General features: G+C 45.6%; 2 protein-coding genes and 1 long non-coding RNA gene across 9 annotated transcripts in view; 2 read left to right on the plus strand and 1 right to left on the minus strand.

The window, feature by feature from the left end:
* The window catches only part of Has1 (hyaluronan synthase 1), a 14,513-nt gene extending 65 nt beyond the window's left edge, over positions 1-14,448 (plus strand). Inside the window, exons 2-5 of the mRNA XM_059255093.1 lie at positions 6,453-7,160; positions 8,998-9,223; positions 9,729-9,861; positions 13,773-14,448. Of these exons, the coding sequence (XP_059111076.1) occupies positions 6,453-7,160; positions 8,998-9,223; positions 9,729-9,861; positions 13,773-14,448 (1,743 nt within the window). The remainder of the gene's footprint in view (positions 1-6,452; positions 7,161-8,997; positions 9,224-9,728; positions 9,862-13,772) is intronic.
* A 4,917-nt stretch (positions 14,449-19,365) lies between these two features.
* On the minus strand, positions 19,366-39,180 carry Spaca6 (sperm acrosome associated 6). 7 transcript variants are annotated; one of them, XR_009374985.1, is made up of 9 exons: positions 35,128-35,521; positions 34,317-34,394; positions 26,191-26,259; positions 25,613-25,636; positions 24,540-24,805; positions 24,070-24,226; positions 23,787-23,997; positions 20,007-20,103; positions 19,366-19,599 (listed from the first exon to the last, which is right to left on the minus strand). XR_009374985.1 is itself a non-coding variant. In XM_059245013.1 (9 exons), exons 1-9 carry the CDS (start codon positions 35,330-35,332, stop codon positions 23,349-23,351), a joined length of 966 nt encoding a protein of 321 aa, XP_059100996.1. In that variant the 5' UTR covers positions 35,333-35,518; the 3' UTR covers positions 23,289-23,348. The 7 variants fall into 7 exon arrangements, 6 of the variants coding, with proteins under 6 accessions (XP_059100996.1, XP_059101000.1, XP_059101012.1 ...); XM_059245013.1 differs by lacking the exons at positions 19,366-19,599; positions 20,007-20,103 and adding an exon at positions 23,289-23,382 and having other exon boundaries at positions 24,540-24,649; positions 24,728-24,805; positions 35,128-35,518; XM_059245017.1 differs by lacking the exons at positions 19,366-19,599; positions 20,007-20,103; positions 35,128-35,521 and adding exons at positions 23,289-23,382; positions 38,974-39,180.
* Positions 35,413-46,150, plus strand: LOC131894730 (uncharacterized). The gene is made up of 2 exons (XR_009374990.1): positions 35,413-35,807; positions 42,103-46,150. It is a non-coding gene; the product is annotated as an uncharacterized LOC131894730 (long non-coding RNA).
* Positions 46,151-71,636: the final 25,486 nt, after the last annotated feature.

Here is a 71,636-nt window from a genome sequence, read left to right on the forward strand (position 1 = left end):
GAGAGAGTCTCACAAAGAGACAGGCAGGTAGGCAGATGTTAGTTAAAGACATAGAGGGACAGAGGAATAGATAGATGATAGATACAGAGATGGCAGGTCAGCAGAAGATGATAGATGACAGACAGGTGAGAGATGGTAATTAGAAATAGACATGAGAGAGGGAGACGAGGAGGAGGATTGGAAGAAATGGGAATACAGATGGGTAGACAAACAGAGTCAGGGGGTCAAGCATAATGAGAGAGCATTATGGGAGACAGACAGAAAGAAAGAATATAATTGTCAGCATCTACCACACAGAAGGATGTAGGAACAGTTACTGGACACTACCCACTATCAGTTCACAGTGACAGGAACTTTGAGAAAGATAGTCTTAGAGCTAACAACAACAAAAACCCTTATAAAAAGAATATAAAATAGTGGCAGGGATCACTGGCCTTCTGGCCCCAAGGAGCTGGGGTACACACACCCTGGGACCCCATCTCTTCCCAGCTATGTTCTGACCCAGTCTCAGGGATGTATATCAGAACACTGAGCCAAGGTCATTCCCTGAAGTCACTGAAATCCTTCAGAAGACAGATCCCAGTATTCCAGTCCTTAGCCCCAGCCAGATCTTGACATGGACACATGTATGTACACAAACACACCCCACAGACACACAATAGACAGACACCAGCCCAGTAAAAAGCAGGCAATTCTGGCTGTAGCTCCAAGCTGCTGTGAAAACACATGCCAGCAACACAGGCACACCCACTGACATGCTCGTGTGTGCACTTTATCTATCTGCCAGTTGCTGATGTATGTTCCTGCAGAACCCATTGTAGAGAGTCTGGGGAGATGATGAGTAAGTGAGGAAGAAGTAAGAAGGGGGGGACAGTGAGTCAGAGTGGGTGATAGAAAGCAATAAGACAAATGGGGCGAGATGGAGACAGAAATACAGACAAAACACAAGAGAAGCAGCTGAGGGAGATGCGAAAGAAATGGGGGAAAGGTGGAAAGGAATATACAGACGGAACAAATGAAAGGTAAAGTGAACTTAACGCAAGAGAAAAGGGGAGAAAGAGAAAAGAGAGAGGAAGGGCTGGAAGAAAAGGGGGAGTGAAGGACCAGCTTGAGGGGCTGTGAAGGGAGGTCCTATCTGGCGAGGGGGATGGGGGCAATGTCGGGAATCAAAGAGGGTGGAGTCATGGGACTGCGTGACCTCAGAGCCCCTGGATGGGCTAGTTCTCTGACGTCAGCTCTCCTCCACCCCCGCATTTGCTGGTCTTCAAATGGCCCCCCTCCAGCTAGCTCCAGGCACACACGGATTGCAGAGCAAGCCGGAGAGGAGAGAATCCAGCAGGACCCACAGCCATGAGACATGTATGTACATGTGTGCGTGTGTGTGTGTGTGTGTGTGTGTGTGTGTGTGTGTGTGTGTGTGTATTTTCTGCTGCCATAAAGGGTAATTACTACCATATGTGAGACCATGTGTATTGGAGACTATTGAGAAGGAGTTCGTGTACGTGTGTATCTACTTGTGACAGCAACTGTATGTGTTCAGTGAGCTTGTGAGGTGGAGTGAGTTTCTTTCTCTATGTTCATTGCTATATGGTTTGTCATCCATACAGGTCTATGATTCTGTAAATGTATGTTGGTATTCCCAAAGAAGACTTCGCATGTAAATGATGTATGCATTTCGGTTTCAATTTTATGGGTTCAGAATCTATTTAGCTGAACTACATGCATTCACCAATATTCAACCTCTCTTGACCTGTAAAAAGAGCAATTTCATATGGCTGGGGTTTATTTGAACCAGCGGTTCTCAACTTGTGGGTCATGACCACTTTTGTCAATTTGTAACAATGAAGATACATCCTGCATATCAGATATTTACATTACTATTCATAACAGTAGCAAACTAAGTTATAAAGTAGCAACTAAAATAATTTTATGTTTGGGAATCACCACAACATGAGGAACTGAATTAAAGGGTGGCAGCATTAGGAAGGGTGAGAACCACTGATTTTAACTGTTCACTATTTCTTCTGAAACCTTCTACTTCTGTTCCTTTATCCCAGACCCTTGGTGGCTGTCTGTGTGGCTATTGGCATGTTTTTTTATCATCTTGATATTGTTTCTTCCTGACACTGAGGACTTGTGTCCTCACGTCCCCTGCATGACCATCAGTGGGAGGTCACAGGACGCCCGTGCTCAGCCTGAGACAGGGTATATGAAGTCGTCTTGTGGAACATGGGTGTTTTCAGTCTGTGTGGTTCTTAATGTTGCCAGTACAGCTGTAGGTGGAGGTGTCCATAACTTCCTCATAATCTGAGCCACCCCAGGAGCCCAGGCAGAGCTGTGTTTGAGGCAAAAAGACAGTAATGAAGGGGTCTGAAAGAAAGAATAATTGTTACTGAGTACTTAAAAGTTCTTTCTCAAATTTGGTACCATGTACCTGAGGTCCCAGATACTTTGGAGTCTAAGACTGGAGGATGCTTGAGTCTAGGAATTTGAGGCCAGTCTGGGCAACACAGGGAAACCCTGCATGTTCTTTTAAAATCCCCCAAATCCCTAATTCACCTCCACTGTTCAGAAACATAACATGAATTACCACATAATTTTTAAATCCTCTTTTAAAAGTAAAGTGGGTCCTACAAGATGGCTCTGGGGGTAAAGGTGCTTGCACTAAGCCTGATAATCTGAGTTTGGTCTCTGAGACCCAAATACTGGGAAGAAAGAACCTAGTCCCATAACTGTCCCCCAACCTACACACACACACACACACACACACACACACACACACACACACACACTGGGGCAAATGCTCTGTGACATGCATATGCCCACACACAAAATAAACAAATAAGTGTAATTTTTAAATGAAATTAATTTTGGTAATTTATTTGCTTTGACCCAGTGTGTGAGAAGACTGTAAACTTTTCTACCAGACACCAAACAGTAAACACTTGAGGACTAGAAGACATTGCGTTCTCTGCCAGAACTACTCAGTCTTGGTATGCTACAGCAGACTCAGCATAGATAATGGGTAAATGAGCAGTGCAATGTGAAGAACACTGGGGTTTGAACTGCAAGTAACTTTCATGCTCCACAAAATATTTTTGTTTCACTTTCAGTTTAAAACAATTTGCAAATGTGAAAAGATATTGGTTTGTAAGTAGAAGTGAAATCTGTGTACTGACCACTACTGTGCATTTAAAAATATGGTTCTTTGGGGCTGGCAACCTGGCTCAAAGAGCAAAGGTGCTTGCTGCTAAGCTTGATTACCTGAGTTTGCTCCCCCACAGGGTGGAAGGAGAGAATTAACTCCTAAAAGTTGCCCTGACTGCCACACACACGCACCATGGCATGTGTGCATGCACATTCGCACAAATAAAAAATAACTAAACAAACAAACAAACAAATATTTTGAAACGTGATTGTTTAAGGGATGTAGCTCAGCTGGTAGAGTGCTTGCTCAGCACACAGAAAGCCTAGGTTCAATCCCCTGCACCAAATAAGCCGAATGTGGTAGCCTACCTCTGTCATGTTATCACTCAGAAGGCAGAGGAAGAAGGATCAGAAATTCAGCGTCATTCTTAGCCATGTAGTGAAGCTAAAACCAGCCCAGGCTTCATGCAACCTTGTCTGGAAAACAAAATGATCATTTCAATGTTACCAATACAAAAATATTAATGAGATCTTTTGTTTTTTCACCCACCCCTGACTAAATCTATAAGATGGTTTATCTTTTTGTAAAATTTATAGTTAAAAAGAGTCATGCATCACATTTGTTCGAAACATATTTAAAAGTTTTTCTATAATTGAATGGGACTAAATGGAATATTTATTTTAATTTACATATTTAAATTGTGCATTTATAGTTGTATGTGTATGTGTATGTGTGTGTGTGTGTGTGTGTGTGTGTGTGTGTGTGTGTGTGCATTCATATGTAAAAAGTGCTGGGAACTGAATCCAGGGCCTCCTGTGTCTTTGGCAAATGTTCCACCACTTATACTCACCACCTTTTTTCTTTTTTCTTTTTTTTAACATTTGTGTGTGTGTGTGTGTATGTGTGTGTGTGTGTGTGTCTATGTGCTTGCTCAATCAAATGTGGAGGTCAGAGGACAACTTCCCAGAGTCTGTTCTCTCCTTCCTCCAGGTGAGTTTTGGCGATCAAACTGGGGTCCTCAAGCTTGGTAGCAAGTACCTTTACCTACTAAGCCATCTTGCTAGTGTCTTCATTTCTACTTTGATAGAGGGTTAAACACTATGTTAACCAGGCGGGCCTTGAACTTGAGATCCTCTTACATCATTCAGCCTCAAAAGTAGCTAGGATGACAGGCTTATGCCATCAGGCCTTTCATTTTAATGTCTCTGGGTGTAATGCTGTAGGTGCGTGCTCAGTTGTGCCTGCTCCTGTGGAGATCAGAGGTTAACATGAATGTCTTCTTCTATCTGTTCTTTAGTCTTTGTCTTAAAGATAGGGTTTCCACTGAATACGGAACTGACAATTTCAGCTATAATGGCTGGCCAGCAAGCCCCAGGCATCTACCTGTTTGCCTGCCTGGCACTGGGATTACAGATGGGCACTCAGCTATTTTGTGTATGCTGAGCCATCTCCCCAGCTTCTTAATGTTAAATTAAGATTAGAAACTCACACACTGGTCATACTGGCTGCATTTCAGCTATGGACAGTGTTGCCGACCTTATGTTGAAGGGTTATCCCACAGTCAGCTTGGGAGGGAGGATCTGACAGCTTAAGACAGAGAAAGCATGACAGCCAGACTGTCTGTGTTTGAACCCTAAGTCCTCTGCTTACTCTCTGAGTGACCTTTAGTGAGAGAATTCATCTCTTTGGGCCTCGGGAACAGGACACAGCAATAGTACCCACTGCGGAGGGCTGCTGTAGAAGAATGTCTGGCTGTGGAAGCTGCTACTCACCTATTTCATGGATGAGAAAACTCCACTGATGTGTAAATGCACATGGCCCTGCCAAGTCACTGAACAGTGGAAAAGGGGCACACATCAGGCCTCTGGGAAGTCAGAGGTGCCATGCTGTCGCCTGTGGCTGCTCACCTATCACAAGCTTCTGACCACCCTGCTTTGCTATCTACACTGTGACTGCAATGCTGCCACTAGAGACTCTCCTGAGAGGGGAAAGCAGTCTAGGAAGACTGTGATTAATGACTGGAATCCTGGGTTCAGCTCCCATCATCTCAGGTGTAACCTTGGGACTTTAAATTTCTGTGACTCGGCGGCTCTGCCTAGAAAATGGTGGTGATTAGAGTACTTACCAGGGACTGGAAATATAGCTCAGTGGGCAGCGCACGTGCCTAGCATTGCTCTACCTCCAGCACTGCATGAACTGGGCTGCTTGCCTGTCATCCCAGCACTCCAGACGTTGAGACAGTAGGATCAGAAGTTCAAGTCATCCTTGGCTACTTGTAGGACAGGCTGGGCTACAGGAGATCTTGTCTCTAAAACAAACAAGTTCATATATAAAAGGGTTAGAACAACACTTGGTACACATTTTGAATATACTGTTTAGTACATAGTATTAGTGTCTTGACACAGAGAAATTTTTGTTTGTACGGTTATTCTTAACTTTATTATTATTTTTTTTCCTAATTTTTAAAGTTACTTTTTGGGAAAAAGCATGCCAAAGCATGTGTTTTAATCAAAGAACAGCAAGTTGATTTCTCTCCTTTCATCCTGTGGGTTCCAAGGATCAAACTCAGTTGTCAGACTTGGAGGCAGGCACCTTTAACCCACTGAGCCACCCACCAGCCAGCACCATTTTATGGGCCACTAACAAAAAAGAGGGAAAGCCTGGGGAGTTGCATTGTGTAATCCTTTTGTAAAGAAGAGATGCTAAAGCTGGGGGAGGGAGAGGCATAATAACTTACTTTAGAAGGCACCGTGTAAAAGCCTGGCTTGGTGACTCACTCCTGTCTTCCCAGCACTCAGGAGCCTGAGGCTGAAGGATTGGGTGTTCTAGACTGACTGGGGCTACACAGACTCTTTCTACTAAAAAGAAAAAGGGGGGGTGTAATTAGTAAAATAAGGCATTAAGCCGAGATAAGAGCCACAATTGCTTCAAATGTGGTGCTCAGGGGATCTTCTTTCTAAGAACTACTGGGGTAACTAGAGAGAGAGCTGTCACCGTGGTAATGGCACTTGCTGTCCTTGCAGAGGACCTGAGCCAACCGATCTCACAATTGCCTGTAACTCCAACTCCAGGGCATTTGAGGCCCTCTTCCGGCTTCCATGGGCACCAGGCACATGGTGCACAGGCATATATGCAGGAAAAACATTCACACAAATAAAATAAACATAAATAAATAAACCTTTAAAATATGAGAGATCATTTAAAAGTTCTGAGATGTTATCATCCAGCTTAGAAGGGGATCCCCAGGAGTAAGGTCATCTCCAGAAAGCCCTCAACACTGATCCTTCTCCTTGGCTCCCCACAGAACATGTCAAAGCCCTCAGAGGCAGCACGTCGCTGCTCCGGCCTGGCCCGGCGAGCACTCACGATTACGTTCGCACTGCTCATCCTGGGCCTCATGACCTGGGCCTACGCCGCGGGCGTCCCTCTCGCCTCCGATCGCTACGGCCTCCTGGCCTTCGGCCTCTACGGGGCATTCCTCAGCGCGCACCTGGTGGCGCAGAGCCTCTTCGCTTACCTGGAGCATCGGAGGGTGGCGGAGGCGGCACGGCGCGCCTCGGCGAAGGGACCCCTAGATGCCGCCACTGCACGCAGCGTGGCGCTCACCATCTCCGCCTACCAGGAGGATCCCTCGTACCTGCGCCAGTGTCTGACCTCAGCACGCGCTCTGATGTACCCTCGAGAGCGGTTGCGCGTCCTTATGGTGGTGGACGGCAACCGCGCAGAGGATCTGTACATGGTGGACATGTTCCGCGAAGTCTTCGCCGATGAGGACCCCGCCACCTACGTGTGGAATGGCAACTATCATCAGCCCTGGGAGCCGGCAGAGGGGGCAGGAGCAGTGGGTACCGGTGCCTACCGCGAGGTGGAGGCTGAGGACCCAGGGCGGCTGGCAGTGGAGGCACTGGTGAGGACACGCAGGTGCGTGTGTGTGGCGCAGCGCTGGGGCGGTAAGCGCGAGGTCATGTACACAGCTTTCAAGGCGCTGGGAGACTCCGTGGACTACGTGCAGGTGAGTGCAAGGCGCCCTGTGCCACCTCTGAGTGTGATCTCACACCCTCCACTTCAGAAAGAGTAGGGTGCACCTCAGGCCTTGGGAGGTGGAGGCAGGAGGATCAGAAGTTCAAAGTCAGGCTTTGAACTTTGAAACAGGAGATGCTATTTCAAACAGATGTGAAGAAACCTCTTCTTTTCCTCTTTTCTTTATTCATTTGGTGAAAAGATCTTTCTATAGTTATTCGTGGTTTTATCCATCCTCTAATAGACCATTAATTTCTTCAATGTATCGTCAATCCTGTCTTCTCTTATTTATATGTGCGTGTGTGGGCGTGGGGTATGTGTGCGCGCTGTGAATAACTGAGAAAGACATCCTATGTCCTGCTCTTTCATTCTCCTCCTCCCTCATTCCTTTGAGACATGTCCTCTCACTGAAAGACTAGGCTGGCAGTCAGTAAGCTCCAGTGATCCTCTTGTACACACACACACACACACACACACACACACACACAAAGAGAGCGCACACTATGTTACAGGCAGGAACATGCAGCCACACCTAGCTTTTTATATGGATGCCGAGGATTCAAATCTGGGTCCACCTAGTTATCCCTCCTGCCTTAAATCCTTTCCTCTTTCCTCACTTACCACACATTCAAACAGAAACTCTAATTCATCCATTCACTCATTCATTCATTAACCATTGATGAACTTATTTAATATGGATATTTAGTCAATCTTATCCATCCATTTGATACAATGCTTCCTCCTTTTTTATTCCTTTGGTGTGTTTCTTTCGTTAAACGGTACATGCATTTGCATACACACCCAATACAGTGCTCATTCACTCTATCCAATTGTATATTTGTTGCTGCCACAGAACACCAGACCAAAGCAACTTAAAGAAAGAAGGGTTTATTCTCGCTCACAGTTTGAGAGTGCAGTCCATCATGATAGAGAAGGAATGGATTCAGGAGCTTGAGAAAGCTGGTCACATTGCTCCTGCAGATAGGAAGCAGAAAGAGAAAAGGAAGTGAGACCCACTAGCTGGCCCCCATCTCCTAAAGGTTATATAACCTTCCAAAGCAGTGCCACCAGCTATGAGACCAAGTGTTCAAACACATGAACCTATGGGGAACATTTCACATCCAACCACAGCCCTGAATGAAGAAACTATACCCCTCTTTCATTCATGCAACCACTTAAGACAGAAGGAAACTCTATTTGAGCATACATTCATTCATCCTTCCATGCAACTACTCATCCATTTGATACAGAGATTCATTCGCTTAACCACTCACCCACTAATCTATCCAGGTATTCAACATGTTAATTACTTTTTTCTTCATGAAATATGGAAATTCTTTCCTTCACCGTTCTCTGTACCCATGGTTCTACATCCAGTGTGGACCTCATCCACTTATTTATTCATTCACTTACTTTCTATATAGCAGTTTGTTCCCCCACCCTTTTTTTCCTTTCTTTCCTTCATGTTGAGATTTTTGTCATCCATCCATCTATAGACCTTTATTTCATCATGCATTCATCCATTCAGTGTGGCCATTTACTAACATGCTACTGTCTTAGTTCCTTCTCCTGTTGCTGTGAGAAAATATTCTGACAAAAAACACCATAAGGGAGAAAGGGGCTTACTTTAGCTCATGGTTCAAGGTAAAGTTCTTCATGAATGGGAATTCAATTCACAGGAGCTTGAAGCATCCCGAGCTTGTGTTCAGCTCACTTTCTATATAATCCAGGATCCCAGCCCAGGGAATGGTGTAAACAATCTACATGCCCTTTCAAACCCCAGCCCTGTATAAGTTTCTGGTCTGATCCTGGTCCCGTCCTTTTCACAGGTCTGTGACTCAGACACAAGGCTAGACCCCATGGCACTGCTGGAGCTTGTGCGAGTGCTGGATGAAGACCCTCGGGTAGGGGCTGTTGGAGGAGACGTAAGGATCCTTAACCCTCTGGATTCCTGGGTCAGCTTCTTGAGCAGCCTGCGATACTGGGTAGCCTTCAATGTGGAGCGAGCTTGTCAGAGCTACTTCCACTGTGTGTCCTGCATCAGTGGTCCTCTGGGTGAGTGAAAGTGGGGCTTGGAAGGCTTGTGGGTGGGTGACGATCAGGAAAGGGAGCCAGAGACAGGGTAAAGGTATGGACAAAAATAGGGCTGGGGTCGGGATTACAGATAAGGTAAGATTGGGGAGTGGGGAGATGGTGTTAGAGCTGCTGGAGAGGAATGAAGCTGGGAAAGGGAAAAGGATGGAGACTGGGTAAGTTGCTGTAAAAGGGCTCATGGAAGTGAGTGAGATGAGGTTGGGGTGGGGATGGGGTTGAACCAGGGCACTGAGAATGCTGTGGCATTGTGGGGGAAGTGATGACATTACAGTGCATGGTCAGGTGACAGACACACTGGAACGGGCAAGGGGGTTCAGTTAAGACTGGGGCTGTATTTGGGAGTGATGAGGGGCCAGGCTGAGACTAGGATGGAGATGAGGAAGCACAGGGTGGGAAACAGATATGCGTTGAGCACGACATTGACCACATCAGAGGCTGATGCTTGGGTACTCCCCACCCTACCTAGGCCTGTACAGAAACAATCTCCTGCAGCAGTTCCTGGAAGCCTGGTACAATCAGAAGTTCTTGGGTACCCACTGCACTTTCGGGGATGACAGACACCTCACCAACCGCATGCTCAGCATGGGCTACGCTACCAAGTAAGTTGAGGGGACCACATGTTTGTGTCTGTGAAGAGTGTCCCTGAGCGAGAGAGACAAAGGGAGAGACAGGGAGAGGCAGAGGATAAATATCATAAGAGGCAGAGGAGCCATGTGTACTCAGCCAATGGCCTTCAAAGAGTTTGATAATAGGAGAGAATTGGAGGTACCAGAAAGGTTGTAAAGGGCTTTGTGAATACTCTTCCCCTCTACCAAAGGTGACGGTGAGCAATTTCACACAGAAGGAACAAGGTGGACAGGTTAAGTGGGCTGTACCATGGAGACCAAGCTGGCGTAGACCACTCAGAAGGGAAATGAGAAGGGTGAGATAAGTAGATGGGGTGGGGTAAAACCAGTGAGAGAAGCAACAAGAAAAGAGGCAACTGAGGAGGAGAGTGCCTGATCTCCACATGGCAGACTCTGGACGAAGTCTTTTAGTGACAGTACGAATTTGGTCACTAAGTCTCTGTTGGATGCTCTAGAGGCACAGCAGTAGGCAAAAGGGGCATATATTCCTCCTTATACTGAGGACACAATATATTTATTAAGTGTGGTAAACTAGGTAGTATATTATGTGACTTTTCCTGGGGAAGATGTGGTGTCCCAATTTAATATCCTTGCCCAAAAGTAATGCAAGGGAGGGATTGTTTATTTGGCTTATAATTCCAGATCACAGTCCATCACTGACAGAAAGTCAAGGCGGGAACTCAAGCAGCCAGTTGTATTGCATCCACCATCAAAAGCAGAAAGAAATGAATGGACCCTAGCAAGCTGCCGACTTCTGCTTAGTATTTAGCTAGCATTCTCTACACTTAACACTATTCAGTACCTACCCTGTGAAGTAGGGCTACCCAAATTCAGGGTGAATCTTCCCACCTCAATGAACAATCAAGACAGTTCCCCCAGACATGCCCACAGGTCAACTTGATCTAGACAGCTCCTCAGTGGAGGCTTTCTTCTCAGGTGATGCTAGGTTGTGGCAAGTTGACAGTTAAAACTAACTAGCGGAGATGTAAACAAACATCCATTCACCCCAGACAGGGCACAAATGACAGACCAAAAACAGGTAAATTAAAAAATAAAATAAAATAAAATTCTACCTGTCATTTGACGTTGGTCATAGGGGCCAAAGTAGAGAGAGAAGCTCACCAAGATGCTAAGCCCTCATTTTCCAAAGGAGCAGAGGGGTTCGGTCTTCTTGAAAAAGACTGACTCCCCAGCTAGCTCATTACAGTTACGTTATTCAAACATATACAAGGTTAATAAGGGCGAGGAAAGGTTCCAACTATCAAAGTTAACTTGCTTTTGCTGCCCGTGAGAGCAGAAAACCCATACAAATCTCAGTTCCTTTTGCCATAACCAAAAGAAAGAACTCCAGGTCAGCCTTAGAACTTAGGCTGTTTTAGGACTAAGGTTGGTGCAGCTACAAGCTCTCCTGTAGCACCAAGTGCAGATTCTGCAGAAAGACAGTATTTTTTCAAGGTTGAAACAGTCTCAAAACAATTTCACAGTATCTACTGATTAACCCAAAGGTAGCAAAGGCTTTGCTGAAACATTTCTCCCAAAGTCAGACATGAGGCTTTACTATATGTTTCACTTAAAGCCAGACACAAAGGCTTTACTTACATATCACTGCATCTACCCAAGTCTAACTTGATGCCGGTGAGTTTATTGGGTGTACTTATGCATGAATGATTCTGAGTCAGCTTTAACTGCTCACAAAAGCTGCACTTTGCAGGCAGCTCCACTGAAGGGTCATTCACCACCCCCCACCCCTCACCCCTCCACAGTTTTTCACCTCCTTGAGGAGGGCTCTCCTCAATCTTGTAACGTTGTAACATTTTAAGCTTCCTGGGTCTTGTAAATTCCTTGAACTTCCATTATGTTTTTAAGTCTTCCCTCCTCCCTCCAAGAGGAAATGTTTCAATTTGGAGGAAACAGCTAGAGTTGGAGCTATAATCTCATTTTAGCCAAGAGCACCAGGAGAGAGGACAGAGGGCCAGCAGGGGTCCCATTGTGAAAGACTCATAGGACCTTTGCTAAAATGAATCATGAAGGGCTTTGAGCAGAGACTGGCATGGAACAGCAACCTCCAGGCAGATGTTTTGGGTACAAACAGCAAAAGCAGAAGCAAGCAGAACACTGAGGGTGCCAAATGACACAAACACTGCCCTTGGTGACAGACTAGTTTGATGTTGTCTAATGAACTAACTGCTGATGGCCACCTGTGACTTCCTTAACTGAGAGTCTAGCTACCCTGCATGGGTACGGCTAAGCCATGTAGGGACAGATTAATGGTTTCTGACTCGGCCACAGGAAGGGGTCCAACTGTTCTTTTGAGAACTTCTCACATAGAGACTAACCTGGGTAGTGGCCAGTCGTGTCTTACTCCTCATGGCAGGACCTGCCAATTTAGTCAGCACTTAGTCATGTCACTGATGGTGTTTGTGTCAATGACTAATATTAGTCATGCTTGTAGTAACAGTGTTAGTCACAGTAAAAACAGCAGTAGCTCACACGGACTGAGCAATTACTAGAAACTGCCTGGCGTACGAACTTCATGCAGTCATAGCTGTTGCAAATATTAAACGATGATAAAGGACCATAGAAAGGATGCTGAGGAGGCTGGAGAGGTGGTCCATTGGTTAAGAGGACCTCTTCTAGAGGAGTCAAGCTGAATTCCAGCACCTGCATCTAGTGGCTCACAGTTGCCTGTAACTCCATCTCCAGGGGACCTGAGACACTTTTCAGGCTTCCTTGTGCATCCATACACTTAGGCATACACACACCCTCACACCACATACACACACACACACACACACACACACACACACACCACACACACACACCATCCATACCCCCTACATCCCCCCCATACCCCACACCCCCACACCACACACACCCCTACACCACATACACACACCACATATACACACATCACACATACCCCCACACCCCCCCACACCTCACATTACCCCCCACCCCACACCACACGCACCCCCACACCACACACACACACCACATATACACACACCACACATACCCCCACACCCCCCATACCTCACATTACCCCCACCCCCGACCACACGCACCCCCACACCTCATATACACACATCACATATACACACACCACACATACCCCCACACCCCCATACCACACACACACACCTCACATAACCCCCACACTACCACCACACCCCCCCACACACACACACTACACATACCCCCCACACCCCCACAACACACACATATACACACACACACCACACATACCCCCCACACCACCACACCACACGCACCCCCACAACACACACACACATACACACCACATACCCCCCACACCCCCACACCACGCACACCACACATACCCCAGGATTCATTCCCTTCTGCTTCCTGTCCATGGATTCAGTGTGATCAGTTGCCTCGTATTCCTGCCTGCATGCTTTCCTTCCCACGCCAGACTTTACCTTTGAACTATGAGCCATAATAAAACCCTTATTTCCTTTACCTGTCGTCCTCAGGTATTTTGCCACAATGATAAGAAAACAAATTAAAAAAAAAACCCAAAAACAAAAAAACCTTTACCCAACAGCAGTCAAAGTGGTCACTTCGAAATTCTGCTCACTGGACTGCAGAGGTAGCTCAGCTAATTCAGAGTACTGGCTGCTCTTGCAGAGGACCTGGGTCCGATTCCCAGCACCCACATGACAGGTCATAAGCATCTGTAACTCCAGTTCTAAGGGCTGTGATGCCCTCTTCTAACCTCCTTAGGCACCAGGAACACATGAAGCACACATACATACATGCAAGCAAAGCATCCATGCCCATGAAATGATCTTAAAATTTAAAGTTCTTGTCCAAGCCCCAGGGAGAACCACACTGATGTCCTCTCGTTTCTCTGCGCCTGTCAGATACACCTCGCGCTCCAGATGCTATTCGGAGACACCCTCTTCCTTCCTGCGCTGGCTGAGCCAACAGACCCGCTGGTCCAAGTCTTACTTCCGCGAGTGGCTATACAATGCCCTGTGGTGGCACCGCCACCATGCATGGATGACCTATGAAGCGGTGGTCTCGGGCCTCTTCCCTTTCTTCGTGGCTGCCACAGTGCTGCGGCTCTTCTACGCTGGACGCCCGTGGGCTCTGCTCTGGGTGCTGCTGTGCGTGCAGGGTGTGGCGCTGGCTAAGGCGGCCTTTGCAGCCTGGCTACGAGGCTGCCTCCGCATGGTGCTGCTGTCACTCTATGCACCACTCTACATGTGTGGCCTGCTGCCTGCCAAGTTCCTGGCATTGGTTACCATGAATCAAAGTGGCTGGGGCACCTCAGGCCGGAAGAAGCTGGCTGCTAACTATGTTCCGGTGCTACCCCTGGCACTCTGGGCTCTGCTGCTGCTTGGAGGCCTGGTCCGCAGTGTTGCCCAGGAAGCGCAGGCCGACTGGAGTGGCCCATCCCGGGCAGCTGAGGCCTACCACCTCGCTGCTGGAGCAGGTGCCTATGTAGCCTACTGGGTGGTAATGCTGACTCTCTATTGGGTGATTGTGCGGAGGCTCTGCAGGCGTCGGAGCGGTGGCTATCGTGTTCAGGTGTGAGTCTGGCCATGAACATGCCCACTGAGGGCTGTAGGGAAGCAAGAGGAGTCCTGCGGGGTAGCTGCAGGAGCCATGAATGCCATGGGGACTCCCTGGCCTCAGTTTCCCTTCTCCTTGAAATGAGGGAGCCATCCAAGATTCTTGGAATGCATTATTGGAATATATCCAATGGACTGTATTGGAACTCAAGACTTGTGGGTCTCTGGGGAGGGGTAATTTATTGATCAGGGTGTGTGTTTGTAGGACCAGGGCCAGAAGGTCCCTGTTTTCTCCCTGTTGCTATTTAATGTTTGTACTGTGATTAAGATATAATAAATTTTTTATTTATTTTCTTCCAAGCACCTCTTCCCATTTTTCTCGTCATTGAGAATTAGGGACACAGGGCCCAATAAAGGGTGATGGATTTTGAGCCTCCACCGGGCACTCTTCCTGGGAACATAGGTTCTGTCTTCATACAATACAGGTATTGGAGCTGGGGAGATGGCTCAGCAGTTAAGAACACTGGCTTCTCTTTCAGAGGACCTGAGTTCAATTTCCAGCACTCACATGGTGGCTCACAACCTCTGTAACTTCAATTTTAGGGGATCTGGCCTCCGTGGGTGTAGTGCACAGGCATACATGCAGGCAAAGCACCCATACATCTTAAATAAAAATTAAAGAAAACACAAGTATTAGGCAGATGATGTGAGTGAGGCACACCTATAATCCCCATCACCTGGAAGTTGAAGGCAGGAGGATCAGAAGTTCATGGTCATTCCCATTAGTTTTGTTTCCTGTGGCTGTGAGAAAACACCCTGGCAAAAGCAGCGAAGAAGAAAGGGTTTATTTGGCTAATTCCAGGCCACTGTCCATTATAACAGGGAAGTCAAGCCAGCAGGAACCTGAAGCAGCTGCTCACATCACATCCACAGTCAAGAGCAATAGATTTATGCATACATGCTGGTGGTCAGCTCAGTCTCCTTTTCAATCAGTCTAAGCCCATCCCATAAAATGGAGTCATACAATGTTAATTCACCCAGTTAAAATCACTCACAGTCATACCTAAAGGTAACTCCAATCCAAGTAATTCTATGTGTCAAGTGGACAATCAAAACTAAACATCACACTCTGCTACATAAGGAGTTCAAGGCCACCCTGGCTACACAGAATCTTGTCTCAAAAACCTTCTAAGACTCTCTTGACCTCAATTTCCTCCTAAACTACTGTACCACTTCCCTTTCTGTGGGTAGCAATATTCCATGAAAAACCTTCAATTTCAGTAAGTTGATCATTAAGCAGCCATAGCCAGAATCTAACTTTATATTTTCATCTCTCCCCAGGGGATCCCATACCCACTGGTGGTCATGCCTCATCCCAATGCCCCTCCCACACACACTCAAGGCAGCCACTAATCTTCTGTGAACTTACCTGTTCTAGACCATATAAATGGAAGCGGGCAGTCTGTGGCCTTTTGTGACTTGATTTAGCATAACACTTTCAAAGCTCACCTTAGCCATTGAATCTCTGATTCATTCCTTTTTATTGCTAAGCAGTATACCATAACAGAACACAAACCATTTTTATCTACCCTATTATCAGTAGACAGATATTTAGGTTGTCTCCAATTTGGGACCTATGATGTTCTTCAGTAGTTTTTTGTGTAGAGTTAAAACTTTAATTTTTTTTTTTTTTTTTTTTTTTTGGTTTTTTGAGACAGGGTTTCTCTGTGTAGCTTTGCGCCTTTTCCTGGATCTCGCTCTGTAGACCAGGCTGGCCTCGAACTCACAAAGATCCACCTGCCTCTGCCTCCCAAGTGCTGGGATTAAAGGCGTGCGCCACCACCGCCCGGCTTAAAACTTTAATTCTTGAGTGTACATTTAGGAAAAGAACTGCTAGGTCTTATAGTTCAATTATTATTTTTTAATATTTCAAAACATTTATTATGTAATAAATCATTCATTTCTTTAAAATAATAATTTATTATTGTTGTTATTATTATTATTTTGAGACAGGCTCTCATAGAGCACAGGTTAGCCTCAAACTTGGCAAGGATGACCTTGAGCTTCTGATCCTCCAGCCTTCATCTCCCAGGTTCTGGAATTATAGACATAAAGCAGCACGTTGTGTTCACGGAGTTCTGAGGATGGAAACTGGGGCTTTAAATGTGCTAGGCAATTGCGCCACTAACTCAGCCACACTTACAACCTCAGCCATTGCTTTAATTTTGTGTTATCTTTGTGTGTATGCTCATGTATGTGACTGTGTCCACACAGGTGGGGGTCAAAGGACATGTCACCCGAGCATCCAGTCCTTGCTGTCCATCTTCTTTGAGGTAGGGTCTCTAATTCGCCACTACATCTACAAGCCTTGGTGGCCCACAAGCGTCTTTGGATTCTCCTGGCTCCATCTCTCATCTTGCCATAGGAGAGATGGGATACAGAAGCTCAGTGTCTTGTGCCGTTTTACATAGGTTCTGGGGATCCGAACTCAGGTCCTCATGATTCACTGCAAATCTTTTGCTCACCAAGACAGCTTTCCAGATCCTAATTCTGGGGAGAAATTGCAGATTTTTCCACAGAGGCGACTCCACTTTACCTCATTGCTAGCAAATGTGATGAGGTTTTTGATCTCTCCACCTTCTTGCTAACCTTATTATGTAACACTTTAATTACAAGCTATCCCCGTGGCTGTGGTTTGGTTTCTTTGTAGTTTTGATTTCCATTTTCCTAATGACTAATGTTGACTCCTGTTGTTGGGAAAACCAAACCAATCACATGACCAGCCCTCCCTCCTCACCTCTCCCCCATACCACAAAATTGGTCATTAAGTTCATTAATGATATCTCCACTGCTAAAACCACAAGCCTCCCATTGAGGTGGCAACTTCTGCAGTCAGTCTGTCCGCTTTCCTCACCCCTCCATGCCCCATGTATGTGTAGGGGTGCATATTGGTTTTTTTGTTCTTTTTGGTTTGATTTGTTTTCTTTTGCTTCTGAGACAGGGTCTCTCTATGAAGCTCTGGATGGTCTGCAACTCACTACATAGATCAGACTGGCCTTAAGCTCAGAGATCCACCTACCTCTGCCTTAGTTTCCTGAGTGCTGGGATTCAAGGCATGTACTATCATAACCTGGCATGGAACGTTTGTCAGGAAGAAACAGGAGCCTCAGCAAACCCCACTCCTCTGTTTTTTTCCTGGTTCTGTGCTAAAGATGTTGCTTAGCTCTTACAGTGCTTCTGAGCATGCATGAAACTGACTTTGACCCAGCACTGCATAAACTAAGAATGTTAGTGCAGACCTTAATCCCTGTACTTGTAATCACTGCACTCGGAGGTCGAAGGATCAGGAGTTCAAGGCTATCTTTGTCCAACCTAGCCAAGGAAATACAAGCTCCAGATTCAGGGAGAAAGTTGGCCTCACAGTAATAGATGGCAAGTGACAGAGCAGGACATCTGAGACTCTCTCTTGGACTCCAGATGCTCAGACAGGCAAGCACACCTATTTGCATAATAAAATTGTCATACTCTCACCCAATATAAATATGAAAATGTTTCAAAGCCTTTCTTTGGGTTCCTTTTCATGCAGTCATTAGAGAACCACTTTTCTCATCTGCCTACACATGGCCTGTTAGTTACTCACCATTATGGCTCTAAGCACCCTAATTACACTCACCACCTAGAGACAGAATTCCAAAATATTGTCTAAATTCTAGACTAGTGTATCCAACAGCCTCTGAGATGTTTCCACTTAATAGTTAACTGGAATCTCACACCCAACTCCAAACTTTCCTTCTCTTAATCCATCTCCCTGTCTCAGCCAACACAATAGCATCATCCTAGCTCCCTGGGCCACAGATTCAAGCTGGAGTAACCACTACAGCTTTCCACTGGCTCACTGATTCAGTCAGAAACCCATTGGCCAAGTACGTTACCAATTCGCAAGGAAAGAGATATAGATAAGCTCAAAAGAGAGTCCTAGCCAACACACCAACTACGTTCTGCAATTAAGAATACCAGCATGATGGCCTAATGCAGAGGTTCTCAACCTTCCTAATGCTACAACCCTTTAATACAGTTTCTTGTGTTGTGGTGATATCTAACCATAAAATTATTTCATTGCTACTTCATAACTGTAATTTTGCTACTGTTATGTAAATGTAAATATCTGATATGTGACCCCTAGGAAAGGGTCATTCAACCCCAAAGGGGTTGCAACCTACAAGTTGAGAAACACTGGCCTAGTAGGGAAAGGCTCTTGCCATCAAGTCTGGCTACCTAACCTCAATCCCCAGTACCCACAAAGTAGGAGAGTCCACCCCTGTAGGTTGTACTTTAGCCTCCATGGAAATAAATGAATTAATTTTAAAAATTTAAAAAGACTCCCCAGAAGTGGCAGCCATGGTAGTACACACCTAAAATCCAAGCACTTTGGAAAGCAACATAAGACCCCAGGCTCCAGGCCAGTCTAGGTTAGACACAGAGACCCTGTTCCCAAAAACAAATAAATATAGTTAAGAGTACCTGCATATTGAGAGTGATGTCACACAGATTCTCCCAGCGTTTAGGGAGGATAAAGAAAGAAAATCCTGAGTCCTAGGACAGCTTTGGCTACAAAATAAGACTCTCAACAAAAAATAATAATATTAAGATGTCTCAGTTGGTAAAGTGCTTGCTGCCTACACACAGAGACCTCAGTCCCTCCTCCATAATCTACGTAAAAACCCAGGCGCAGTAGTGAATGTCTGCAATTTCAGATTTGGGGAAGTAGAGATAAGTGGGGATACCTGGAGGCCAGCAAGTCTAGTTAAGTGAGTGAGTTCCAGGTTCAGTCAGAAACTCTGCCTCAAAAATATTAGCAGGTTTGATTGAAGGAGATGCCCAGCATCAACCTCTGGCATACATGCAGACCAAAAAGAAGGAAAATCCCAGACACACATGCCCCTGTGACTTCTGTTGCCCTGGAGCAAGAAGTGCACTAATTATAGTTACCTCCAGCTGTAAACACATGCAGCAAGACTTGTCCCTTTCAAGTCATTTGCAGACAGTAGGTAGCTGGTACAGCTCTGGACAGACCAGAATTAGGTCAGGTCCATTACAGAGAATGCTACTGAGCTTTCTTGGGGTCTTCTTGTCTCTTAGACTTTGCATTCCCATCTGTTGTTGGGTCCATCTTCTGGATAGAATGGAGTTCTGGTTTAAATGAGATATGTTCCCATGTATTTGAACACTTAATCCCTAGTTGGTGCTGTTTGGGGAGGTTATGGAATCTTCAAGAGGTGGAACCTTGCAGTCAGGCTTTGAGTGGTTCTAGCCTCTCTGCTTTTTCTATTCTCTTCACTGCCTATGTGTAGATGAAACTATGATCAGCCAGCTTCCTGTTCCTGCCTTCATGCCTTTCCCTGACTGCTAACAGGCTTTCCCCACCATAAGGGACTGCCAGTTAGCCTGGAATCATAAGCTAAAATAACTTTCTTCCTTAGGTTGCATTTGGTCATGGTGTTTTATCACAGCAAAAGAAATGTAACTCTTAGACTGGGAGTTACTCCCCCTTCACCCTTGTCCCAGATCTTTGGTTTTTACCTGGTTTCTGCAGCACCTCAAAGTGACACCTCCAAGACTTGAACTTGAAACACCATCCACAGGCTTGTATTGCTTGCTCCCTAGTAGATCTCAACATCTGGGAAGATATGGAGCCTTTCATGAGGTGTGTGGCCCACCAGAATAGGTCACTGGAGACAGGTGCTAAAGGTTTATTAGCCAGACCCCTGATTCCTGTAACTCTCCACTTGCTGGCAGGCCACAAACCTGGGATCACACACTCCTACTGCCTTGGATGGAGCTCCTCAACCCTGCCAAAACCTAAGAGATCCAAAACCATGCTGGAGCTCCTCAGCCCTACCCAAACCTAAGAGATTTGAAACCACAAGCCAAAATAAAGCAGCCCTTTCTTGTTTTTGTTGGGTACTGTGGTTACAGAAACAGGGAAGTAGCTGATACAGGAGCTGTGTAGTGTATGACCTTCCATGGCTCAGTGTGGTGATTCAAATGAGAAATGTCCCCCATATGTTCACACATATTGGTTCCCTTATTCCCCTGTTGTTGGTGCTGTTTGGGGCAGGTTATGGAACTTTGGGGGTAAAGTCTTGCTGGAGGATGCATGTCACTGTCGACGGCCTTCCTGAACCTATAATCTCATCCATCTCCCAGTTGGCTCCCTTGGCTTCTTCTGAACATTTTGAGATGTGATCTCTCATCTGCCTGCTGCCATTTATCCCCTGTCCTCATGGCCTATCCCCCTGGAACTGTAGGCTAAACCAAACTCTTTCTTCTATCAGTTGCTGTTGTCCATGTTTTGTCGTAGCAACAGAAAATTAACTAACACACTCAGAAAACTGTCGGCTCAAGGCAGAGGAAAATTGAAACCTTGCACTGGGAAATATCCTGCACAACCTGCTCCGCCTTTCCCTTTCCCTCCAGGCTCTCTGACCTCACAGTGTGTTCATTTCCAAAAACGCTGCTTCATCCCTGCAACTGCTGCACCGGAGCTCACAAACATGTATGCAGCTTGAGCCTCCCAGTCCTTCCTCAAATGCCACTTTCCCAGTCAGTCTCCAGAGCCAACTACCACTGTTCTTCAATGTTCCAAAACTCTTCCTTATCTTTCCCTCACAAATATTATGTGTTTTACTTCATTCTTGTCTACTGTCCATGACATAAGCAATACAGAGGTTTGGGAAATGGCTGTTAGAAAGTGCTTAGATGCAAGCAGGAGGACGTGAACCCAGATGTCCATCGACTAGGAATACTGGCACATGTAATCCCAACTATGGGGAGGCAAAGCCACAGTGTGCCTGAGAAGTACTGGCAGGCCTGTCTAGACTAATCTTCAAGGTCCAGCGACCTTGTTTCAAACTATAAAGTGGAAATCAAGTGAGGAAGACCCTTGAAATCAACTGCTGTCCTTCACATGTACTGTGTACCCACACACATGTGCACAGAGCACATTAAGAAAATGAAAGGACGGTAGATGGAAGGAAGGACACTAGTGATATAGACACTAGCAAGACTAAGCCATGTTTAGAAGATGAGAAGACTCAGCCTTTCCTATCATCATTGGAGGGGGAAAAAGACCTGGGGAGTGCTTAATAATCGTGTCTAGGGCTAGGAGCATACAGCTAGTTGGAACAGTACATACCTAACAGGAGCAGAGCATTCCATTCCGCCTCCAGCACTGTATAAAACTGGGACCAACGGTGCACACCACTCTTACCAGCACTTGGGAGGTGGAGGCCAGAGGATCAAAAGCTCAAGGTTATCTGAGTTTTAGGTGATCCTTGACTACAGGAGACTGCATCTCAAAAACTAGCCTTCTATCATGCCTACATGGAACAGGGACACACACACACACACACACACACACACACACACACACACACACACACGGACAACATAAGGAGTAGGCACTAGCCAGAGAGAGTGCCTGTGCAATGGGCAGGAAGTGAGGTCATGAAGTTCGAAGAGAAGTCATTTCAAGATGGAAGAAGAGCCTTGGTGAATGTTCAGACATGGAACATATCTCTCAAAGTTCAGGGGACCAAGGCTGAGGCCACCCCAGCTGAAATGAAACAAAGAAGACATGAGAGGAGATAGAAGCTATATAATAAAACAGTGTTGGTTTTGGATGGTTGTCATGGGTATTTACTGGGCTGATGTGATGGTAGAAATGAGCAGGGGGGCAGCAGGGATAAGAGAAAAGGAGGTCATGAGGAAAGAAGGGGGAAAACAAACACATTATTGTGAATAGGAAACATGTACCAAGACCATGGGGGAGGCTGAGAATTATAATGGGTACCACAGGCAGAAAAGGGAACTGCAGGGTAGGATGGGAAGCTCTCTTCCTTGGTAGGCACACGGCTAGGAAGACCAATATGGGACAGAATCTTGAGTTTTGGAAATTTTAACAAGTAGGTTTGATTCCAGTGACAACAGAAGCCACTGATGGGTTTAGGGCAGAGAAGTAACCCACCGTGACAAAATACTAGATTGGAAACTAGTGGGGATCTGAGTACATGCCCCAGAACCTGGGTGTAAAAAGTATGCAGTTGTAATTCTAGGGCTGGTGAGGTAGTGGCATGTTGATTCTTAGGACTTGCTGGCCAGCTAGCCTAATCAGGCAAGTCCTAGCTATTGAGAAATGCCGTCTCCAAAAGAGTGGATCTTGCCTGCGGACTGACACTTGAGGTTAACCTCTGGCCTCCACATGCATGTGAATGTACAAAAAAGTACCCCACCACACCCACACAGACTAGGCATGTAACTCACCTCTACAGTACCTGTCTAAAATGCACAGTAAGGGGCTGGAGGTGTGCCCCAGTGCTAGAGACACTGCCTAGTGACAGGGGCTGAGGGTGCACCTCAGTAGTAGAGCCCTATCTAAAATATTCCAGTAAGTAGCTGGGGTGTGGCTCAGTAGTAGAGCTCCTGCCTAGAATCCCTCAGTGTGGAGCTAGGGCTGTCATCCCAGTGATTTCTGCATTAAACTGCTAGAAGGCTATAGGTGCTTTTTCTTAAAAGAAGAAAGCCTTGTTTGACCTTTTTTTTTTTTTTTTTTTTTGAGGGGGTTAGGGGGAGAAGGGTACCATATATACTCTGAGAGTATCTTCTACAGATGGAAATGTCAAGGAGTCTGCAAGATAACAGATAAGGGTCTGCGCTGGTGGTGCCCAACGGCGCCAACGAAGAGCCCCACAAACCGATAGCTTGTGTCCTGTCACATGGGTCCATACACTTAAGCATTTGGGGGTATTTCGTCTGTCTTCCTCCGCAGGTAAGCAGTGACCTCGTCAAAAAAAAGAGAGAGAATCCAGAACTGAAATATTCTTTATTTCAGGGATGAATGTCAGATCAAGACAGATACCCTTGTTAGTCGCCACTTAAGTACCATCGAAAAAACACCCTGGAAAAACAATGGAATGTGTGCTGTAGGAGGGCCCAGGGACAGAAACACATTTGGGTTTCAAAGTGCAAAGAGCCTAGACCTGAGTCTGCACGAAGGCCTGGTGTCAGGACCATATTAGGTTATGAGACGTAAGGACAGAGACCTGGATTTCTCAGCCTGAGCAAGAAGGGCGGCTAGGACCTGGACTCTTGGATCTCAGAAAACAGGGTTAGGACTCCTAGGTCTTGGAGGGTGGGGCCTAGACTCCCTTGGTCTGAGATAAGACCTGAGTACGACTGAGGAAGGAGGCTGGGGTCTGTACTGAGGACCGACGGACGCCTGGACCCCTGGGGTCGTGGGGCGGAGGCCTGCGGCGTGGACAAGAGGAGCTGGGGGAGGGGAGGGTGGAAGCTGGCACTCACCACACTAGCATAGTGACACCAGCAGACACGAACGCAGCGGTTGCCGCGATCAGGAACAGGTTGTCAAGCGTCAGAGCCGAGGGCCTGGCAAGCAGTTCGCCTAGGCTGGGCCTCCAGGGCTCGATTGTTTCCGCCTCCCGCGGCGTCCAATTCATCACTTCCCGGAACGTGACCTGGAGCTCAGTCTCCCCAGGAGGAGGAGGGCCAGTCACTGCCGGGGCGCGCAAGTTAGGGGGCGGAGCCCCGCCCTTGGCCCCACCTCATATCCTCTCCCCGCCCGCACCGTTCAGATAGAAGTAGAGCCGCGCCAGGGGGCGCTGGTCGTGCAGGATCACGCAGGAGAAGGTCCCCCGGTGCGTGGGTTGCACTGGCCGGATTCGCGCCAGGTACCCGTGGGCGCCTGGCACATCACGGAAGTAGGACACGTCCTGAGTCCGGAGCTGCGAGATGGAAGAGCTCAAACGCACCCGGACTCAGCCAGAACGGCAAGCCCCTCCCAGACCTGACTCAGCTCACAAGCCTGACTCTTTTGGCTGCCCTAAGCAACCCTTCCCGGCATTCTTTAAAGTCTGACTCATAATGCACATCTAAGCACCGGTCTTCCATATACTTAACCTTGGTCTCTCCCTAGGTCCCCGACCCTCTTCTCACACTAAACCCAAACCCTACGCCCAGTACTCTGAACTTAGCCTCCTCTTTCCCTGGAGCAGAGCTGACCCCTTAAACCCGCCAGCTGGCCCTGTCTCGACTCACACCTCCTGCCGCGAATTTCCAGGAGTAAGTGAGCTCCGATTCTGGCAATTGGAAGCCCACGATACAAGAAAACAAAGCCTGATCCCCTCGCTTCACCGTCACGTCCTGAACTGGAGAGAGGCAAGGTGATCCTGGTAAGCCTGCACAAGCCTCGCCCTTTCCCTGGCATCCCAGCTCCGCCCTCTCACCTGGACAGTCTAGAGGGAGGTCACAGATTGTGGAGAAGCAGCCCCAGCAGTGGAAACGCCTAGTGGCCTCCTGGACGCCTGTGAGCCGTGACCAGGAGTGTTGGGCTCCCCTCCTGTAGTCCTCCCCACCCCCACCCCCGCAGTCTCCTGACCAAGTTTCCGAACCTTCTTGAATCTACGGGGAATCCCAGGGTTCTACTGGGGAGGTGGAAGATAGATCCCACCTTTCCTGCATTGTTTAGATCAGTCTGTCCAGTCGGCCCCTGGGCCACTTACTGGCTTGTTAAGCCTGTTTTCTATACAGCAGCATTTACCTGGTGTGTGTGTGTGTGTGTGTGTGTGTGTGTGTGTGTGTGTGTGTGTGTGTGTTTTATAACCACTGGGAACTGAACCTAGGGATTATGCATGCTAGCTAAACTCTCGACCACTGTACCATGCTCCCAGTCCCCACTTGGGAATTCTAGTAAAGTCTACCACTAAGAACACAGAACCCCCCAGGAGTCTAGGCAGGGCATCTACCACTAACCCACACCCCCAGCCTCTGGCTGGGAGATTCTAAACAAGTGCTCCACTGCTAAGCTACATATACCTTCAGAATTCTTTTTAAAATTTTGTTTTGAGACGGGGTGCCCCTAAGTTGTCCCGCATGGCCTCACTCAGTGTAGCCCAGGCTGGCCTTGGATGTGTGATCTTCTTGTCTAGGCCTCTGGAGTAGCTAGGATGACAGGCCTTCACCAGCAGTGCCTGCTTCTATGAAGTTTGTGAATACCTAGTTTATGCACTTTTCTATTGGTTTCCTTTGGATCTAAGGCCTACTCCATCTTAAGTTCCAGATTTCCACCCCAGCTTCCCCTGCTGTTTTTAGGTTTGGGACTAAGTCCTTACCACAAGGGAGGATGCAGTCCTGGACTGTGGAGAGAAAAGAGGCATTAGGACTCAGGTAGTTGACAGACCTACCTAAAGCCCCTCCAGAAGGTAGTACAGGCAGGGAATCCTCTCCTCTGGAAAACAGGCCTAGGCTACTAATAGAGCAGTTGGAGGGGAGAATAGAGCACATAGTTCCTATGGGGCAGGGCCAAGTCCACAGGACTTCATGTTTAAGGCTTGCAGCTAACCATCTATGAAAAGGGAAATGGGGGGAGGGGAGACCGAGGAAACAGGAGACTTGAGGAGGAATGAGCCTTGAGGTATTAATTACCCCTGGGGGTGGGAGTAGATCTCGGGCAGTCCTTCAAGGAGTGAGCACCTAATTAGTAGGCCCAGTTAGAGAAGCACCAACTTGAGAGGATGCTTTTGAGCACAGGGAGAGAAGCAGATCCCAGAAGAGGCCTGGACAGATATGGGGTAGGACTGTCCTATCTGTCCTGGGATAGGAAATCCACTGGTCCCAGGGCTTAGGCTGGATTCAGAGTGTGTGTGGTGTATTGTGTGTCTGCAGGGCTCGGAGGTGGAGGCTGGTTTACCTTTTTTAAGGTGATGAATGGTCCTCTTCATTTTTGCTGCAGCACTAGGGAACGCAGCCTTAAAGGACCCTGGAGGATGAAGCAGGGTGGATATACTAACAGTGCTTTCCCTATGGCTGAATAGTCAGGACTTGCTGTCTCTCCCATAAGCACATGCTGTGTTTCTGCCTCCCACAGGTCCAAAGCGAAGGCTGGCAACCTTCTACAAGGTGTTCTTTCTTCCTCCTGAGAGCACCATACATTTATATCTTAGTGGGAAGGGGAGGATAATGATCAACTCCTCTGCAGGGCTTACTAAGCCCTACAGTGATGGCTGTCTCCTCTTTCTCTGCTGCAGCTGCTCTTGTCCACTTTCAATCTCCAGGTTACCTGACACCGTTAATTTGTTTATAAACATCTTTTGCCCAGCTCTCCATTATTCTACATATCTTACCATCTCATGTATCACTGCAAGGGTTTGATTACCCCAAATCTTTACTAAAGTCCCCTACTTTTATCTCTCATTGTGCCTCATTCACAGTGTACATAGGCTTCACCAGTTTGCAATTACACATATGCCAATTAGATTGTGTATGTAAATTAGGTGTTTAAATTAGATGTTTACATACGGTAACAGCATAAATCCATGTTATTAGTATTTTGTTTTGTTAAGACCACTGGCTGCTCTTCCAGAGGACCCAGGTTCAATTCCCAGCACCCACATATTAGCTCATAACTGGTACTCCAGTTCCAGGGGATCTGACACCTTCACAACAATGCATATAAAAATAGGGTTAAAGATAGATAGATAGATGATAGATAGATAGATTTAAAAAAGTGGCTCACTATGTTCCAGGCTAGCCTAGACCTACCTCTCCATGTAGACCTTGAGGCCTTGAACTCAAGAGATCTGCCTACTTCTGCCTCCCCAGTGTTAGGATTAACGGTACACATAACCACACCTGGCTCCTTTTTGGTATGTTTTTAATTAATGATTTTTGTTCTCTAAGAATTTCATACATGCATGGACTGGAGCACGGTGAACCTACCAACCTACCAGGGACTACATGTACCTTTGAAGACAACTGGCTCTCCCTCCTCCCTATCAGTAGCACCTCCGTTTGGGGTGGAGGCTTGTGAGCCCCTCCCCCACAGCACTGGAATGTTGACCGACTTGATCTTGTGTAGGCAACCACAGCTGCAGTGAGCTCAGGAGTACATTGGTCCTGTCATGTCCAGGACACACCACGTTGTCTAGTCCTCCCCAACCTCTGACTCTTCATGTTTCAACCCTCTCTTCTCAATGTTCCCCAAGCTTCCACCTCTTGAATACAGCATTCTCAGAAACACACAGGAGGGCCCCAGGTCTTACAAAACAGCTCAGTAAGTGTATGTTGAGTGAATTCTAGAGTCCAGCAGGAACTGTAGGTCATGAGCAGTGGCCTTAGACCCAAATGCATCACCTGGATGTGATAAAAATCAGACAGGAAAGTGTTCCTTTTCCTCTTCTTTCTTTCCTTTTTTCAAGATAGAGTTTCTCTGTGTAGCCCTGGTTATCCTAGAACTCACTTTATAGACAAGTTGGGTGGGCCTTGAACTTGGAGATCCACCTGCCTATGCCTCCCAAGTGTTGGGATTATAAAGGTGTGCACAGTGATCACTGGCTTGTTTCTTTTTCTATATATGAACTGGTTACCAATATATATCTTTGGGACAGTCATACAAAATTTTGATATCTTTGCCAGGCGCCGATGGTGCACACCTTTAATCCCAGCACTCAGGAGGCAGAGCCAGGCTGATCTCTGTGAGTTCAAGGCCAGCCTGGTCTACAGAGTGAGATCTAGGACAAGCACTAAAACTACACAGAGAAACCCTGTCTGGATAAACCAAAAAAAAAAAAAAAAAAAAAAGTTTGATATCTCAACCGGGAGATGGTGTTACATGCCTTGAATCCCAGCAATTAGGAGGCAAAGGCAGGAGGATCTCTGAGTTCAAAGCCAGCCTGGTCTACAAAGTGAGTTACAGGACAGCCAAGGCTACACAAAGAAATCCTGTCTAAAAATTTAAAAAAAAATGAAAAAAAGGGGTGGAGCAGGGGGAGCTGAAGAGATGGCTCTGCAGTTAAGCCAATGTCTTGCAGAAGATCCAATTTTATTTCCCATCACCCATGTCAGGAGTTTCACAACCACCTATAACTCCAACTTCAGGTCATCTGATGTCCTCTTCAGGCGTTCAAAAGCTCCTGCTTCTGCACTCACATGAACCAACACCCCAGCCCCATCCATGTAATTAAAAATAAAATAAATCTTAAAATATAACTAAATGAACTGATTGCCAACACACAAAACAGGTCACAAAAATGCTTAGCATCTTTTTAAAAAAATGTACAAAGCTAGAAAACATAACCCACAGTGCCATAAGGCAGCAATTAGCAGGTCGGTGACCAGCACTCCCTTTAAACAGAGCATTTCCCAGCCCTTCCCCAACCACCATTCATTTCTACCCCTCCACTCTTTTATGTTCTGAGTCCTTGATGCTTACCACCACAGTACCCTCCAGATCATGAGGTGGAGCTCACCAGAGACCAGCAACAAGGTCGGCAGGCCATCTGGTGGAAATGCTTCTATGACAGTGTCCAACCCCACCCCACTCATATGTGAAATCCTAATCCCCAGTGCAGTATGGAAGAATGAGACAACATTCTCAGAGGGGTTAAAATGATGTCATTTAGGTGCACCTTAGACTCGTACAATAGTTCATCTTTATTGTCAATTTCACAGGATTAAGAATCACCATGGAAACAAACCTCTGGGCCTGTCAAGGGGTAGGAAAACCCACTCTGTATGTGGCTGGTACCATTTCCTGGGCTGGGGTCCCAGATGGAATCAAAAGGAGAAAGCTGAACACACCCGCATTCAACTCTGTCTGCTTCTGGACTGTGTATGCAATGTGGTCAGCCACCTCAGGCTCCTGCTGTGTCTTCCTGTCACAGTACACCAGTGGTTCTCAATCTTCCTAACGCTGTGACCCTTTAATACAGTTCCTCACGGTGTGGTGACCCCAACCATAGAATTATTTTTGTTGCTATTTTGTAACTGTAATTTTGCTACTACTGTAAATTGTCATGTAAACATTTGTGTGTTCCAATGGCCTTAGGCGACCCTTGTGAAAGGATCCCAAAGAGGTCATGCCCCACAGGTTGAGAACCACTGGACTACTCTAAAACAGTGATCCAGAATAAGTGTTTTCACCATTAAGGTGATTGTCAAGTATTCTGTCACAGCAATGAGGGCGATGACCAAAATATACATGTGTATGAAACTGTCAAAGAATTGAAGGTATTAATGAAAAGATGGTACATTGTTGTCTACAAGGAGAACACCACCAAAGCCAAGAAGCTGGTTCAAAATGAACAATCTGAGGTCATTCTCCTAACCACAAGAGCAGGAATATGATCTAGAGATGGTAGTACTGTAAGGAGGATATAGTCAGAGTGGAGCCCTCAATGAGAGGCCTGGATGCTGAAGGCCTTACCCAAGATACATCTAGGAGCCAAATCAATGACTCACAGGAGGGTGCCAGTGGGTGGGACATATCAAGGTCACCACAGAGACCTGTGAGGTGGACAAGGGTAGGATAGGTTTATACATCTTGTACACATGGGGTCAGGAGTAAAGGGAAATATCCTAAACAGGGTAAATGGAACATGCAATATGCCAACTGAACTATAATGGTACAAAAGGTGCTGCAGTTTCCCTGGTGAGGGGCATGTGTTAGGAGCTCTGACACTGGATTTCAGTCCTGGCATGTACAGCTGTTGAGTACATCTGTTTCACACTGAGGTACATCTATCCACAGATCATAAGTCTGCCTCCACATGTGAGGCTCATCAGGTGACAACTCTCTGGTCCTCAGTTTTGCCATGCATAAAACAGCAATGGTGGCAGTGTCTACCATAAAGACATGAGCAGTGATGGTGCATGCCTTTAATTCCAACACTCAGAAGGCAGAGGCAGGTAGATCTCTGTGAGTTCAAGGCCAGCCTGGTCTACAAAGTGAGTTCCAGGACAGGCTCCAAAGCTACACAGAGAAATTGTCTCAACTCCCCCCCCCCCCAAAAAAAAAGATGTGTGGGCAGGATTGAGTGCTATGAGCGACGGAATCTCTTTCATTCTCAGCTGTCCTGTAGTCTGCTTTGGAGTGCTCATAAGCCTTGAGTCTAAGAGCTTCTGCCTATACAGAGAATCATCTACTACTACCCCCTTCAAATCTGAGATGGAGAAACTGAGGCACGAAGAGGTTAGAGAAGTTAGATGTCGTGACACAGGTTCTTGGGGAGGCTAGGAGGATCATGAGATCAAGGCCAGCCTGGACTATGTAGTGAGACCTTCCCTCAAAGCAAACAAAAAGGATAAACATACATCAAGGCCACATAATCACTTGTAAAACTCAGACCTCCATACTTCACCATGCACGCACTGTTTTTAAAAATGACTTACTTGTGTGTCTGTGAGTATGTGCATAAACGTGCAGGACACGCATCTGTTCATACCTACGCACGTCACAACGCAGTGTCAGGTGTCCACCTATGTTACCCTGCCTATTCCTCTGAGGCAGGGTCTCTCGGATGCTCTAATTCATGTGTTCTCAGGGAAGCCAGCAAGCCCCACCAAGGCCCCTGCCTTCATTTACTTTGGGCCTGGGGTTATAAGAGTGTAATGGGACACCACACTTGACGGTGCTGGGACTAAAACTAGCCCACATGACTGCACAGCAGGCACTCTGAACCACTGAACCATCTCTCCCTAACCCCACCCCACCCCTCTTTGTTGACAGGGTCTCACGTAGCCCAGAGTAGTCTCCAGTAAATTCATGTACATATACACATGATAAAAAATAAAAACAGCCTGGAGACATGGCTAAGCAGTTAAGAGTACTTGCTGTTTTGGCAGAGGACCCAGGTTCAGCCAATATCCACGTGGTGGCTCATGACCACATGTAACTACAACTCCAGGGGATCTGACACCCTTTTCTGGCCTCTTCAGGCACCAGGCATGAATGTGGTACACAGACATGAGTGTAGGCAGACATTCGTACACATAAATAAATAAGTAAAAATGGAAATTCATTTGTTTCATAATGTTTTACACAGTCTGAAGGTTGAGTTCACACTATTTTGAGTGGGCCTGAGTTTTACCTGTGGCCTGTCATGTGATGTTATGCGGAGCTGAGATGACATTCGAAAAGGCTTTGTATTTTGAAACATTTCACACGCATGCACACACGTATGTCACTGTTTTATTTTGTCTGTTTTTTTTATTCTGTGTATGTAACCTAGGCTCCTTCAACCCTACTGCCTCAGCCTCCCAAATACTGGCATTGTGTGAGCCACTGCCACACCTGGATAATTATTTTTCTTTAATACAGGGTCTCTTGTATGCTGGGCTGGCTTCAAATTCACAACGTAACCGAGGATGATCCTCCTGCCTCCACTGAGTGCTGAGATCACAGACATGTGGGACCAAGAAGTATACTAGGGTCTGGGGATAAACCCATGACTCGTGTATAACAGGCAAGTACTCCACCAACTGAGCTACATCCCTAGCCTTTAAAAATTCTTTTCCACTTTGTAGTCAAAGGTGCTCTCAACTCTTGACCTCTCTGCTTCATCCACTGCCCTGGCATTGGAGTGATGAGCCACATCTAGCTTAGAAACAGTTCAGCTTTCAGATTACTGTACTAAGGATATCCAACCTATACTCACATTATAAACTTATGGTGTGTATACAGAGACATTATCATCTCTATAACCTCCAAGAAACGGTACTAGTCTGACTCATCCAATGCACAATTATCCTAATTCCTGACTACACATCTTCAAGCCCAGCTCAGTCCTAACTTTTCCAATTGGAAGGTAAGGCTGTGAAACTCCACATCACAGGGGTGATAATGGAATATCCCTTAGGAGAATAATTAGCATAAAGGACGATGCAGGAGACACAGACCTCTAGGCAAATGCTCTACAGCTTAGCCATAGCTCCAGCCCTTCACTGCTGGATTCTACGTGAGGGCTTTATTACAAAGCCATAACCCTAGAACCTCACTAGTGGATTCTACGGAGGTTGTCTACCCCGAGCTACACTCTCAACCTCACACTTTATTGGCTGTTTTTATTGTCTGTGCTCTGCCCTTAAATACAAGCATCTCTAGAACAGAACATTTGCAGTTTTGGTCCCAGCTCTGACTCTACAGGTAATTCTGGAATATTCCATCAGCCTCTGTCTGAGGAACTTACTAGGCTAGTTTCTCCCAGTCCTCAGTCTTTGCTTCTGTGGGGTCCCAGAATCTTTGTCTACACCTAGAGCAGCAGAAGCTCCTCTACCCTGCTTATATCACTCTGTGCTTTTCCAGGTCCCTCAGGACATCTTGACTGATCCGACATCCAGGTTTCTAGATCCCTTGTGGATGTCACCAGGATCCCTTTGTGGTTACTGTGTTATAACCCTAATCATCTGTCCGCAGTCCAGCTCTGGCGTCCATGAACCCCATCTTAGAGATGTCACTACTAAGAAGTCAGACCCTAGGTGAAGGCACTCCTATAACCCCACCTTTTTCCTTTTCCTGTCATAGACCAACAGATCTTGGCCCACTTTTCTATTTCCTAGTCCCTCCTCTTCACGATGGTCTCAGATCTGTGTCACAGGCCCCCTCCTCTCTAACCCCAGCTTCCATCTGCCCCCAAGTCTCTGTGCCACACTAGAAAGATCTTCTACTCCTAGGTATGCACTTGGTAGCTTTTTCCAAGTTTCAAAAAGGAGACAAGCCCAGGCAAGAAGAGACGGCATCCCCCAGAATCCTGCATTTCTTCCATCTCTCAGTTTCCTCAAATTCTTCTTTGGGATTGGGGACACACAGAAAATCCTCTTCCATGATGGTCCTGGACACCCACTGAATCAATGGGCCCTTTGTTTGGGAGGGTTTTGATATCAAACTTAGTAGGAACAACATGAACCATTGAAGATGAAAAAAAAAAGGCCATGAACTCCCAGATCCTTGGGAGCAGCCGATTTATCCTTAAACAAAAATGACTTCTCACACTGCCATACATACAATTACATAGAAGACTGTGTGCTCTGTGGCTGGGGTGACCTGGTGTGATTGTGTTTACATGTCCCCAGAGCCTTAAGGGCTGCTCCATACAGCTACATGGGCATGCTCTTCCCTGATATCCCAAGCAGGAGTCTGGCTGACTCTCCAAGTCTGTGTCCTGAATGGCTAGCTCTACTGCTCTTACCTGTCTTTGTTAGCCATGAAAAATATATGTGTTTGTGTCTTGTCTAGATTTTGTTTTGTTTTGTTTTGTTTTTTTTTTTTTTTTTTCAAAACAGGGTTTCTCTGTATAGCTGTGCGCCTTTTTTTTTTTCTAGAACTCACTCTGTAGCCCAGCCTGGCCTCGAACTCACAGAGATCTGCCTGCCTCTGCTCCAGAGTGCTGGGATTAAAGGCATGCGCCACCACCGCCCGGCAGGAAGGATTTTTTTTTTTTTTTTTTTTTTTTTTTTTGGTTTTTTTTCGAGACAGGGTTTCTCTGTGGTAGCTTTGCGCCTTTCCTGGAACTCGCTTTGGAGACCAGACTGGCCTCGAACTTACAGAGATCTGCCTGCCTCTGTCTCCCGAGTGCTGGGATTAAAGGCGTGAGCCACCACCGCCCGGCTGTGTCTTGTCTTAACAAATTACATCCTCCATAACACCTGTCTCAAAAAGAACCATTCCCTCCCAATGAGCTCTGAGTACTCTGGGAGATAAAGAGAACATCTCACCCTAGGAGATGAGAATGTTCTACCTTATAGGTAAGTGGAGCCCAGGTGAGAGACTGTCTGGGGACACACCCAGACTTCAGAGCCCAAGTGTGAGAACCACAGGTCACATGGACTTGACCCCACAGGGCTTCAGATTTTGTGACTTCTATACCTCCCTGGGTTCCTTGCTGTCTTTGACTCTACTCACCTCTGGACTTTGCCCAACAAATAATCTAATTCACACAGGGTTCCAGTATCACTCCCTCCAACCAGAGGAATCACTTATGCCTTCACATAGTCCTGGGCAAGGGGGTGGGAGGGGAAGCCAAATTCCATAAAAACACTCACCACGAGCTGCAGCCACCTCCTGGAGGGAGAGGGTCATCTGTGTAAATGCATCATGCAGGTGGCTCCGCTCATCATAGTCTGAGGGTGGACGAGAAGCAGGCTGAGGAAGCACTGTGGCACACATCTGGTGCCGGCATACTTTCTATGTCTGACTTGTGGCTACAAGTATCCACCCGCCACCCCCACCCTCACCCACCCCCACCCCCACCCCAGGGCCTAGGTGCCCTCTCTGGAGAGATAATACTTTCTCTCTCTGGGTTTCTATTCCCAGCTCTAAGCCCCAATCTGGATATCCGTCCCTCCCTCTCTCTAGTCTTTCCTTAGCTCTCTCTCTAGGTCTCTGTCTCTGTCACACCACCCTGGATCTGTTTCTCCCTGTCAGTCTCTACTCCAACCTGTCCTACCTCTGGATCACTGTCTCTCTCTAGGTCCCTGGCCACCTCTCTCTGTCAGCCCCTTTCTCCCTCACTCTGGGACTCTGTCTATCTTCAGGTCTCTGGAGTTCTAGGTCTCTGATCTCCCCACTCATCTGTGTCCCCATCCAAACCCTCCTCTCTCTGAGCAATGCTCCTTCTACTCTTTCTAGTTTTCCATCTCTTTTCTTGTAATTCTGTCAAGGCCTTCACTGTCCTTAGTCTCTCTCTGAGGCACTGTCTCCGCCCCTCTCTGAATATGTTTCCTTCCATTGCTTCCCCGTCTCTCTTCCCTGCGTCTCTGCCATGATCCTGTACTTAGCTTTTCTTCTTGGAGTCGCTCAAGGTCTCTCCTGCCCCTCCCCATGGCCCTGGATCAGGGAGGAGGGTCTCCTCACTGATTTCCATGTCTGAGAGACCCTCAAAGGCAGCTGTGAGAGCATCTTTACACTGGCCCAGCTTGGAGCCCTCTGTGCCCACAAACATCTGGCACACATGGAGGCGTTCCTCATGGGTAGTGAAGCAGAAGAGACAGGCCCACGTGGATGCCCTGAAGATCAGTGGGAACAGGACAGTGCTCCCCACCAGGGTAACAAGGGCCATCTCAGAGGGTCTCTGGGTCTGAGGAGAAGCTAGTAACCTTTGTGAGGTCACTGTGGGGGAGGGGAGCTGTGGCCTAAGATCAGAGATTGTCTTTCAGCTGGTGGTCAAGTGCCAGGCTCCATCTAGAGGAAGGTTGTCAGGGGTCACTTGCAATCCCTACATTTGTGGCTGAGCCAGGCGCCAGGCTCCCAAGAACCTCACCTGTGACCCTGGACGTCCTCACAGGTTAAAGGGTCTCAGGGACCCAGAGGCCGGCAATTTAGCTATGGTGGACCAGAAAAGCCCTCTTCCCCAGAGGTGGGAGCAGGGAAGTGAGAAAGAAACACAGATACACTGAGTTCCTGAAGGCAGAAAACGGGCAAAGAAGACAGAGAAACCTGGAGAGATATCATGAGGCCTTGAGACCCACAATGTCACAGAGATAGATTCACAGCACTAGAGAAACAGAAGCTTCTAGAACCCCGAGGACAGTGGGGTAAGAGACAGAGACGGAAAACGTGGAAATCTCCTGATGGCAGAGAGACGGCAAAGAAAAGGGCTAGGACACAGGGTGTGGACAGAGAAGACACCCCAGCTCCTCCTAGGAACTCTGGGGCAGTGGTGTGGACTTGGGGTCCCCGCCGGCCCCTTCCCGTGCTGGGCGCAGCCTGGGGAAAGCTAGGAGGCCGTATAGTGATCTCCTCGGGTGTCTTCCTCAACTATACAACCTCCTACCTCAGCCCGGGGGGCGCGGCAGGTGGGCAGATTGACAGATGGAATGATGGGGGACCAAGAGAAGTAAGGAGGGTGGGGAGGGCCGGGGAGGTCCCAGCCGCGATGGTGAGCCCCCGACACGGACCCACAGACACGAGCTTGTGTGCGGCGAAGGCCCCGCAAGGTCGGTTCTACGGGTGGGTGCCAGGACCCAGGAGTCCGGGCCCCCGGCCCCCTCCTCCTCCCCAAGGAACCCAGGAATTCAGTCCCAGCTCTTCTTGCACAATCGAGGCCCCATTCCCCCTCCTTCAAAGCCAGGGATCCAGACTCCAGGCCCCCTCAGATGCAGTTGTACTGGCTCCAGACTTCCTACCACAGTCAGAGGTCCAGGTCCCAGTCCTCCCTCAGACTCAGTTCTCTGTCAGACCCAGGGGTCCAATTCCTAACACTCTTACCTCAGACTCAGGGGTCAATCCCCCCCCCCACCCTGGGTACAACCACAGGAATGCCCCTTAGAAGGGGCACCCTGGGTAGAGAGCTGGCTTTTGGAGTGCTGGAGGGAGAGGGCCTCGTTTGTCTTGGTAATCTGCCCCCCTCCTGAAACCTGAGTTTCAGGGCTCCTGGGTACCAGGAGTGCTCATGAGCCTCTCAGAACAATCCGTCCCTTCTACCTTCCCCCCACTCTGAACCTTTAGGGTGACAGCTATGACCCAGGAGTAATGACACCAACCAGGGTCCTGTCTCCTAGACTCCTCCAACTCAGGGATGAGGCTGTTACCTGCACCCCTGAGCCCGGAAACCACTTGGCCAAAGTCGGTCGGCTGCAGGTGCGAGGGGCCCTAGGATATGCACCCACCCTGAGGCTGAGCTCAGAACTGGTCCTCTGGGGCTCCCAGGTTCCATGTCCATCTTGTTTCTCTCCGCCCGTCTTTTCTTACCCTGCCCATTCCCAGTTCTCCCTCTTTCTTTCTCAGTGTGTATCTTCCCTGTCTAGGCTCTCCTCTCCTGCCATATCTGCACGCCTGGTCCTCACTGTCTCTGTTCTGGCTGCCCCTCTCCTCTCCCTCACCTCCTATCTTCCCTCTCTACCTCTCACTTCTCTCCCTCTTTCACTGTCTTCTTTCGCCTCCTCCTTTCCTGGCTTTGTCTCTCATTTTCTCTCTTTATCCGAATTTCTGTCTCCCTCTTCTCTTTTCCTCCCCGCTTTTTATTCAGTCTAGCCTCCACACTCCTCGCATCTTCCAGTCTCCTCTCCAGGGTCTCTCTCATTCTCCCTTTCTCTCCCCCTTTTCCCCTTCCCTCCCAGGTCTCCTTCTCTCTCCTCCCTCCCCTCCCCCATCCCCTCTCTTTTTCTCCTTCCCTCTCTCCCTCCCTCCCCCTCGCTGCTCAGAGCCAGGTCTGGAGCTGGGAGTGGAGTGGGGGTGGGTCGAGAAGGGGCCCTGGGCCGGGGTAGCGACCTGCTGAGGAGGGGGGAGGAGAGGCGGGAAGGGGGCGGAGAAGCAAAGCGGGAGGCGGGGGCCTGAGACGGGTCTTCGGCCCCAGCTCAAGTCTTCCTTTCCCTCCTTCCCAACCTCCCAGACCCTCAGGCGGGGCGAGAGTCAGGCCAAGGTGGGGAGGAAGGGGAAGGGAGGAGGCTCTCCCCCCCCCCCCCAACCAACCTGGCCCAGAGCCCAGGCCTGGGTTCCCAGCATGCCCCGGGGCTGCCTGGGGCCTGAGGAGGGGGGTGAGGAAAGCGGGGAAACGAGAATCTTAAAGATTCTCCAGACCAGAGCATCTCTCCCACACCCAGTAAGTTTCTCCTCAAAGGGGAAACTGAGGCTGAGAGAGGTTTCGGGCTGGTTCAAGGTCACTGCCCCAGGCATGGGTGCATCTCCCTTGGGTTCACAGGCTTGCTTTGGGGAAGAGGTAGGCACTGGACTTTCCCCTGGGCCTGGGTCCCCTCCCCCTCTTTGCAGACCCTAGGGAGCCCCCAAGGGTCAGAGAGCAGACCCAAACAGTCTGGCACCATAGCAACCAACTGGCCCCGCCCCCTTAACCCCTGGAGGGCTGGACTCCAGTTGGGGCTAAGAAGGGGTGGGGGAACTCGTGGTTCCTGGTAAGGACCCCCCACCTATCCCCCAGTCCTGGCAGCTAAGAAGAAAAATGCTTGGGGCCCTGACTCTTAGGTTCTAAAGGAGGAGGGAATGGGAGGGTGGCCTATGCTTCTGGGCAGGAGGTGGTTGCGGGAGAGTGGACTCTCGGGTCACAGCCAAGAAGCAGCTGGGTGGCCCAGGCTCCTGGGTCCTGGGCACACCTCAGCTAGAGCTTCAGATTGTGGAATCTTGGTAAGCGGCTGGAAGGTGGACTCTGAGGGAGGAGGGGGCCGAGGCCTGGAATCCCGGGTCCCCAGAGGAACCTGGACGCTGGGCCTCTCCACTACCAGACATCCCCTGCCCCGGGCTCTGACCCGGGCCCGTCTGGCAGCCCAGACAACCTCCCCCTCCTCCTGACACCCTCCCACTCATACGGCTCACCCTTGACCCCGCAAAGCCCCGCAGCCCCATCTCTGCCCCTCCCCCTCCCTTCCAGCCAGACGTTAACCCTTGGGCCGCCGGAGGCACTTCCAAAGCCAGACAGTCTTCCTTCACCTCCCTGCGGTCTCTGGCATCTGGTCCCCAGTCCCTTACACTCTGGGATCCTACATCCTTCCTTTAGAATCTCAGACCCTCCCAGCTTCTGTAACCCAGGGACCCCTGAATCTAGACCTCCAGCCCCCTCCATCAAAGATTGAGGAGTCCCGACACCCAGCTCACCATCCTCCCCCCACCCCCACCCCGAACCACAACCGCCACCACTTCTCCGCCATCCAAGTGAGAACCCAGAAATCCAGGCCCAGGCTGGCTGCCTCCTCCCTTGGGGACCCTGGAGTCCGGCCCAGGTCCCATCCCCCTCCGGTTCCGCAGACTCACCGCTCCGCGGCTCCAGCGTCGCGGGACCCAGTGTCCTCCAGCCCCAGCCCCAGGTTCTCCATCCTCTCCCTCTTCTGCCGCCCGCGGCCTCTCTCCTTCCTCCCGCCAGCCCCGCCATCCTCCGCCCCCGGTCGCCTGCGGCCTCTGGCCGGTGTCTCCTCCCGGCACTGCGCGCCGGGGCTCCTCCACCCCTAGACCCCGCGGGCAGCGTGGCCTCGGACCGGCCCCCTCCCCGGGGGGCCCCTGCCCAGCCCCTCCCCACCGCCCAACCCAGTCCGGCCAGGCTTCCCCCCCACCCCCCTGCCCCGAAGCTGGCCCGAGTCCAGGGGAAAAAATTCCATCCAGCCCTAGGGAGGAGGAGCAGGGCGGAGGAGGGAGCGGGAGGGGAGGCCGGGCTAGGGGAGCATGACGCAGGGAGAAGGGAAGGGACAAAAGAGAGGCCGGGAGGCAGTGGAGGCAGGCTCCCTCCCTCCCTCCCTCCCTCCTCCTTGGATAGGGCCCGCTCAGTCTCTGCGGCTTTCTACCCTTCGGTTCCCTCCATCTCACCTCCCTTCCCGGCTCTCGGCCTCCTCCCTCTTTTCCCTCCCCCCATGTCATTCTTTTCTCTGGCCTCCCTTCTTTCTATCTGACCTCCCTTTCTGCCTTTCCCAGTCTCTGCATCTTCACCTTTTTTTTTTTTTTTTTTTTTTTTTTTGCTAGCGACTAGTCTTGCATTTTCTGTTTTTCTCCTTTTCTGGCTGGATGTTTTCTCTTTCCTCTCTTCCTCAGTGCACCTTCCTCAACCAGGGGCTGCATTCCCACCCACCCCTTTCGGCTCTCCCAGTCCTCCGCCCCCCTTCTCCTGCGCTGTGTTTCTCCCCTCCCCGGCACTGGAACTCAAAAGGTGAATTAGACCCCCATATCTACCCTGGCACACTGAGCTCACGGACTGATGAAGGAATCAGACCCAGCCGCAGAATGTCCCGTTCCAGGGTGAAGGAGTGTGACGGGGTGGGGGTGTCGAGACCAGAGACTCAGGAGATAGGGGGTGGGTGGGGCCGCGGATGGAAACCCACCCTACTGTAGTCAGCAGACGACCCACCAAGAAGGCGTGGTTGCTGGTGCTACCTCAGAGAATCAGAAGTTAGACCTGAATTGTTGTAAGGAAGGTCCAGGCCGAGGGCACAGTGTAGGCAAAAGCCCAATGGCAGCAACCAGGGTGATAGGGGAGGGTAACAAAGCAGTCCCATATGATTGGGGCCAAGAGCCAGGAGCGCAGCAGATAGGATGAGTGGGCGGGCAATTCTGAGCGTGTTCAAGGCCAAACTCAGAATGAAGTTGCCTGAGGCTAAGTAGGAGCCTTGGAGCTTTTTGAGCAAAAGGAGGAGAAGGGTCAGACCTGCTTGTCAGACCTTTCTGGGGCCGGGGTGAGCTGGAAAGAAAGAGATGGTGGACTCTGAGAAGCAGGCCTCCTCTCGCCTGGGTAGGGACTAGGACCACCGAGGAGGAAGGAGTGAGGAGGGAAATGTGAGGAGCTAGTGGGGACTGTAGGGCTGGTGGGCTGTCAGGGGAGAAGCTGCAAAGAGACATGGAGAGGCCAGAGAATATGAACGAGAATATTGTGAGCAGCCTATTAGAACCTAAAAACATTAGAGGGGTACATAGGGAATTTTGTATGCATGTGGTGCACTATCACTTTATCTCCACCCGGTTTAGCAGCATAACCCCAAAGGTTCCCTCATACCCATTCATTTTAATGACTGTTTATTTAGCGTTTTATTTTCATTATTGTATAATTAAAATAATTAATTAATCTGTGATATAAAATGTTAATTATTTTATAATTTATAAATCCAAACAAGAGACCGGGCCTTTTTTTTTTTTTTTTTTTTTTTTAAATTTTTATTTTGCAATATAATTCAGTTCTACATATCAGCCACAGATTCCCTTGTTCTCCCCCCTCCCGCCCCCCTCACCTTCCCCCCAGCCCGCCCCCCATTCCAATCTCCTCCAGGGCAAAGCCTTCCCCACAGACTGAGATCAACCTGGTGGACTCAGTCCAGGTAGGTCCAGTCCCCTCCTCCCATGCCGAGCCAAGGGACCCTGCATAGGCCCCAGGTTTCAAACAGCCAACTCATGCAATGAGCACAGGACCCGGTCCCACTGCCTGGATGCCTCCCAAACAGATCAGGCCAATCAACTGTCTCACCCACTCAGAGGGCCTGATCCAGTTGGTGACCCCTCAGCCATTGGTTCAGATTTCATGTGTTTCCGTTTGTTTGGCTATTTGTCTCTGTGCTTTACCCAACCTTGGTCTCAACAATTCTCGCTCATATAAACCCTCCTCATTCTCGCTAATTGGACTCCCAGAGATCCACCTGGGGCCTAGTCATGGATCTCTGTATCCAGATCCCTCAGTAGTTGGATGAGGTTTCTAGCACGACAATTAGGGTGTTTGGCCATCCCATCACCAGAGTAGGTCAGTTCGGACTGTCTCTCGACCATTGCCAGCAGTCTGTTGTGGGGGTATCTTTGTGGATTTCTGTGGGCCTCTCTAGCACTTTGTTTCTTCCTATTCTCATGTGGTCTTCATTTACCATGGTCTCCTATTCCTTGTTCTCCCTCTCTGTTGTTGATCCAGCTGGGATCTCCCACTCACCCAAGCTCTCTTTCCCTCGACCCTCGCCCTTCACTACCCCCATTCATGTCCAGGCTGTTCATGTAGATCTCATTCCATTTCTCTGTCGTTGGGCGATCCCTGTGTCTTTCTTGGGGTCCTGTTTTCCAGGTAGCCTGCCTGGTGATGTGAGTAGCAGTCCAGTCATCCTTGTTCCACATCTAGTATCCTGTTATGAGTGAGTACATACCATGTTTGTCTTTCTGAGTCTGGGATACCTCACTCAGGATGATTTTTTCTAGATCCATCCATTTGTCTGCAAACCTCATGATGTCATTGTTTTTCTCTGCTGAGTAGTATTCCATTGTGTATATGTACCACATTTTTTTTTTTTAAACACATGTGCCTATTCAAATATTCGAGGGTTATTTTTTCCACTACTGGGGATGAATACAGAAAATCAGACATGCTGGACAAGAGCTCTGTTACTGGCAGCCCCTCCTAATAGTTGCTGGGTTTTGTTTTGTTTTTAGACAGGATCTCACTATGGCCTGAAACTCAGTTTGACTAAGATGCATGTGAGTACATGTGCCTCCAGAGACCAGGAAAGTGCATCAGATACCCAAATCTGGAGTTACAGGCAGCTGTGAACCCTCTGGGGTTGGTTCTGGGAACTGAACACCAGTTGTCTTCAAGAGCAATACATGTTAAGCTTTAAGCTGTACCTCCAGCCCCTCTTATTATTTTTTATTTCAAGATAGAGTCTCACTAAGTTGTCTAGGCTGGCCTCAATTTAACAGTTTTCCTACTTCAGCTTTCTAGAGTTTTCTTTCTTACTATACCTAAATCATAAATTAAACTTTGCCATAAATATATATGACAAAGAAATAAATATATTCTATACAAGGTTCAGTACTAATGGTTTCAGGTAAGTATGTTGGAACATACTTCATTTCCCCACCAATAAGAGTGAATACTGCTGGCATTGACAATTACCACACACACTCCTTGTTGAGAGATTCGAACACTTCCTGGGTTTAGTAGTCTCTACAGAGCAGAGTCAACATGTAAGTCTCGACCCCTTGAGGGTCAAGTGACCCTTTCCTAGCAAAATCACCTAAGACCATCCTGCATGTCAGATATCTACATTATAATTCGTAACAGTAGCAAAACTATAGTTTGAAGTAGAAATGAAAATAATATTATGGTTCAGGGTCACTACATCATAAAGAACTGTATTAAAGGGTTATGGCATTAGGAAGGTTGAGAACCACTGCTATAAAGTATATCATTTAAACACACATCTTATTATCAGCCATGGGTATTAGTCTCCATGTAAAGATGAGGGACCCAGATTCTGCCATGGTAGGGATGGAAATCAGGGCCTCCCGTATTCGAGGAAAGCACTCTTATCAGTGAGCTAAAACCCCATCTAGGACTTAAGGTTCTTAATAGGGAAAAGCACAGACTCATAAAATAAGCCAGAGACTTGAGCCCAGGCTGCTTTGTCACTAAATGCAATATTCCTCCTTTGAAGGTGTGATGTGTCTGTAAAAACATGTGAGTACTGGGGACCGGCACTGGCACATTTTTACTTCTGCACACAGAATCACATGTGATTTAAAAGCACACTTTTTATCAGTCCCTATACATAGAGTAGGTGTCTAGGACTGCTGTCACACATCCACAGTCCTGATGACCAATCTCTTGTCCTAGCTGGGATTCAGCTGTGTTCTGTTGTGACTGGGTCTGACTGTGAGCACTATGTGAGGTAACAGCCTATATCTGAGTCACCTCTTGGTCCTCAGTGTCACCCAACACAGGCGTGGCTCAGAGTAGGGACCAGGAAGATGTTTGTTAAGTGAGTAAATGGAGGGATGGGTGGATGTCAAAGGGGTTATTTAGAGATTAGTCTGGCACTTGCTTTAGCCTGTGGGATAAGGCGACATAATTCCTGAGACATGAGCCCTTTATTACCATCAGAAGTCATGGGGGCAACTGCTCCTGTCCTCTGCTTCAGAAAATTTCAATTCACACAGAACCTAAGAGTCATACCTGAAATTCCTACAAATCCCTGAAACTTAGGACCCATCATTTGTATCATTCTTGGAGACAGGAGTGTCCATTTTCAACTCCTGGTGTTCAAGATCTGCCATTCCCATCATCCATCCCCTGGGCTAAGTTGCTTGGCACAAAGCATACCCATGCACACACCCATACATATACACATAATTAGAGTACTTAAAATTTCAAATGAATTTATTAATTAAGGGCTAGGAAGAAGATTCAACGGGTAAAAAGCATTTGCCATGCAAGCTTGATGATTCAAGTCTTCAGAACCCATATAAAAAAGCCAAATGTGATGTCTCACAACTATAACTCAGCAATCTTGTTTGTTTGTTTGTTTTCGAGACAGGGTTTCTCTGTGTAGCTTTTTGCCTTTTCCTGGAACTCACTTGGTAGCCCAGGTTGGCCTCGAACTCACAGAGATCCGCCTGCCTCTGCCACCCAGTGCTGGGATTAAAGGTGTGTGCCACCACCGCCTGGCTAATAACTTAGCAATCTTAAAAGCCAGATACGAAATAAAGGAGAAACTTCCTGAAGCTTGTGGACACATGAGTGTCCCGCACAATGATATTAAATGAATAAAATTTAAAGTAAAGATATATTTTTTAATCGGCTCAGTTTTATCCTCTCTGTTTACATTGGCCTCACCTAAGTCTTTGAAACAGGCTGTGCTGCTCCCATCACCTCACTGCACACGTCGATATGTTATTTCCTAACTAGCATATAGTTGTTGGATGAAAGGCCAGGTTTCGTTGTGATATTTTTGTCTAAGTTTGTCATATTTTGCTCATATTCACCTCCTTGTTGCCCTCTTTAGCTGCCTTTCCTCCCTGCTTCTTCCTCATGGTTCCCTTCACGATTGTATCCATTTTACATTTTTATGCAGGTGTGTACATGCCTTTGCATAAGAGTGGGTGCATGCAGGGGCTCAAGGTTGATGGCACAAATTATCCTCTATTGATGGTCTACCTTGTTCATTGACGCAGGAGCTCTCAGCCAACCCTAGAGCTCACAGATACAGCTAGTCTCAACAGCGAGCTTGACCTGTCTGCCTTTTGAGGCTGGAATCACAGGCAGGCTGCCATGTCCACTTGGTCCCCAGGTTTGCAGAATAAGCTCTTCACCACTGAGCTGTCTCCCCCAGCCCCTTTTTACTTAAAATGTTAGTTTTCTTTTAAGAGTTATTTTATTTGTATGGGTCTTTTGTCTGCATGTATATCTGTGCTCCACATGTTTGCCTGGTGCCTGCGGAGGTGAGACAGAGACTATTGTGGGCCACCAGGTCAGTGCTAGGAATTAAATCCAAGTCTTCTTTCTGCAAGAGCAGCTAGTACTCTGAAATGATGAGCCATTCCTGCCGCTCTGCTGTCTTTTTAGCTTTTCAGGGTACTAAATAATGGGATTCATTATGGCATTTGCATATACCTATACCGTGGACTCTGTTCACATTCACCTCTACTTTACTTCATTTAGCGCCCCCCCCACCTTCCACTGGCCTCCTACCCCAAATAGCAAACAGTCCCTCTTACTTCTTTCATATCCTGTGTGTGTGTAGATAGATTCTACATATGTGAAAAAACATGCCATATTTGTCTCGCCTGACACTGTCCTCTCTTCTTCCCTCTTCCTCTTCAAAATACTCCCCCTTCTGTGTTCCCATTATATACTTCAAATATATGTTTGTGGATCAGTGGAAAGATGTAATGTTTCATAGCGAGAAATCCACAGAGTCTGTTTAAAGGGAAAAGGAATTATTAAGGGGAAAACTCACTGTATAGTACAGAATAATTGCAGGCTCTGGACTGCTGTTCTGGCTGCCTAAGTCAGTCTTAAGACCTGCATCTCATGTCTTAAGGATCTTCGAGAGGCCATGCCCCATGGACATGTACTTCAAGGTCATAGGCAGGTAGTGCAGTAACCTGCTGTATCTCTAGGGACGATGCTTCAAGGTCATAGACAGAACAGCTACCCACTACAATGTTTGTCTTCCAAATCTGGCAGTTTTGCTTGACATGATGACATCCAGGTTCATCCACTTTCCTGTAGATGATATAATTTCTTTCTTCTTTGTAAATGTTTAATTACGTTTTCTTATGTGAAGACAGTAAATGTGTGCCATAGTCAGAGCACAAGCTGAAGGAGTCCATTTTCTCCTTCCACCACATGGGTCTTGGGGATCAAACTCTGCTTGTCAGGTGACTTCATGACAAGATCCTGTACCCTCTGAGACATTTTCCAGAAGTTTGTTCATTATTTAGTTTGAGATAGGACTTACATAGCCCAGGCTGGCCTTGAACTGTCTATGTAGCTGACAAAAAACTTTAAACATCTTATCCTACTGCCTCTACATCCCAGATGCTGGGATACAGAAATGGACTATCGTGCTGTTGTACACAGTGCTGGGAATTAAACCCTGGACCCTGTAATGACAGGCAAGCACTCTACCAACTGAGCTGCATCACTGGTCCCATATTTTTTTCTTATACCTAATAAAAACAATGTTTATTTTGTCAACATGTTTTGTGTTTATTCAATGTCAACATGTTTTCATTCAGGTGAAGTGTTTTTGTTACGTAATTGCAGGAGCAAAAGGCTAGAATCATCCCTAATGCTTGGAAAAGCATGGAGGCTGCAAATGGCTCTTCAGGAGTGTGACTCCAAAGCAGAGATCAGAGTTCATAGGATAAAGTGGGCAGCTCTCAGATTCATAGGTGGGGGACAAAGCAAAGGGAACAGGACCTGGCAATGGGAAAACCCAAGTTGCCCAGCAATCACAACAGAGGCTTTAGCCAATTCATCTAGTGATTGCACTGAATCTTGACAAAAAGATTGTGTCTGAACACTGCACACTGATGAGTTATGAAAATAACTTTAGGCCAATGAGATGATTCCAGGAGTGATTACCAATGCTTGCTGCCAAGCCTGATGACCTGAGTGTGATCCCTGAGATAAATTTTGTGGAAGGAGAGAACAGACATATGAGCATTGTGACAAATACACATTGTGCACACACAAAATAATAACCTAAGACATATCAAGTTACTGTATTTAGAGATGTGTGTGTGTGTTTGTGTATGTGTGTTTACAAGTGTGCATACATGCAGAGGCACACGTGTGTGGGTCAGGAGACAACTTTTAGAAGTTGGTTATTTCTTCTATTATGTGATTCCCAGAGATGGACTTGAAATTGTCAGGCTTGGTGGAACATACCTTTACATACTCACTGAGCCATCTCACTGGCTTTAACAAATTAAAATTATGATTCTCATTTGAACAAAGAATGGTCCATGCATCAGGCAGTGCTAAAAACTAGAATTTGAAGAGCTTCTTCACCTAGCAGGGATCAGGGAGCTTCACACCCTGAACAAAAGCTGAACAGGGAAACTGCTGATTGGCCAAGCCTGACAGCTATGTCTGCCTTATTTGGCTGTGACATGGTTGGACATACCCCAGACAGAGAGCTGCCTAAGATCTGCTGAAACTTCTCGGTTTGCAACCAGTAGAAATATGCCTATTTGTTTACACACACACACACACACACACACACACACACACACACACACACACATTAGTGTGATTGCAAATGAGTCCCTCCTTTGAAAGTCTGTTTTTGAAGTTCTGTCTTCAATGCAGCAGAGTTGGGAAGAGGGGCCTGAAGGACAAAGTTGTGAGGAAAGACCTAAAGACAGTGTTGCCTGGAGCAGCCTTGTGGACAGAGTTGGGAGGAGAGACTTCACAGACAAGGTTAGGAGGAGTGATTTCATGGATAAGATCAGGAGGAGTAGCCTCAAGGACAAAGATAGAAAGAGGGGCCATATGGACACGATTGGGAAGAGGGGGTGTGGTAGTTTGAATGTAATTGGCCCCCATAATCTCATAGGGAGTGGCACTACTAGGAGGTGTGGCTTTGCAGGAATAGGTGTGTTCTTGTTGGAGGAAGTGTGTCACTGTTGAGGCTGGCTTTGAGGTCTCATATATGCTCAAGCCACACCCAGTGAGTCAGTCCCCTTCCTGTTGCCTTCTAATCAAGATGTAGCCAATACCATGTCTGCTTGCATGCTGCCATGCTCCCCACCATGATGATAATGGAATGAACTTCTGAAACAAAGTGAGCCACCCCAATTAAATATTTTCCTTATAGGAGTTGCAATGGTCATGGTGTCTCTTCTAATTAAAACAAGGGGCTTCATAAACAAAGTTGGGGGGAGGGCTTGTAGCTAGAGCTTTCCTGCCTGGCCCACAGTCAGGACAAATCTCTGACACCCGCCAGTCCCACAGCCATTCAGACCCAACCAAATAAACACAGAGACTTATATTGGTTACAAACTGTATGGCCGTGGCAGGCTTCTTGCTAACTGTTCTTACAGCTTAAATTATTCCATTTTTATAAATCTATATCTTGCCACATGGCTCGTGGCTTACCGGGATCTTCACATGCGGCTTGTCATGGCGGTGGCTGGCAGTGTCTCCCTCACCCAGCTTCCTGTTCTCTCAATTCTCCTCTCTGTTAGTCCCGCCTATACTTCCTGCCTGGCCACTGACCAATCAGTGATTTATTTATTGACCAATCAGCAACACATTTGACATACAGACCATCCCACAGCAGGGCTCATGGATAAGATTGGGGGGGGGGAGGGGAGTGCTCAAGGACAAGGGTAGGATGATGAACCTGATGGACAGAGCTGGGATCAGGGGCCTGATGTGAGTTGTTTAGGTCATGAGAATTCCAGACTCATGAACGTCTTCAGGTTATAAAGCTGATTTCTCTCCTCTTTTATCCTCTCACCTTACACCATGAGTTTTAGGAGCAAGGACTCCTATGCTAGAAGCCAGAATCTAGACATAGAATTTCCCGAAACAGAGAAGAACAAATCTTTTTCTTCTCTGCTTTGTTTTATTCTTTATTATCATGCAGGTATATCCTGTGTGTCTAGCACATTCTTCCCATTCTCTTCTAACCTCCATTTTCTTACCCTCTTCCCACTCTTGTTTCTCAAGACAATTTTCATTCTTTCATTTTTAAAAAAGATTGTTTTTTGTGTGTATGTCCATGTGTCACATACATGCAAGTGACCATGGAGGCCAGGAGAAGATGTTGATCCCTTGGACACAGGGTGGCACCAAGGGGTGAGTCAGAATATTAACAGGTGCTGGGAGCAAAATCTGCCCTTTGAAAGGGCTCTTAAGCACTGAACCATAGCTCCAGTCCTGGTATTTGTCTTTCTAGACTGACATATATGATTATGTCCTGCTTTTTAAATTTTGTTTTATTTTGCTTCTTTTTGATCAGGGTCTCACACTGTCCAGGTTGCATCCAGATTCACTATGTAGCTGAGGATGGCCTTGAACTTTCTTCCTGCCTCTACCTCCCAAGAATTAGCATGGCAGGCATGTGCCACCATGCTACGCTCAGAACAAGTACCTTTAATGAGAATGTTTTGTACTCTTGGGACGAGAAGGGGTAGAAAAAAAATGAAGGGAAAAAAACTGTAAAAAGATGTAAGGTGGAAATAGATGGGTTTTATGATAGGCAGACTGCTTTGTAGAATTGTTTATGGTTTTGGCTTTTATATCATTAAAGAAAATAATCTTTAATAGCAGTATTTAATGTTACTTAATTCCATTTAGGCCATGCATCTTTTAAGAAAAGGTATTATTTGAAAAGCCTTCACATCTGTGAGGTGAGTTTTGAACAGTGATTGACAGCTTTCTTGAAGTAGAAGTAAAATCATGTATAAAAATCTCTGTGGTAAATTATTTTTTGTCCAGACAAAGTAAATGCAGAGAGAGGGAAAGCAAGAAAGCACTGAAGTGTATTGCCCCAACAATATTGTTTCTCACTAATTAAACTTCAAAGCAATTGAGTTTATTAGGAAAATTACATAAGTTTGTCATAGTTTCATGTTTATCAAAGATAAAAGCTTGAACAAAAAGCATCAAATTGATTGTATAATATTATCGAGCATTTCCAGAACAGGAAGATGAGACATTTTTATAATGTGCTCAAGTTGTGATCCTTAAAAGTTCTTTCAAGAAGGAAAAAAAAATTAGGAAAAGTATATTGGTTACTTTTCTATTGCTATGATAAAACACTATGGTCAAGGCAACAGTTTCTTTTGTCTTATGGATCCAAAGAATTACAAGTCCATCATGGTCAGAAGACAAGACAGCAGGCAGACAGGAAGCAGAGAGTTCAGTCTTCAAATGCAAGCAGGAATCAGAGAGCAAAGTAGAAGTCGGGGAAAGTATGTATAACTTCAAAGCTCACCCTCAGTGATATGTTCATTCCAGCGAGGCTGGACTTCCTAAACTTCTGCAAATAGTATCTCAAATTGGAGGCTAAGTGTTCAAATGCATGAGCCTGTGAGGAGTGTTTCTCATTCAAACCAACACAGAATGGAAAATGACTCGTTTGATACATTGATTGCTGCAGATGCAAGAGCCTGAGTTTGATGGCCAGAACCAATGTTAACACCAAAGAAAGCAAGAAAGTAAAAAAGGAGAGAGAGAGAGAGAGAGAGAGAGACTGCTGAATCCCTGAGGCGTTGACTGCCAGCTAGCCTAACCTGCCTGGCAAGTTCTAGGTCAGTGAAAAATCTCATCTAAAAGACAACAACAAACAGGATGGTCTGACCAAAAGCAATTTAGTAAAGAAAAGGTTTGTTGTAGCTCACAATTCCTGGTTATAGTCCTTTATTTCAGGGAAGTTGAGGCAGAAACTTCAAGCTCATGGTCACATCACATTCAGAGAGAATCAATGCATAATGCTTAGTACTAACCTAGCTTTCTTTACTCTGTACAAGTTAGACCCCAAACCCAAGGAATAATGCCACCTACTTTCATTCTTCCCACATCAGTTAAGGCTATCAACACAATCCACACAGACATACTCATGGGATAACTTGATCTAGACAGTTCCTGAGAAGACACCCCTGCCCCAGGTGATTCTAGGTTATGTCAAACTGAAAATTAAAACCAGCACAGCTTCCTTGTCATTTTATCTATCAGGTGGGAGAAGCAAGAAGAACAGGCCCTGATTCTGTATAGAGTGTGATGGCTTCAAGCCACTCTCTTCTGTTAGACTTTTCACAGCCTCACCAGGTGAGTGTTTACTTCCACAGTCTGCAATCGGTCACTCCACCAATGCAATGAGCCATCTGTTTCTGCCTCAGTTGGTCATAATTTCTTCTCTTCTCTAGTTTAGCGTAAAGGACCTAGAAGGATCATGTCTCTGGTTGACCTGGCTCTAGTAGATTCTCTTAAGGCAGTCATAGAGAGTTTTTGTATTTCCAACACATGTCTAAAGGTGGGAATGCAGAGGTTGCTCTTCATTTTCCTATTGTTTGGTCCCCAAGTCAGTGGGCGGCAGCCAGTCCACCACAGGGTTCTTAGTGGCCTTTGTCACCAAGGTGTCACTTAATCTCTCCCAATGCTTTGCCCTCTACCTGCCCTCCATCCTCTCCCACTATTGGTAATAATTTGCATCAGTTAGGCTCGGCTGGTTGGCCAGAGAGCCACCTTGATGCTCTTGTTTCTGGCTCCTCAGTGCTGGGATTACAGATGCACATCGCCATACCAGGCTGTTTGCCATAGGCACTAAAGACCGGAACTCCAGTCCTCATGCTTGTCCGGCAAGCACTTTACTCACTGATCCATCTTCTCAATCCCCGGAGACATTTTCTTTTGGTTATAACTGAGACATGACATTTTACTCTGTCCCCACAACAAATTATTATCTTGTTCCAAATGTAAATAGTGATAAGTTAAAATGTTTTGGTGTGACCAGACATGATCATGAGTTACTGTATGATTTTGAGTTTTTTTCCTGGTTAATTTCACATTTTCTAGGTATAGAAACATGTTAAATGCACGTAGTAAGGACATATCCTTTCCATCATTAATACTTTTTAATTGTTCTGTTTGTAACTGTATTTGAATTTTTTCAAAAATAGTTTTTAAAAGATATTTATTTTATTTTAAATCTTGTATGTGTGTAAGTGTGTGTAAGTGTGTCTGTGTGTGTATGTATGTGCCTATGAGTACAGGTACCTGAGGAGTCCAGAGTCGTTTGATTCCCTGGAGCTGGAGTTAGAGGTAGTTGTGAGCAACCCAAGATGTGAGCTGGGAATTGAACTCCTGTCTTCTGCAAGAGCAGTGTGCACTCTTAACTCCTAAACCATCTCTCCATCCCAGAAAATTGTTTTCAGTGAGAAGTTGGGCTATCATCCCCCTTTTGGAGAGTTCATCATTTTGTGAACACTCGTGGAGTCCTACATCAAACGACTAGGAACCTAAATGCTAGTTACTTGTCTTCCAGTATAACAGGGCCCCAGACCTTAGCACAACTGACTCCATGATGGAAGTACCATCCAAGTCATAAAACTCAGGACATAGACAGTACCACTTGCCAAAATGAAAACAAAGACCCAATCTATTAAAGACCATAGCTCTGGGGAAACCTCTAAACGTACTAACCTTACTTTTTGGTGTTTGTAGTTCTGTTTCTGGCTAACTGTTCTTGTTAACTGAAGTATGACAATCCAGGATATGTTTTCTGTGCTTAAAAACTCACCCTGAGGAAGGTTTCAGTCTACTCTGAGATTCTGAACACCCAATGTAGTCTCCGGCTGGCTAATGAAGACTTCCTATTGCCTCAAATCTATGTTATAGCAGTCTTCTCTGGTGGATACCCCACAACACCAGGGCACTTACTGGCTAGTGTGGTGTCATGCTAAACTCACCCTGAGATTTTATCATGGCACGAAGAAAAGTTTGGTGCTCATTTTCACAGCCTTGGCACTTAACAAATGAGACTGTCCCTAGGAAAACTTGGCAGTGGTTCTGCTGTCATTGTTTCCTTGAGTTGTGACCCAGTTTCTGAACTCCGTATTTTAGCTATTGCATGTTGTCAAGTACCCTGAATCCTGTAATAGATTCTTCTTTGATTGTTTAAGTCAACCCAATCAGTTAACTTTGAAAACAAGTATCCTGCTGTTTGAATGTTAAATTATATGATAGTGCCAGACTGTAACCCTTACTGCCTAGAAGGCTCAGACAGGAAAATTCCAAATTCCATGCTTTCCTGGGCTACAGGGTAAGTTCAGGGTCAACTTGAAACTTAGCAAGATTCTGCCTCAAAATTAAAAGTAAGTGGACTGGGGATGTGGCTCAGCAGCAGAGCATTTGCCTAGCATGAGAAACATCCTGAGATCCCCAGTACTACAAATAGGAAAAGGTAAACAAGAATGTTTGGGAGGAGAGGTGTGGTAGTTTGAATAGGAATGATCCCCATAGATTCATGTGTTTGAATGCTTGGACCATACGGGGTGGCACTATTAGGAGGTGTGGCATTGTTGGAGGAGGTGTGGTCTTGTTGAATAAAATGTGTCATGGTGGGGGAGGACTTTGAGGTCTTATATGCTCAAGCTATATCCAGTGTGATACACAGTCATCACTTCTGCTGTCTGCTGATCAAAATCTAGAACTCTCAGCTTCTTATCTAGTACCATGTCTGCCTGCATACTGCCATGCTTCCTGCCATGATGATAATGTACTAAGCCTCTGAAACTGTAAGCTAGACCTAATTAAATGTTTCCCTTATAAGAGTTGCCACAGTCATGGTGTCTCTTCACAGCAATAGAAATCCTAATTAAGACAAGAGGTCATTTGCATTCATTCATAAAACAAATGTTGAAATTCATACCTTTGGATATCCTGGCACACCCAGCTCTACCAAAGGCCCTGTCAGTACTTGGAACCCCAAGTAAGGCCCCACCCTGGAACCCCAAATAAGACCCCACCCACAGACCACCAATACTCTTCAGAGCCCACCCAGTTTTTCCACAACAGCCCCCTTCTCCTTGTTACCATATCCTGGTCCCAATTCTGGCAGAAGTCCCCTGCTCTACCAGAGGCCACACAGGCACTCAGAACCTCAATTAAGACCCTGCCCATAGACTGCCAACACTCCTCAGAGCCCAACCAGCTTTCCACCAACATATCCCACCCCACACCATATCTCAGTCCACAACTCTGGCAGAAGCCCCCTTCTCTATCAGAGGCCACTCAAGTACCCAGAACCCCAGGTAAGCCCCCTACTGGAAGACCACCAACACTTTCTCAGAGCCAGTGCAGGCTTCCCCCGACAGCTCCCTCCCCATCCTCGTCACCAGGTCCTAGACCACAACTCTGGCAGAAGCCCCCTGCACTATTAGAGGCCTTGCTGGTACCCAGAATCCTAGTCCCCTGCTCTTCCAGAGGCTATGCCAGTTCCCAGAAACCCAGACGTTACACAGACCACCAAAACCTCACCAGAGGCAACCTCCTAGAATACAGGACTGCCTATCACCAGAATGACAGGCCCCTCAGGCCAGAAAACTAAAGAGGAAACAAAAAAAAAAAACAAGGCAAAAAACACTGATCCAACAAAGACAAACTCAGAAATCAACACTTAAACCTATAATTAGCCCAAACCCAAACACCTAGAGGCTAGCTTAAGAACACAGTTGACAACAACCAGGGCAATATGACATCACCAGAGCCCAGTTATCCTACCACAGCAAACCCTGAACATTCTAACACAGTTGAAATGCAAGAAAATGACCTTAAAACTAACATTATGAAGATAATAGAGTTCCTTAAAGAAATCCAGGAAAACACAATTGGTGAGTAGAAATGAATAAATCCCTTAAAGAAGGCTAAGAAGAAGAAACAAACAGATGAAATAAATTAATGAAACTGTTCAAGACCTGAAAAGGGAAATAAAGGCAATAAAGAAAATACAAACTGAGAGAATCCTAGAGACAGAAAATCTAGGTAAGTGAACAAGAACTTCAGATGCAAGCATCACCAACAGAATATAAGAGATGGAAAAAGGAATATCAGGCATAGAAAATACAGTAGAAGAAATTGATACATCGGTCAAAGAAAATGTTAAATCTAAAAAACATCCTGACACAAACATCATGGAAACATGAGATACTATGAAAAGACCAAACCTAAGAATAATAGGAGTAGAAGAAGAAGAATCCCAGCTCAATGGCCCACAAAATATTTTAAACACAATCATAGAAGAAAATTTCCCTAACCTTAAGAATGCCATGCCTATAAAGGTACAAGAAGTTTACAGGAAACTGATAGATTAGACCAGAAAAAAAAGTCCTGTGGTGGTATTGTGTTCCCCAAAATATTGTGTACCTTAATAAACTTATCTGGGGTCAGAGACAGAAAAGCCACAAGATACTTAGGCTAGAAAATGTTAGCACACGCCTTTAATCCTAGCATTCCAGAGACAGAAATCCCTCTGGATCTCTGTGAGTTCACGGCCGCATTGGAAACAGCCAAGCATGGTGACACACGCCTTTAATCCCAGAAAGCAGCCTTTAATCCCAGGGAGTGGTGGTAGAAAGCAGAAAGGTTTATAAGGCGTGAGGACCAGAAACTAGAAGCATTTGGCTGGTTAAGCATTTGGCTGGTTAAGCGCTCAGGATTTCGAGCAGCAGTTCAGCTGAGAGCCATTGGGATGAGGACATAGAAGCTTCCAGTCTGAGGAAACAAGACCAGCTAAGAAGTTGGCTAGGTGAGATAGCTGTGGCTTGTTCTGATACTCGGATCTACCAGCATTGACCCCAATAACTGGCCTCAGGTTTGATTTTATTAGTAAGAACTTTTAAGATTCCTGCTACAAAGTCCCCCTGCCCCATTAAAAAAATAAATAAATAAAAAATAAAAAATAAAAAAATAAAAAAAGAAGGAAGAGGGGAAGGAAAAAGAGTGTGATGTGAATAGAAGGTGTGGGGTTTTTTTCTTTTGTTTCTTGTTTTTTGGAGTTAGTCTCAGTACTACAGCTGACATATCGTTATTTTTCTATTTCCTTTCATTTAGGCTCCTATTTTCTCTTTTTGCTAACTTGATAAATTGAATGTTAATTTCTTAATGTTCAGCCTTTCTTCATTAAAATAAAAAAAAGAGGGGTTGGGGATTTAGCTCAGTGGTAGAGCACTTGCCTAGCAAGCACAAGACCCTGGGTTTGGTCCTCAGCTCTGAAAAAAAAAAAAAAAAAAAGATATAAAATAAAAAAAAATTTTAAGTTCCAACTCAAGAATCTGTGTAGTCTACAATCTCAGAACTTAGGAGACTGAGACAGGAGGATTGCTGTAAGTTTGAGGCCAGCCTAGGTAACAGAGTGAGACCCTGTCTCAAGAAACAAAACAATAAGCTAGGCATGGTGACATATGCCTTAAACTCCAGAACTTAGGAGGCAAAGGCAGGAGATCTCTCTAAGTTTAAGACCAGCCTGATCTACATAGTGAGTTCAAGGCCATCCAGGGCTACATGACAAAACTCTGCCTCAAAACAAAACGACAAAACACATAAAAATTAATAAAACAACACACACACACACACACACACACACACACACACACACACACACAAAGATGTTTCTAAGTGGGGATAGAGAGACCGCTCAGCTGTTAAGAGCACTTCCTGATCTTCCAGAGGTCCTCAGTTCAAATCCTGGCACCCACATGGTGGCTCACAACCATCAATAATGAGATCTGATGTCCTCTTCTGTCATGAAGGCATACATGTAAATAAAGTACTCATATACATAAATAAATAAATAAATAAATAATTTTTTAAAACCATCCTGACACAAACATCATGGAAACATGAGATACTATGAAAAGACCAAACCTAAGAATAATAGGAGTAGAAGAAGAAGAATCCCAGCTCAATGGCCCACAAAGTATTTTAAACACAATCATAGAAGAAAATTTCCCTAACCTTAAGAATGCCATGCCTATAAAGGTACAAGATGTTTATAGGAAACTGATAGATTAGACCAGAAGAACAGTCCCCCCGCCCCCATGCCCCTGCACATGCTAATCAAAACACTGAACGTATAGAACAAAAAAAAGAATGTTAAAAGCTGCAAGGGAAGAAGGCCAAGTAAAATACAAAGGCAGACTTACTAGAATGATACCAGACTTCACTGGAGACTCTAAAAGCCAGAAGGGCCTGGACAGATGTCTTACAGACTCTAAGAGATCACAGATTCCAGCCCATGCTAGAAGGAAAACTCCAACCAAAGGAGGCTAACTACACCCATGTAAAAACAGAAAATAATCTCATACTAGCAAAACCAAAAGACGGGAAAAGCACACATACTCACACCACCACTACCACCACCACCACCACCACCACCACCACCGCACAACTACCACCACCACCATCACCAAAATAACAGGAATTAACAATAATTTGTCTTTACCCTCTCTCAATATCAATGAACTCAATTTCCCAATAAAAAGCAAAGGCTAACATAATAGATTCAGGATCCATCCTCCTGCTGCATACAAGAAACATACCACAAAATTAAAGACAGACATTACCTCAGAGTAAAGGGTTGGAAAAAGATTTTCCAATCAAATGGACCTGGGAAGCAAGTTGGTGTAGCTATCTCAATATCTAACAAAATAGACTTAAAACCAAAATTAACCAAAAGAGATGGAGAAGGACATTTCATATTCATCAAAGGACAAATCCAAATCCACCAGGATAATGTCTCCATTCTGAGCGTCTATGTCCCAAATACGAGGGCACCCACATTTATAAAGGAAATATCACTAAAACTTAAATCACATATCAAACCCTACACATTAATAATGGGAAACTTCAACAGGAAACTCTCACCAATCTGTGAACAGATCATCCACACAAAACTAAACAGAGGAATACTGGAGCTGTGCTTGGTTGATACCCTGGGAGACCTGCTCTTTTATAAAGAGAAACAAAGGTGGGTGTGTGTGTGTGCTGGAGAGGGAAGGTAGTAGAAAGGGACTGGAAGGAGAGGAGAGAGGAGAATCAGCACTCAAGGGAAGAGTTTTTTTTTAAAAAAAGGGAAAGAAATGATACCTTTGCCTCTTTGATACCAGTTCCCATTCACTACCATATAGATCATCCTTAAGTGTAAATCCCTTCTCTGAGATTGGGAAACTCATTTCCCATTTCCTGGAAAGTATTTACTATAATATACAACTGGTCCTTCATCTTACCACTGTTGTCCAGAGCGGCTGTATCCTTACCCTGCCTGGCTCTGCTTCTCCACACTTCGATGCTCATTCGTTAACTGGGGAGGCTCTCTCAGCACATGACTCAGGCTCTGGCACCATTCCCTCTTATGGACCTAACACTTTTCATTGGCAATTTTTGTTACAAACCATCCCTATTACCTTGAGGGCATCCTGTTGCATGTCATCTTTCTGCAAAGACACATCCTTTGCCTGTTGGTTAGGGCTCCTTTGTCAGAAAAGGAGAGAAAAGGCAGATAGGGAAACAAAAAGAAAGAGGAAAGGAGAGGAACAGGGGGGAAAGGAGGTGTGGGGGAAAGAATGGGGAGGACAAAGAGGGGGTGGGGGAAGAGGAGGCAGAAAAATAAGGATGAAGAAAAAAGAGGATGAAAAAAGAAGTGGGGGAGGAGAATGATAAGGAAGTAGAGAGACAGAAAATGGAAGAAGAGAAGGAAGTAGAGAGGCAGAAGGGTGGAAGAAAGAGGCAGAAGAAGAAGAATAGGAGGCAGAGGAGATGGAGGAGGAGAGGCACAGCAAGAGGAAAAGGCTGAGGGAGTGGAGGGGGAAGCGGAAGTGCAGTGGTAGGTGTTTGTTCTTGTTCTGGATCTGTTTTGAATGTTAAGCTCTGAGGATTTCTGGCTGGATGTGTTGTAAGTGGGAAATGGAGGAAAGAATGACTATAAGACCTTTTGGCCAGGGACTCCCGAAGATGGAGCCTATATCCACTGGAGTAAGAAAAAAGCCTGGAGTGGAAACCTAGAGCAAGGCTTGGGCATGGTGAGTTTAAGGTGTATACTTGGTACCTCTGCAGGCATCAGTGTTTATATCGAGCTCCAGAGAAAGGGCCAGGAGGAAGGTGGCTACTGGGCAGTGCCAGTATTTGACAGCATTTGCAGCCTTTGACGTGGGGGACATTGCTCTGTGTTGAGTCAAGACAAAAAAGAAACTGGCTGAAGGCAGCTGGGAGCAGGCCATTGTATTATTTATGTACAAGCATTTAATTTGCTTAGGGCTCTAGGCTTTGCACAACTATGTAATTACAAGGATAGAATCATAGGTTGAGGAGATGATTTTACATAATGAGTTTGTTAGGAAAAGTATTTGAATTTTAAGGGATGTTCTTTGAGCCTCTAACCAGGTGGTATGTTTAGTCTTCTTTGTTTTTTTGTATGATTATTTTAATAGATTTTCTAATAATACTATTTGTATTGCTAAATAAGGTGTGTATGTATGTATATATGTATGTACATACATACATATGAACACAGGTATGTAATAGAACTCATGTGGAAATCTGAGGACATCTTGAGGGACTCAGTTCTGCCCTCTCATCCTATGGATCCTGGAAAGGGAACTTAGGTCATCAGGTTTGACAAGGAGGTATTTATCCACTAAGCCATTTTGTCGTCTTCTTCTTCTTCTTCTTCTTCTTCTTCTTCTTCTTCTTCTTCTTCTTCTTCTTCTTCTTCTGCTTCTGCTTCTGCTTCTGCTTCTGCTTCTGCTTCTGCTTCTGCTTCTGCTTCTGCTTCTCCTTTTCCTCTTCTTCCTTCTCCTCCTTTGCCTTCTCCTCCTCCTCCTCCTTCTTCTTCCTCTCCTCTTTTCCAAAGATTTTATTATATATGTATATATATTCATTTATTTTATTTTATGTATATGAATGTTTGCTTGCATAGATACATGCACACCACACATGAGCCTGGTACCTGCCAAGGTTAGAAAAGGCCATCAGATCCCCTGTTATTGATGAGTCTGAGCTGTCATGTAGGTTCAGGGAACCAAATTTGGGTTCCCTGTAAAAGCAGCAAGTTCTCACAACTGCTGAGCCACTGCTCTAGCCCCCTAAGATTATATATCTTATCATGTGTACATTTGTTTGCTATGTATGAGTTTGGGTATGTGAGTACAGTGCCCAAGGAGGCTAGAAAAGGATCAGATTCCCTGGAGATAACGTTCAGGAGGCTCTGAGCTGCCAGACAGGGGTTCTGGGAACTGAACTTGAGCCCTCAAGGAGAGCAGTAGTGCTGTTAACCACTGAGTCATGTCTTTAGCCTCAGTGGAGGTTTCTTAAATCTTTTCATTCACAATTTCTTTCTACCCAAGAATTTATTCCACAACCTTGAGTATATGCATGTACAAAGTAGAGATATAAATTAAATACTAACTGATAACTATAAAGACGTTTGCTTTGACACAATTATTTAGTATGTATGTAACTATACTTTTTTAAGGATGCAAGTAAATTTGCAAAATTGTGAGGTGGATATGTTTATTCTTATATAAAGAACTACATTTTGGCTAAATATTTTTGATACCTCAGGATGTAAAGCATCCTTGATGCCATGGTGGCTTGAATAAAAATGGCCCCCATAGGCCCATAGGCAGTGGCACTATTAGGAGGTGTAGCCTTGTTGGAGTAGCTTTGGCTTTCTTGGAGAAAAATGTGTTGCTGCAGGGGTGTGCTTTGAGGTTTCCAAAACTCAGACCAGGCCTAGTGGCTCATTGTCTCTTCCTATTCCCTGTAGATACAGATGTAGAATTCTCAGTTTCTTCTCCAGCACCATGTTTACCTGCGTGCCACCATGCTTCCTGCCATGATGATGATGGACTAAACCTCTAAAACTGTAAGCCAACCCCAACTAAATGTTTTGCTTTATAAGATTTTTTGTGGTCATGCTGTCTCTGCCCAGCAACAAAACCCTAAGACAGAAGTTTTTCTTTTCTTTCTTTCTTTCTTTCTTTCTTTCTTTCTTTCTTTCTTTCTTTCTTTCTTTCTTTCTTTCTTCCTTTCGTTCTTTTTCTTTCTCTCTTTTTTGCCCTGACCACAATTTCCCCTCCCTCTTCTCCTCCCTCAATCCACTCCTCCTCTGTTTCTGTTCAAAAAGGGGCAGGCCTCCCATGGGTACCAACAAAGCATGGCATATTAGGTTGCTGTAAGACTACACTCCTCCCCTTGTATTAAGGCTCAGTAAGCTAATCCAGTATGAGGAATAGGTTCCCAAGAGACAGCCAAAGTATTAGGAACAGCCCCTGCTCCCATTGTTGGAAGTCCCACAACTAGACCAAGCTACACAGTCACATATATGTAGAGGACCTAGGTTGGTCCCATGCAGGATCCCTGGTTGTTGGTTCAGATTTACAGAAATATTTTTTTAAAATTATTTTATTTTTGTTTATGTGTCTGTGTGAGAGTGGGTGCCTGCAGAAGCCAGAAGAGGTCTCAGATCCACTGGAGCTAGAATTACTGGTGGTTGTGAGCTCCCTGAGGTAAGATTTCTGGGAACCAACTCAGGTCCTCTGTAAGAGCAGTAAGCACTTTTTTCCTTTCCTTTCCTTTCCTTTCCTTTCCTTTCCTTTCCTTTCCTTTCCTTTCCTTTCCTTTCCTTTCCTTTCCTTTCCTTTCCTTTCCTTTCCTTTCCCTTTCCTTTCCCTTTCTTTCTTTCTTTCTTTTTTTTTTTTTTGAGACAGGTTTTTTCTGTGTAACCCTCACTGTTCTGGAGCTCACTCTATAGAGCAGACTGGCCTTGAACTCAGGTATTCACCTGTGTTTGTCTACTGAGTGCTGGGATTAAAGGCATATGCTACACTACCTGGCAGTAGCAAGCGCTCTTAACCATGGAGCCATCTTTCCAACCTATCTTCCATGCTTTCCAAAGATAATTTTTTTATTTTTAAAATTAAATTAATTTATTTATTTATTTTACATCCAGACTACAGGTTCCCCCTCCTCCTCTCCTTTCATTCCCTACACCCCCACCTCTCTCTCATCAATCCACTCCTTTTCTGTTTCTGTTCAAAAAGGGACAGGCCTCCTATGGTATCAGTAAAGCATGGCACATCAAGTTGCAGTAAAACTAAGCACCTCCCGTTGTATTAAAGGTGGGCAAGGCAATCTTGTATGAGGAATAGGTTCCCAAGAGCCAGCCAAAGCATTAGGGACAACCCCTGCTCCCATGTTAGGAGTCCCACAAGTAGATCAAGCTACACAACTGTCCCATATCTGTAGATGGCCTAGGTTGGTCCTATCCAGGCTCCCTGATTGTTAGTTCAGACTGTGAGTTTCTATGAGCGAGGTTAGTTGTTTCTGTGGGTTTGCTTGTGATACCCTTGACCTACCTGGCTCCTAGCAACCCTTTGTCCCTCTGTTCAGCAGAATTCTCAAAGGTTGGCCTAACGTTTTTGGCTGTGGGTCTCTGCATCTGTTTCCCATCAGTTACTGGATGAAGGATCTCTGATGACAATTGGGGTAATCACCAGTCTGATCACAGGAGATGGAGAGTTTAGGTTAGGTATCCATGATTGCTAGGAGTCTTAGGTGGTGCCATCCTTTTAGATTCCTGGAAGTTTCCCTTGTATCAGGTTTCTACTTGACCCAAAATGCACACCCTTTCCAGTCATCTTTCAGTACTCTCCCCATTGATCCAATCCCCAACCTGATCCCTCCAGTTTCCATCTTCACCCACCCCCAATCTAGCCATGAGAACCCTTCTATTTCTTCTTCCCAGGGAGATCCATGCGGCTTCCCTTGGGACCTCCTTGTTACCTAGCCTCTTTGGATCTGTGGATTGTAGCCTGGTTATTCTTTATTTTACACCTAACATCCACTTGTGATTGAGTACATACCATGTTTGTCTTCTAGGTCTGGGCTACCTCACCCAGGATGATTCTTTCTAGTTCCATCCATTTGCCTACAAAATTTCACAATGTCATTCGTTTTTTTTGTTTGTTTGTTTGTTTGTTTTGTTTTTGTTTTTACTGCTGAGTGATACTCCAATGTGTGAATGTACCACATTTTCTTATCCATTCTTTGGTTGAGAGGCATCTATATTGTTTCCAGGTTTGGATATTATGAGTAAAGCTGCTTTGAACATAGGTAAGCAAGTGTCCTTGTGGTATGATCGAGCATCCTTTGGGTATATACCCAAGAGTGGTAAAGCTGAGTCTTGAGGTAGATTGATTTCTAGGAATTGATATTTCTACTTTATGATTTTCTATACATTAGGAATTGCTCTTATAGTACAAAATCTGAGCACTGTACTTAAGGGTCCATTGTTGAATATTCTGTCCTAATCAAAAGTCAAAAATTTAGTTAGCAATTATTGATAAATCTCAAGTCAGAAACCTCAATTTTTTTAAAAAAAAAATCAAACATCTGAATGCAATACAATCCAAAGGTACATTTATTTGACATTTGCATAGCAAAATAAAGGTAGGAAAATATTAAAAACTTTTATTCTTTGTAAGTAAGCGTTATCTTTGAATATGTAGTAAAAAACCCTCAATAAATAACATACCAAAGTGTCAGAACTGAGCCTAGGTGTTTGAGGCAGTGTTTGTTGGCCAAGTGTGTGTGCTGTGTTCAGAACCAACAATGTAGAAATGTAACCAGGTTGAAACCTACCAGATCTCAAACTCATTATTTTAGTTACTTGAGACATGGTCTCACTCAATAGGTTACCCTGGACTGCCTGGAAACTCTCTATGTAGACCACGCTGACTTCAAACTCACGGAGATCCACCCGCCTCCCCCCTCACACCCCCAGCCCCAGCTCTCCCCCTAGGTGCTGGACTTAAAGGAATGTACCACCATGTCTGGAACCATGCATTTGATTTTTAATTAAGTTTTGATCCTCATATGTTCATAAACTTTTTGCCCTTGTCTCATTTTTTTCTATCTGCTACATTGAATTACATGAGCCCAAATGGGATCAAACCCATTTTAAGAAGTTGCTATCAAGATAATATGTTTGTGTGTGCATACAGTCATGAAAGTGCAAGTGCATGTGTGGGTCCTGTACCTGTACAGAGAAGAAACTCATTGTTCCTTAGGCACTGCCATTTATCTGTCCTCTCTCTCTCTCTCTCTCTCTCTCTCTCTCTCTCTCTCTCTCTCACACACACACACACACACACACACACACACACATTTCTAGATAGCCCAGGCTGGCCTCAGACTCACTGTGTACCCCAACACTGGACCCCATCACAGGGTCCTCTTTCTTCAGCTAGTAGTCTCTTCTTCCGGTTGTAGGCATGTACCCCCTAGTTTAACTTCCAGGCATTGAAACATTATTATGTTTCTAGGGTAGTTTGTTTTTTCTCATTGTTTAATTTTCCCCTTAACCTAATTTTTTAACCTTCATTTTTATATTATCTGATTGCTTATATCTTAGGGAAAAACATTTTTACATGTGAGAAGCTGTCAGTCTACCATTTTTTCATATATTCAAAAAATTTATTTCATATATTCAATCAATGAAGATGTTCTTTTAATAACTTTAATGTTATATTAAAATTTGACATTATTGTATGTCAAAACTTGATTTGGGAAAGGAAGCTGGCATGTTGGTTTTTAACTCTGAATATCTGAGCTTTATCTAACAGGGCGGATGTGCACTGAGATTGACCTAAATTGGCTCCACTGCTACAAAATTAAGTTGCACAATAAACTTTAAGGAGGTGGTAGATCACTTTTTGTTGCATCTGTGTACCTGCTTTCACAGAAGGGACAAAATCAAGTACCAACAGAACACAGAAAGGCATAGAAAATATATGTCGTAGGCCTAGGGTAACATAAGCAATGGGCCAAGAATCCTGTCCAGGGTTACCTGAATGAACTTGGTATCAAGAACAGTTAACACCAGTGGACATGCTAAATTGAATAGGGAAAAAACCTTGAGGTCTTAACCTACCCCCAACAAAGAACTGAGGAAAGCTGGGGTTGGAAGAGGTGGTCTTTCCCCATGGAAAATCACACTAGTTTGTTGTCAGTGCTAAACTGTTAACCCTGAAAACATACACACAAGTAACATATACAGTCTGAGCAAGATGTATTTAGGAATATATATAATACCAATTAGTTTTTTAAAAAAAGGATGTGCCAGGTGATGGTAATGCAAGCCTTTAGTCCCAGAACTTGGGAGGCAGAGGCAGGCAGATCTCAATGAGTTGGAGGCCAGTCTGGTCTACAAAGTGAGTTCCAGAACAGCTAGGACTGTTGCACAGAGAAATCCTGTCTCGAAAAACCAAAAAAAAAAAAAAAAAAAAAAGAGGCAGTGAGTTTGAAGGAGAGTGGGGTGGGGTACCCTACCAGGAGTGTTTGGAGAGATGAGAGAAATGTTATAATTAAATTATAATGTCAAAATAAAAGAAAACAGGATAAAGTGGAGCAGTCCCTGCTCATCTCTAGCTGAACAGTGCCACTATTTAAATACTTTGATAGCATCTTCTCACAGAGGTAGAAAAACTACCTGGCTCTTCCTGGGAGAGGGCCTTAAAGATACCAAACAAAGGGCTGCAGGCAGGACAAGTGATCCTCATCATGTCACACCCTAACTAGACCTAGGGATCTCTCAGACAAACCTTATCCAGTAATGTCCTGGTGAACTTCCCAACACCTACTTCAGCCAGAAACTGGAGAAAACATAATGTCCCTGAGTCAACCTTGAATGATGTCAGCTGACCTTGAGCCCCTTTCCTTAGAACACACATTTCTCTCCCCCCTAATCCCTCAAGGAGACCGTAAAAGAACAGGTTCTGATTCTTCTTCCTCTCCTCTTCCTCCTCCTCCTTCTTCTGTGCATTGGTGTTTTGCCTGATGTAGGTCTGTGTGAGGATGCCAGATCCCCTGGTACTGGAGTTACAGTCAGTTGTGAGCTGCCGTTTTGACACCGGGAAATAAACCCAGGTCCTCTGGAAGAACAGCCAGTGCTCGTAACCACTGAGCCATCTCTCCAGCACCCAAGAATAGAATCTTCCATTCCTAAGCAAATTGAAGCTTTTATTTGGTTATTTTATATAACCATTCTGCCTAAGCCTAATGAATTTTTTTTGCCTCAAGTTTGCTTGCACTCTGACTGTCTCTGTCTGTCTCTCCTCTCTTCTCCTCTCCTCTCCTCTCCTTTCCTCTCCTTACCTCTCTCTCTCTCTCTCTCTCTCTCTCTCTCTCTCTCTCCCAACAAATAAGAACTAGGCCTTCAGATTATTGGGAAAGATCTGCAAATTTGAACTTGAGACAAATGAATTAAAAATATTTTGATTCAGTGGGAACCTGAAAGCTAGTCCAGCCCCGCAGGAAACAGGTAAGCTAACCGCAGATCTTTACCTCTCCCTCTGCTCTTCCAAATCTAACTTCCCAATCTCATTCCTAGCTCTGTAGCAAAATACTTGCTGCAACCTCTGTTCTCCCATTACTCCATACCCAGTCCATCACACAGGGCGTCCCCAACTTCCCTTCCCCCACTTTATCCCAGCCTGCAACTCCAGCAGGCCTTCCCTGGGAAACCTAGGCCACTTTGACTAGGGAAGCAAGAGGCTAATTGCAGATCTTCACCTTCCTCTCCATTCCTCCAAATCCATCCCCACTCTCATCCCTAGCTCTGTAGCAGACCTGCTGGACCCTCTCCTCACTATCTCTCTCATTTCCAGGGGACTAAGCAGACTTTGGTGGAACACTTTGCTCTTCTCCCTGCTGTGCCCCCCCAAGCTCCTTCACCCCCATTCCTAAGTGTCAGTTCTAAATGCCCAGAAACACATTTTCACCTGAACCCCTAGTGTCTAAGCTTGTCAAGACCCTAGAATTTCCTATTAGGAAACACAGCCACCATATACTCTTAGAAACCAGAGAAGAAACAGACACCAAGGAACAAAACGCTCACCCAACAAAGACAAGACCAGATATCAGCACCTAGAATTTTAGTTTTCCCAGCTGCAGATGTCTAGATGCCAGCATAAAAACACAATGATGATAGCTATGCCAATATGTATCCACTAGAGCTTAGCAACCCTACCAACAACAGGCCCAGAGTACTCCAACAGAGCTAAAGCACAAGGACAAGACCTTAAAACAGCCTTTATGAAGAGGATAGAGGTCCTTAAAGAGGAAATGAATAAATATTTTAAAGAAATCTATGAAAACACAAACAGTAGAAGGAAATGAATAAAACAGTTCAAGACCTAAAAGTGGAAGTAGAATTAATAAAGACAACCCAAACTGAAGGACAGTTGCAAGTGAGAAATTTAGGAACTCATACAGGAACCACAGAGAGAAGCCTCATCAACAGAAAACAAGGGATAGAAAGAAAGAAACACAGACATTGAAGACACTACAGAAGAAATGGATACATTAGTCAAAGAAAATGTTAAATCTAAAAACAAACAAACAAACAAAAAACAAGGAATCTGGAATACTATGGAAAGACCAAATCAGAGAATAATAGGAATTGAGCAAGGAGAAGACTCTCAGCTCAAAGGTGCAAAAAATATTTTCAACAAAATCATAGAAGAAAATTTTCCTTCCCCAAAGAGGGAGATGTCTGTCAAGGTAAAAGAAGCATACAGAACACAAAATAAATTGGGCCAGAAAAGAAATTCCCCTTTGGCACATAATAATAAAAACACTGAAGTTACTAAAAGGGAATATTAAAAACTAAAAGGAAAAAAGACATATATAAAGGCAGACCTATTAGAATTACACCTGACTTCTCAATACAGACTCTAAAAGCCAGATGTGTTGGTGCAGATGTGCTAAAGATTCTAAGAGACCATAGATCCCAACCCAGACTACAACACCATGTAAAGCATTCAATCTCCACAGAGGGAAAAAACAAGACAGTCCATGATAAAAACCAGATAGATAGTAGTATCTATCTCCAAATCTAGGCCTGGAACAGGTGCTAGAGGGAAAATTCCAACCTAAAGACATTAACTACACCCAAGAAAACACAGGGAGTAAAAAAATCCCAGACCAGCAAATCTAATGAGGGGACACACACATACACACACACACACACACACACACACACACACACACACACACGCATGCGCGCACTGCTACTACCACCACAAACAGCAACAGAACCACCAAAATAATAGAAATTGACAAATACTGCTCATTCATATTTCTCAATATCAATGGTTTAAATTCCCAGTAGAAGTACATTGACTAACAGAATGGATATGAAAACAGCATCTATCCTTCTGCTACATCCAAAAAATACACCTTAACATCAATGGTTAAAGGGTAAAAGAGTAGACAATGATATTTCAAGAAAATGGACCTAAGCAGCAATGGACTTAAGCTGGTTTAACAACTTTAATATCTGACAAAATTAACTTTAAAATAAAATGAATTTGGATAGCTAAGGATGGATACTACATACCCATCAAAGGAACAATCCACCAATGGTGCATTGCAATTCTTAACATCTATACACTAAACACAAGGTTATCCAAGTTTGTAAAAGAAACACTACCATAGCTTAAATCACATATTGACTCCCACACATCGATAGTGGGAGACTTTCATGTACCACTTATATTAGTCAGGTCTCTCTTGAGTCACAAAACTTATGGAATGAGCATCTATCTATCTATGGGAACTTATTGGAATAACTTAGAGGTGGCCATCCAACAATGGTTAGCTGTGAACGGAAAGTCCAAGAATCTAGTAGTTGCTCAGTCCCAGGAGGCTGAGTGTCTCAGCTGGTCTGCATATGCTGGAATCCTAAAAAAGTAGGCTCCCATGCCAGTTAAGAGATGGATATGCTGACAAGGGGAGGGCAAGCAGGTGAAAAATGAACCAAATCTTCATTCTTCCATGTCTTTACATAGGCTTCCAGTAGAAGGTATAGCCCAGATTAAAGGTGTGCCTTCCTGTCTTAAGGTCTGGATTAAAGGCATATGTCATCTCATCATCCAATTTTAAGATCTAGATCAGAGACAAGTTGTCTTTCTGCCTCAAGATCAGGATCACAACTCTGCTCTCCATTCCTGGATTATAGTTCATTTCAGATATAGTCAAGTTGACAACCAAGAATAGTCATCACAGTCCACCCCTTGTCAACTTGACACACAATCACACCTCCTTATGTCATAATTAACTTCCAAATGAAAACAATAACCTGGTCATAACAATGCCTAAACATAACTATCATGTAGACAATCACAAATGCATTATATATTTAACTGGGTCGTAATTATGCCTAACATGATATAACTATCCATTGAAAAACTGCAAATGCTTTATAAATTTCAAATAGGTGGCAATGTCCCCTGGGGGACAGCCTATTAGTATTCTTTTCATCGATATTACAACATATAAGGAAATTGAAAACACAAATATCTGTACAAGTACATTCTTTTTTGGAAGGAAAGGGTTTATTTGGCTTACACTTTACATTATCACAGTCCATTATTGAAGGACTCAGAGTAGGAACCTAGAGGTAGGTACTGAACAAGAAGCCATGGAGGAACTTTTAATTGTGTTTTTTAAAATTTAACATAATTTCTTTATTGAATCTTTGGTAATTTCACATCATGCATCCAAATTCTGCTCAACTCCCAGTCCCTCCATATCCTCCCCTCACCCTTACAGCATCCTGCAAAAATAAAATTTAAAAAAAAATCAAAACAAAACAAAACTGGTGTGGATCACATGGCAACCATTACTGCCTGACAAAGTTCCATCATTTCAACATTGCTGACCACACTTCTGCGGTACCTTTTAAATTTTATTTTTAATGATTCTCAATATTAATATCTTTTTCTTTGGGAAATTTTGTGTGGGCTTTGGTAAAGAATGAAAATGTATACAATGGTAGCCTCTCTAAACAAAATAATAATTCTTTGGGAAAAAAAATCCTTGCCATCATGGAACCAGGAATCCCGTTGTGCTCTCCTAATTATATCAATAACAGGAAAGTTAGAGATTTACTAGACACACCTGATCCCAAGGAGAAATGTCTACAATTCAGATTCAGAGCCTGAGGCCATTTAGGACAAGAGTTCAGTTCATAAATATAGGGAAATCAGAATGGTACAGTTTAATGGGGAAAGAGTTAGGAATCAGGATCTTCCCTTTTGGGAGCATTATGAGGGGAGCATACCCATATACCAAGACTGAGAAATTGTACTATGGTATCTGGTCTACAAGTAAGGCATTTGGATAAGGGTCTTCATTCTCTCCAGTGCTTGAGGAAAGTTTCTGTTTGCTAAAGCAATCATCCTCCTTATCTCTGGCAAAAGGAACTTGTGGCCATTTAATTAACATATGACTGGTACCTATTGCCAAGGTCAAGGTTACATTACTCAAACCCTGATTTCAAGCCACACTCTAGCTCACATGCCCTCGGTGTATTCTTTTTTTTTTTTTTTTCCAATTAAATTCTCCTGTCAGCTATCCTGATTCACCCTCAGATCCTGTCCTGTTTCCTCCCCCAACTCCACAATCCTCTTTGGGACCTGAACCCCTCTCTTGAAGCAGGTCTTCAGCACAAAACAAAATAAGCAAGCAAACAAAAAAGAAAACAAAACCAAAAACAAAATTTCTCTTCGATCCTCCATCTTTTCTGACTCTCCAACACCTCTTCATTTGTCCTGGTGGCATTGAGAACCATGATGTGTCACACAGTATACCCTTTTGTTCAATCAGCCATACTTGCAAATGTTCATTGCAATGTATCATAGGTTTGGTTCAAGGCCTCTGGTTTCTGGTACACCAATATCACTGAATCCTCACCTAAACTCCCCTCAGATATCTCTTGGCTGCCTGGATTCATAGAAATCCTGTGGGTATCATTCCATAGAACCCATCCCTTCATGAGCAACCAGAGGTAGATGTTAAGGGGGACCAAGGCAAGGCCTAGGCTGTGGGTCTGAGTGGTAGTTGAGCTGGACAGTCCTCCCTATGTCAATGTTATCATGGTCAATTCTCCCTCACCCCTGTTGAGTGGTGGGGCCATCTCTCCCAAGTGCCAGGGACAGTTCTTCCATGAGGGTTGGGACCAGCTTTCATGTTGCAGTGTCCAGCAAGGTGCAGGACCAGCTATCCCAGGGCCAGTGAAAGATGTGGCTGGCTCAGCATGACCCTCTGATTTTATCACTCATGGTCCCTATGGCCCCCTGAGGTGACTCGGACCACATACATCAATACAGACCACAGCTGCAACAGGACCATGGACCCATACATGGCCCTTGGCATCAGCTTGGGCCCAGATGACATCCTGATTCTGGTGGAAGCACAGGCCACTTAGAACAGGATGGCTTTGCTGGCAATATGCCCCCCAGACACCAGTTGGTTGTGGCCCAACTCCAGGCTTTCGTGTAAACTTTGGTGGCAACATGGACCTTGGACCTCAACACAGACCCCAGTTGTGGTAGGACAATGAACCCAGACATGGTCCTCAGCACCAGCTGGGCCTGGATATCACCATTACCCTGGGTGGCAGTGCAGTACAAATACATTCTTAACAAAATACAACAAAAGCACTCGTGTCTGTTGTCCTCATTTCTGCAACTGGTCACATGACCTTACATTTATATCTACCTTATATTTATTTATAGGTATTTATATCTACCTTTCTTTACTACCCACATGTATTTCCTCTACTCTCTGCAAGTACTTCAGCAGGTCTTGGCTCTTCTTATGTAGTATTCATGTCTTCATTCCTCATGGGTCTGTGAACTTTGTCATCCTGCCTAGATTAGGCTGTAGTAGCTTCCATTGACTTTAATCATAGGACATGGTAGCATCAAGAGATGCCCTAAAGATCACCTGTATTCCAGACATAATCCTTATCTCAGTGTGGAGAGGCAATTCAATTTCTATATGATAATCTACATATATCATCCCTCCTAACACTGTTTGTTGTTCTGTTCTTAGCCTGTTGGTTTAAGAGAGTTAAAAGCCCAAAGTGACCAGGGGGAAGTCTGAATTTCCAGTTCAATGGAGTGTTTGTTATGACTCCTAGCAGGGGCACTCCCCGCTCCAGAGCCAAAACTTCTAAGACAGTAGAACTTGGAGTTGTGGGAATAGGAAGAAAAAACTTTCCTAGTGGGTCACTAGGGGTGATGGGGAGTGGAACTATCCCCTTTCCACCTCTTGGTTACTGGACCTGTGGATCCTGGCTATGGGAGAAACAGTACCATATATT

The sequence above is a fragment of the Peromyscus eremicus genome, chromosome 1, assembly GCF_949786415.1.
Source record: "Peromyscus eremicus chromosome 1, PerEre_H2_v1, whole genome shotgun sequence".
NCBI classification, from domain to species: domain Eukaryota; kingdom Metazoa; phylum Chordata; class Mammalia; order Rodentia; family Cricetidae; genus Peromyscus; species Peromyscus eremicus.

Bases quoted from the DNA above. Each gene is read 5' to 3' on its own strand.
- Spaca6 (XM_059244999.1), bottom strand. From the start codon at position 35,332: ATGGCCCTTGTTACCCTGGTGGGGAGCACTGTCCTGTTCCCACTGATC. The intron at 26,260-34,316 runs GTGAGTGTTTTT...TTCATCCTCCAG, and splicing joins GGAGGTGGCTGCAGCTCGTG to GGTCCTTTAAGGCTGCGTTC. The intron at 23,383-23,786 runs GTGAGTGCCAGC...TTGTTTTTCCAG, and splicing joins GGTGTCACTATGCTAGTGTG to GGTGTTTTTTCGATGGTACT.